The 65,046-nt window shown below is 43.9% G+C and overlaps 1 protein-coding gene across 1 annotated transcript; it reads left to right on the forward strand.

The window, feature by feature from the left end:
• Window positions 1-19,674: 19,674 nt before the first annotated feature.
• Window positions 19,675-49,081, forward strand: slc7a5 (solute carrier family 7 member 5). The gene is made up of 10 exons (XM_041837211.2): window positions 19,675-20,514; window positions 26,619-26,744; window positions 37,471-37,576; window positions 40,208-40,252; window positions 40,491-40,614; window positions 40,795-40,898; window positions 40,998-41,094; window positions 41,317-41,466; window positions 45,762-45,939; window positions 46,061-49,081. The coding sequence occupies exons 1-10, from the start codon at window positions 19,935-19,937 to the stop codon at window positions 46,114-46,116; spliced, it is 1,566 nt and encodes a 521-aa protein (XP_041693145.1). The 5' UTR covers window positions 19,675-19,934; the 3' UTR covers window positions 46,117-49,081.
• Window positions 49,082-65,046: the final 15,965 nt, after the last annotated feature.

Below are 65,046 nucleotides of genomic sequence, written 5' to 3' on the forward strand. Positions count from 1 at the left end.
TGGATCATGAGCTTATACACTAACTTTCACACATCTAGATGGCCGGGCAGGGTGGGTGTGGAGCCAGAGACCGCAGGGGTTCAAACTGTAGAATCCAGTTCCTACATTTGAATATAAAAATTGAATTTATCAAACAAACCTATGGTACATTTTATCTCTGGAACCCTTAGGATGACAAATCAGAGCAAGATTACTGGTGAACGTATCACGACTACTGGTTTGATAAGTTTTTTGTTGTTATGCACTCTCCTCAAACAATAGCATGGTATTTTTTCAATGTAATAGCTACTGTAAATTGGACAGTGCTGTTCGATGAACAATAATTTAAGCTTTCTGCCCATATAAGACATGTCTATGTCCTGGAAAGTTTGCTGTTACTTACAACAGTCATGCTAATCACATTAGCGCACGTTAGCTCAACACCGATCCTGTAGAGGTTAAATAATGATCATTAGTCTTGATTAATCTGTCATCTATGGGGAACTGCTGTATTTTCATGTATATGCCATCAGTTTTAAACATGTAAAACTTAGTACGCACAATGATCTAGATCGATGTACATGACCAGTCAAAAGTTTGGACACACCTACTCATTCAAGGGTTTTTCTTTATTTGTACTATTTTTTATATTGTAGAATAATAGTGAAGACATATAAACTATGAAATAACACATATGGAATCATGTAGTAACCAAAAAAGTGTTAAACAAATCAAAATATATTTTATATTTGAGATTCTTTAAATAGCCACCCTTTGCCTTGATGACAGCTTTGCACACTCTTGGAATTCTCTCAACCAGCTTCATGAGTTAGTCACCTGGAATGCATTTCAATTAACAGGTGTGCCTTCTTAAAAGTTAATTTGTGGAATTTCTTTCCTTAATGTGTTTGAGCCAATCAGTTGTGTTGTGACAAGGTAGGGGGGGTTTACAGAAGATAGCCCTATTTGGTAAAAGACCAAGTCCATATTATGGCAAGAACAGCTCAGTCAATACGGAACATTTCAAGAACTTTGAAAGTTTCTTCAAGTGCAGTCGCAAAAAACATCAAGCGCTATGATGAAACTGGCTCTCATGAGGACCACCATAGGAATGGAGGACCCAGAGTTACCTCTGCTGCAGAGGATTAGTTCATTAGAGTTACCAGCCTCAGAAATTGCAGCCCAAATAAATGCTTCACAGAGTTCAAGTCACAGACACATCTCAACATCAACTGTTCATAGGGGACTGTGTGAATCAGGCCTTCATGGTCGAATTGCTGCAAAGAAACCACTACTAAAGGACACCAATAATAAGAAGAGACCTGCTTGGGCCAAGAAACACGAGCAATGGACATTAGACAGGTGGAAATTTGTCCTTTGGTCTGGAGTCCAAATTGGAGATTTTTGGTTCCAACCGCTGTGTCTTTGTGAGACGCAGTGTGGGTGAACGGATGATCTCTGCATGTGTAGTTCCCACCGTAAAGCATGGAGGAGGAGTTGTTATGGTGTGGGGGTGCTTTGCTGGTGACACTGTCTGTGATTTATTTAGAATTCAAGGCACACTTAACCAGCATGGCTACCACAGCATTCTGCAGCGATATGCCATCCCATCTGGTTTGGGCTTAGTGGGACTACCATTTGTTTTTCAACAGGACAATGACCCAACACACCTCCTGGCTGTGTAAGGGCTATTTTACCAAGAAGGAGAGTGATGGAGTGCTTGATCAGATGACAAAACCCCCCGACCTCAACCCAATTGAGATGGTTTGGGATGAGGCGGACGGCAGAGTGTAGGAAAAGCAGCCAACAAGTGCTAAGCACATGTGGGAACTCCTTCAAGACTGTTGGAAAAGCATTCCAGGTGAAGCTGGTTGAGAGAATGCCAAGAGTGTGCAAAGCTGTCATCAAGGCAAATGGTGGCTATTTGAAGAATCTCAAATATAAAATACTTTTCTATTTGTTTAACACCTTTTTGGGTACTACATGATTCCATATGTGTTATTTCATAGTTTTGATGTCTTCAGTATAATTCTACAATGTAGAAAATAGTAAAAAATAAATTAAAACCCTTGAATGAGTAGGTGTGTCCAAACTTTTGACTGGTACTGTACATGTTTTACATAAATGGGACTTCCACTTACAGTGGGGAAAAAAAGTATTTAGTCAGCCACCAATTGTGCAAGTTCTCCCACTTAAAAAGATGAGAGAGGCCTGTAATTTTCATCATAGGTACACGTCAACTATGACAGACAAAATGAGAAAAAAAAATCCAGAAAATCACATTGTAGGATTTTTAATGAATTTATTGGCATATGATGGTGGAAAATAAGTATTTGGTCAATAACAAAAGTTTCTCAATACTTTGTTATATACCCTTTGTTGGCAATGACACAGGTCAAACCTTTTCTGTAAGTCTTCACAAGGTTTTCACACACTGTTGCTGGTATTTTGGCCTATTCCTCCATGCAGATCTCCTCTAGAGCAGTGATGTTTTGGGGCTGTCGCTGGGCAACACAGACTTTCAACTCCCTCCAAAGATTTTCTATGGGGTTGAGATCTGGAGACTGGCAAGGCCACTCCAGGACCTTGAAATGCTTCTTACGAAGCCACTCCTTCGTTGCCCGGGTGGTGTGTTTGGGATCATTGTCATGCTGAAAGACCCAGCCACGTTTCATCTTCAATGCCCTTGCTGATGGAAGGAGGGTTTCACTCAAAATCTCACGATACATGGCCCCATTCATTCTTTCCTTTACACGGATCAGTCGTCCTGGTCCCTTTGCAGAAAAAACAGCCCCAAAGCATGATGTTTCCAACCCCATGCTTCACAGTAGGTATGGTGTTCTTTGGATGCAACTCAGCATTCTTTGTCCTCCAAACATGACGAGTTGAGTTTTTACCAAAAAGTTCTATTTTGGTTTCATCTGACCATATGACATTCTCCCAATCCTCTTCTGGATCATCCAAATGCACTTCAGACGGGCCTGGACATGTACTGGCTTAAGCAGGGGGACACGTCTCGCACTGCAGGATTTGAGTCCCTGGCGGCGTAGTGTGTTACTGATGGTTGGCTTTGTTACTTTGGTCCCAGCTCTCTGCAGGTCATTCACTAGGTCCCCCCGTGTGGTTCTGGGATTTTTGCTCACCGTTCTTGTGATCATTTTGACCCCACGGGGTGAGATCTTGCGTGGAGCCCCAGATCGAGGGAGATTATCAGTGGTCTTGTATGTCTTCCATTTCCTAATAATTGCTCCCACAGTTGATTTCTTCAAACCAAGCTGCTTACCTATTGCAGATTCAGTCTTCCCAGCCTGGTGCAGGTCTACAATTTTGTTTTTGGTGTCCTTTGACAGCTCTTTGGTCTTGGCCATTGTGAAGTTTGGAGTGTGACTGTTTGAGGTTGTGGACAGGTGTATTTTATACTGATAACAAGTTCAAACAGGTGCCATTAATACAGGTAACGAGTGGAGGACAGAGGAGCCTCTGAAAGAAGAAGTTACAGGTCTGTGAGAGCCAGAAATCTTGCTTGTTTGTAGGTGACCAAATACTTATTTTCCACCATAATTTGCAAATAAATTCATTTAAAATCCTACAATGGGATTTTCTGGATTTTTTTTCCTCAATTTGTCTGTCATAGTTGACGTGTACCTATGATGAAAATTACAGGCCTCTCTCATCTTTTTAAGTGGGAGAACTTGCACAATTGGTGGCTGACTAAATACTTTTTTTCCCCACTGTAACTTGCTCAACAGCAGTGTGTTGCCAGTGTTTTTATGTTAACATTCAATTCTCTGGCAACAGCTCTGGTGGACATTCCTGCAGTCAGCATGCCAATTGCACGCTCCCTCAAAACTTGAGACATCTGTGGCATTGTGTTGTGTGACAAAACTGCACATTTTAGAGTGGCCTTTTATTGTCCCAAGCACAAGGTGCACCTGTGTAATGACCATGCTGTTTAATCAGCTTCTTGATATGCCACACCTGTCAGGTGGATGGATTATCTTGGCAAATGAGAAATGCTCACTAACAGGAATGTAAACAAATTTGTGCTCAAAATATGAGAGAATTAAGCTTTTTGTGCGAATGGAACATTTCTGTGATATTTTATTTCAGCTCATGAAACATGGAACCAACACTTTACATGTTGCGTTTATGTTTTTGTTCAGTGTTAATGCCAGTTGAAAAGTTCCAGTGGCCTGGTATTGGCCCCAAGTCAGAGCAGGTCTGCCGGAGCCATGGCCCACGTAGATGGAAAATAAAGTCTAAGCCTTTTGGGTGACACACTGGGGTAAATCTCAGATGGAAACTCAATAGTACTTCCCCTTGTTTTGTTTGCTACTTAGCAGGTGTTTTCCTGGAGCTAGAGGAGTGTTCTACGTGTGTTGTGCTGTAGTACATGTTGTATTTGTTCTATCAATGGGTGGCCACATTCCTGCCCCATGGGCCGGAATGAAAACTGCTATTGAGGGGCTGTGGTTCAAGGGCTAAGTTGGGGCCCCTCTCCCAACAGGCCTGTTGTTGCACCAGGTGCCTGATTGGCCCAGTCCAGCCGTACAACCAGGAAGCCAATGCTGACAAATGTTTATATAGAAGATTTTAAAACCTATATTAAAGATGAAAATAATAAAGAAATGAGTGATTAATTATGCCTGTGTTTTGAGTATTTTTACTTGCTGGTGGGACTAAAAAGCTTCTATGGAATGGGGTGCTCATGTAGTTAAAGAAAAGTAAGGGTGATGGCGTCTCCCATAAAATACCACAACGGTCTGTTATGGGACATGCTGGTATCCACCAGAGTAATGCTCAGCAGCCAGAACCCAGTAAAATCTGCAAAAGTTCTTATTGTCCTGTTCTCCATTGTTCCCCATCAGAAAGGAGCCTAGGCCTGGGCAGAAAATAAGGACCTGGACCAGGACCCTTAACGCCACACCAGACCTAGACAGCAGCTTTGAAGACACAACAGAGAATGGGGCCAGGGTGTGGATGTTTAGATATGTTAGGAAACATGGTTTGAGTTTTGTCTCAACCTGATTCAAACAGACCCTCATATGTGTTTATTATGGTTGACCACAGGGGATATACAGTATTCACCCCCCTTGGCATTTTTTCTATTTTTTTTGGGGGGGGGGGGGTTGTAACATTTGATTTACACAACATGCCTACCACCTTCAAAATGCAAAATATTTTTTATTGTGAAACAAACAAGAAATAAGACAAAAAAACAGAACTTGAGCGTGCATAACTATTCACCTCCCCAAAGTCAATACTTTGTAGAGCCACCTTTTGCAGCAATTACAGCTGCAAGTCTCTTGGGGTATGTCTCTATAAGCTTGGCACATCTAGCCACTGGGATTTTGCCCATTCTTCTAGGCAAAACAGCAGGTAGCTTAGTGGTTAAGAGCGTTGTGCCAGTAACCGAAAGGTTGCTGGTTCTAATCCCCGAGCCGACTAGGTGAAGAAGTCTGTCGATGTGCCCTTGAGCAAGGCACTTAACCCTAATTCCTCCTGCTCTGGATATGAGCGTCTGCTAAATGACAAAAAAGAAAACGGTTCCACTGGTGTACAGCAATCTTTAAGTCATACCACAGATTCTCAATCGAATTGAGGTCTGGGCTTTGACTAGGCCCTTCCAAGACATTTAAATGTTTCCCCTTCAACCACTCAGTATGCTTAGCGTCATTGTCCTGCTGGAAGGTGAACCTCCATCCTAGTCTCAAATCTCTGGAAGACTGAAACAGGTTTCCCTCAATAATTTCCCTGTATTTAGCGCCATCCATCATTCCTTAAATTCTGAGCAGTTTCCCAGTCCCTGCCGATGGAAAAACATCCCCACAGCATGATGCTGCCACCACCATGCTTCACTGTGGGGATGGTGTTCTCGGAGTGATGAGAGATGTTGGGTTTGCGCCAGACATAGCGTTTTCCTTGACCAGTGTACCTTCTTCCATATGTTTGGGGAGTCTCCCACATACCTTTTGACGAACGCCAAACGTGTTTGCTTATTTTTTTCTTTAAGCAATGCCTTTTTTTCTGGCCACTCTTCTGTAAAGCTCAGCTCTGTGGAGTGTACTGATTTAATGCCCTCCTTGCCTGGTCCGTGAGTTTTGGTGGGCGGCCCTCTCTAGGCAGGTTTGTTGTGGTGCCATATTCTTTCCATTTTTTAATAATGGATTGAATGGTGCTCCGTGGGACGTTCAAAGTTTCTGATATTTTTTTATAACCCAACCCTGATCTGTACTTCTCCACAACCTTGTCCCTGACCTGTTTGGAGAGCTCCTTGGTCTTCATGGTGCCACTTGCTTGGTGGTTACCGTTGCTTAATGGTGTTGCAGACTCTGGGGCCTTTCAGAACAGGTGTGTATATATACTGAGATCATGTGACAGATAATGTGACACTTAGATTGCACACAGGTGGACCTTATTTAACTAATAATGTGACTTCTGAAGGTAATTGGTTGCACCAGATCTTATTTAGGGGCTTTATAGGAAAAGGGGTGAATTCATATGCACACAACACTTTTCCGTTATTTATTTTTTATACTTTTCTGAAACAAGTTCTTTTTTTGATTTCACTTCACCAATTTGGACTATTTTGTGTATGTCCATTACATGAAATCCAAATAAAAATCAATTTAAATGACAGGTTGTAGTGCAACAAAATAGGAAAAACGCCAAGGGGGATGAATACTTTTGCAAGGCACTGTAAAAATGGGATGAGAGTTGTCTCCCAAAAGGCTGCAGGTTTCCAATTATTGTGTGGGAGAGTTTGAGAACCTTCTCTTTGAACTGTGTATAACAAATGGGGAAATTAAACGAACATGCGATTGGAGTCTGAATATATCTGTGACCATATAGCTATCAACTCTGCATTCAGAGCATGGGAATCCACACACTGAAGCTAGGACAGCAGAGTCCCTGCCCATCTTCCAAAAACAACTGAAACTTTATCTCTTCAAAGAGTATCTTAAAGACATCTCAGTTGTATCCCCCCCTCCCCCATTAAAATGCATACACTTGTCTTTTCCTATTAGCACTGAATTTGCTGTATAGCTTCTGTATTGAGGAAAATGTACTATGACTGTGATGTGGTTGTCTCACCTAGCTATTTTAAGATTAATGCACTTACTGTAAATCACTTTGGATAAAGGCGTCTACTAAATTACTAAAATGTCAATGTAAAATGTCATTCTTATGGTGAAGGCCTGTGGACTGCTTTCCTCTGACAATACACTTCAAGATGAATGGTGGTTATAAAATAAAATAAAAGGGTCTAATTAAGGAGAATATCTTATTCTCTTGGTTTTGTTCTTTGTTTTAACAGTATATTTTTTTAGAACAAAAGACGAAAAAGACCAGATACTGAAAGTGTAAACAGGAACTTGCAGCTTGAGGACATTCTCTCAGAACTCTCATCCAGCTGCTCTTACTCCCCCTCAAATCCATTTTTTATAGTTTGGTTTATCTGCTGTTTCAATCCGTTTCTCACAGATAGGGTTTGAGAACTAGTCCTCTCTGTGATGTGAATGGAAGACCTCGGCTTCAACAGTAATTGGCTCCTTGAAACATTAAAGGAGGATAGTCCAGGCTCTTTGTTATGAGAATGGTTGGCAGTATATTGGGCACTCTTTATACCAGTATGTTTTGTTCATAGGATAGTCACACATTGTTTTGAACTGAAGAAAATAACTTGTTTGTTCATTGTTTTCAGTCACTCTGAAAGTGAAATGACATTAACGTAATTATTTATTTATCAGTCCAAATCACATTACACACAGAGACCATGGGAATGGGGACTGTCGTTCTCTTGATTTTTCAATAGACTTGCTGAAATGTTCACATACTGTATGCAGTGAATGTTAGGCTACTTCTAGGTAACTTTGCCATAATCTCAGATAACGTGAGCCTCCATCACAGTAGAGCTTGTATAACATTCATTCAGTTATGTCATTGTTTTCACCTATCCTCACTGCTTTGAGGATTGCTGTTCATGGGACTCCTTATCATAATAACCACACTCTCAACAAACAAAAGTGTTCATGCCTCAGATCCTCTCTGTGCCCCCGCTGACAGGCCTTCTATGGGCTCCATTCAGAGGATGGAATGATTATTTTCTCTTCCTGATGTAGACCAGCCCTGAAATTGAGGTCAGTCCCACCCTTAGATCACCTGCCAGGAGAGAAAGCAGAACCTCCACATCTGGAGGAAGCAATACCTTCATCAAAGAACCTTGGCGTGACCCTGGACATCACCCTGTCGTTCTCTGCAAACATCAAAACAGTGACTCACTCCTGCAGATTCATGCTCTACAACCCTTAAACTCAACTCTGGACCTTGAAGCCAGTTCCACTGCTTTTTTTCATTGTTCCCCTCTAATCAGGGACTGATTTAGACCTGGGACACCATGTGGGTGCAAATAATTATCAGGTAGAACAGAAAACCAGCAGGCTCCGGACCTCGTAAGAAGAGCTGAATACCCCTACTCACAAAAACATCCGTAAAGTACCACATTTCCAGGAAGCGCCGCAGGTCCTAATTCAGACACTCGTCATATCCCATCTGGACTACTGCAACTCTCTGTTGGCTTGGCTCGCGCCATCAAACTGCAACCTATCCAGAACGCCGCAGCCTGTCTGGTGTTCAACCTTCCCAAGTTCTCCCATGTCACCCCGCTCCTCCATACACTCCACTGTCTTCCAGTCGAAGCTCGCATCCACTACAAGACCATGGTGCTTGCTTACGGAGCAGCAAGAGGAACTGCACCTCCCTACCTTCAGGCTATACTCAAATATTACATACATTTTACATTTTAGTCATTTAGCAGACGCTCTTATCCAGAGCAACTTACAGTTAGTGAGTGCATACATTTTCATACTGGCCCCCCGTGGGAAACAAACCCACAACCTTAGCATTGCAAGCGCCATGCTCTACCAACTGATGTTCAGGGGACCACTGTGTACATCCCAACCTGAGCACTCCGTTATGCCATCTCTGATCTCTTGGCCGTCCCACCCCTATGGGAGATCAGCTTCCGCTCAAAACTCTTGTCTGTCCTGGCACCCCAATGGTGGAACCAGCTTCCCCCTGATGGTAGAACAGAAGAGTCCCTGCCTATCTTCCGAAAACGTCTGAAACCCTACCTCTTCAAAGAGTATGTTAAATAAGACGTATCAGTCTTATCCCTCCCCCCCAAGAAAAACAAAAAAACCTTGCACTTGTCTTTTCCTACTGACTTCGCTGATAACTTCTTTATTGAGGACAAATGTACTTACTAACACTGTGATGTGTGGTGGTCATACCTAGCTATTGTCAGGGTTGGAGATTTGCTGGTCTTGTCCACTCAGTGTAGATAGCTAACGGTCATCTGGAGACTGAAGAGGCTAACAGTTAGCTAGCTGAACTAAACTAACGTTACTGTACTGTAGCTGGCTATTCTCTTGTATCTACACAGACCTTATGTGTGGACGGCGTGGGAAGGTCTACGACAGGGATCATCAATTAGATTCAGCCGCGGGCCGATTTTATGTTGAGCGGATGATCGGGGGGCCGGAACATAATTACAAATAAATTGTAGACTGCAAATTGACCGCAAGAAGCCCAAACAGATATTGACTAAAACATAATCATTTCAAACCTTGCTTGCATTTGTATACGATCACGTGTCTCTCTATTATGCGTGGGAATACTTGGGAACAGATTTCCGATTTCCTGTTGTTTTTATAGTCTTTTATGTCCAACAATGAAAATACAAATATACAATTCTTTGCTCAGAAAACATGGGGGGCCAAATAAAACCACCCGCGGGCCGCCAGTTGGAGAACCCTGGTCTACGACAACCTTATATCTTGTTTTAGGATGTTTATTGCAGACAAATATCACGTTTAGTTACTGTTTAACTTCAGCACAGATCACACAGCACAGTGTCCATACTGGCGCCATACAACAAAACTGAAGGAAAACTGTCAGTTACATAGAACAGCAATGTGGTGCTCACAGATGATTGGCCAACACTATTGCCAATCAATCCACACAGTAGGCGGGGCATAAAAGGGCATAACTGCATTCACAACACTATCCCCTCCACAGGGCTCTATGCTGACTTTTTTCACATGTGCTCCTAAGTAAAATAAATTAGGAGCACACAAAGACATTTAGGAGCACAATGAAAGTGTTTGAGGAAGAGTGTTTTTATGATAAGAAATGACTAAAAGTTAATGAAAAGGTTTTTGGAGTGTTCCATGCTCAATAATGTACAGTGTACACTCACTTAGGTGAGACAAAAATGTTCAGCTGCCCCTTTAAGGGGCTGGCTGTTACCATGGTAATGGTGGGCTCACATGTCTGTCTTTGAGAGATGATATAGAGCTCACCAGCTTGTAGTCCTAAAACCCGGAAATGAGTTACCGCTGGTCCATTCAGCCATTCCTATGGGGAAAATTAATGGGGAAAGAATAGGGTTTTGGGAAAAATGCAGAAAATAAGGTCTTAGGGGATCTTATACGTTTTGTTCTATGAGATAATATCAGTCAGTTAACATGACCTTTATGAATTATGAAGCCTTGTACTTTTTACATAAATGCTTCAAAATTCACAAAAAGTGACAGCTGATGAAGAATATCTCATAGAACAAAACGTATAAGATCTCCTATGCCTGTGTTTACCACAGACCTTATTTTCGTCATTTATCTTAAAACGCTACAAAAACTCAATTCATTTCCCCATAGGCTTTGTTCAACAAACCACTATTGCTCTCTATTCTCCGACATACAGTACCTTCTTCACTAGCAGTTGAGCAAAGTTCAAACTAACATTGAAAAACAACCTAGCGTGTGAACAAAACTATGTAAATTGCCAAAAAACACGAGGACTAAGTCACTCTTTAGTAGCCTTTCGGGTAAATCCGACCAACTTCTCTGCCTGTACACTTCTAAAAATGAATCTTTCAGCACATCTTTACATTTTACATTTTAGTCATTTAGCAGACGCTCTTATCCAGAGTAACTTACACTATTGAGGGCATACATTTTCATACTATTTATTCGTACTGGTCTCCCAGTGGGCACAGTGCCCCAAGCACTATTGCTGCATGAGACTGTGGGATATACAGTGGGGGAAAAAAGTATTTAGTCAGCCACCAATTGTGCAAGTTCTCCCACTTAAAAAGATGAGAGAGGCCTGTAATTTTCATCATAGGTACACGTCAACTATGACAGACAAAATGAGGAAAAAGAATCCAGAAAATCACATTGTAGGATTTTTAATGAATTTATTTGCAAATTATGGTGGAAAATAAGTATTTGGTCAATAACAAAAGTTTCTCAATACTTTGTTATATACCCTTTGTTGGCAATGACACAGGTCAAACGTTTTCTGTAAGTCTTCACAAGGTTTTCACACACTGTTGCTGGTATTTTGGCCCATTCCTCCATGCAGATCTCCTCTAGAGCAGTGATGTTTTGGGGCTGTTGCTGGGCAACACGGACTTTCAACTCCCGCCAAAGATTTTCTATGGGGTTGAGATCTGGAGACTGGCTAGGCCACTCCAGGACCTTGAAATGCTTCTTACGAAGCCACTCCTTCGTTGCCCGGGCGGTGTGTTTGGGATCATTGTCATGCTGAAAGACCCAGCCACGTTTCATCTTCAATGCCCTTGCTGATGGAAGGAGGTTTTCACTCAAAATCTCACGATACATGGCCCCATTCATTCTTTCCTTTACACGGATCAGTCGTCCTGGTCCCTTTGCAGAAAAACAGCCCCAAAGCATGATGTTTCCACCCCCATGCTTCACAGTAGGTATGGTGTTCTTTGGATGCAACTCAGCATTCTTTGTCCTCCAAACACGACGAGTTGAGTTTTTACCAAAAAAATTATATTTTGGTTTCATCTGACCATATGACATTCTCCCAATCCTCTTCTGGATCATCCAAATGCACTCTAGCAAACTTCAGACGGGCCTGGACATGTACTGGCTTAAGCAGGGGGACACGTCTGGCACTGCAGGATTTGAGTCCCTGGCGGCGTAGTGTGTTACTGATGGTAGGCTTTGTTACTTTGGTCCCAGCTCTCTGCAGGTCATTCACTAGGTCCCCCCGTGTGGTTCTGGGATTTTTGTTCACCGTTCTTGTGATCATTTTGACCCCACGGGGTGAGATCTTGCGTGGAGCCCCAGATCGAGGGAGATTATCAGTGGTCTTGTATGTCTTCCATTTCCTAATAATTGCTCCCACAGTTGATTTCTTCAAACCAAGCTGCTTACCTATTGCAGATTCAGTCTTCCCAGCCTGGTGCAGGTCTACAATTTTGTTTCTGGTGTCCTTTGACAGCTCTTTGGTCTTGGCCATAGTGGAGTTTGGAGTGTGACTCTTTGAGGTTGTGGACAGGTGTCTTTTATACTGATAACAAGTTCAAACAGGTGCCATTAATACAGGTAATGAGTGGAGGACAGAGGAGCCTCTTAAAGAAGAAGTTACAGGTCTGTGAGAGCCTGAAATCTTGCTTGTTTGTAGGTGACCAAATACTTTTTTTCCACCATAATTTGCAAATAAATTCATTAAAAATCCTACAATGTGATTTTCTGGAAAAAAAATTCTCAATTTGTCTGTCATAGTTGACGTGTACCTATGATGAAAATTACAGGCCTCTCTCATCTTTTTAAGTGGGAGTACTTGCACAATTGGTGGCTGACTAAATACTTTTTCTCCCCACTGTATAGGACTCTGTAGTTTTTTGTGTGATTAGCTACCAGCCATGAAACAAAATGGCAAAATCACAACTCGCACATATGCTCTTTCTTGACTTTTTCAGTTCACAAACATCTATTTTAGGCGCATATGCAAGTAAAATGGTCGCACTGTAGAGCCCTGCTCCAGCAGTGCCGAATAAGGCAGGAACAATAAAACATTTTCTAAAAACACTTTGTAGAGTAAACAGTTAAAGCTATAAGAACAATAGGTAAGTAAACATTACTAGTGAATCCTGAATGTCCTGTTCAACTTTTCAACATATGTAAGTCAACAATACAACAGTCCTTAGATAAGTTAACTCAGGACCCTAAACTGTCTTCTTTCATGTCCCGTCATTTATTTAAATAGCCTCTCAGCCCGGTTGAGCTAAAGAGAGCATGACAAAACCACTTTCAGTTTGGTGGGTGGGGTGTGTCATGGAAGTCTTTGTCAGGATGCAGCCGATATCTGGTTGGCGCTTTCCTGCCACTATGGACTGGGGCTTCACCACTGTAGTGCCTGAGATGTCAGGAGGAATGTTCAAGAACACACAAGGTTCAGTGAGGGCACACTGCTTCTTCTCTTCACCTTGGGCTGGCTGAAGCACAGGTCTGGTGGTGCCTGTGTCGAGACCCTCGGTGAGAGTAGGGGATGTCGCCCAACGCTGTGGGCTCACCGCCGCTAGGGTCATCACCGCTGGGGACACTGTTGCTGGGGTCACCGCCGCTGTGGTCACCATCGTTGGGCTGGTCACCACCGCTGGGGTCATCGCAGCTGGGGTCACCGTCGCTAGGATCACCGTCACTGGAGGGCTCATCGTCACTGGGGGGCTCACTGTTGCTGGGGGCACTTTTGCTAGGGAGCTCACCGTCGCTGGGGACACCGTTGCCTCCCTCTCTCCTCTGGTTTTGCTGCTGGGACTGGGAAGCTACTAGAAGAGCAGTGCTGCACCTTCCTCAGGGCTCGACATTAACCCTTGTCCTCTTGTCTGGGACAAGTACAAAAAAAATGTCGGACAGGAAGAATATAGAAACTCACACAAAAATCACAATATCAAACAATTACTCTGATCAGAATTGGATCAGAGGCCAACGTTGGAATAATATTCAAATCTATTTTTCATGATTGTACATACATAAAAAAGCCTAGGCTACATGTCAAAGTGTAGGTGACATGCATAGGCCTATTGGCTACAGCCTCATGTCCAAACCGATGCTGAAAATGTAGCCAAACTTTAATGAGACTTTTAATTACCTAAATATTGGCTAAACGCCTGTCATGTTTGACAAATATAATGAAGGATTATTAACATGAATGTCTAAAAGCTTGATTCTGTCGACACAGGCCTACTCAAGGCACAGCTTGTTCAGATCAAATGGCCACAAGGCCGGAGAGTGAAAGACAGTGCCTAACCTGTTGCTCACTAAACATCACCCACCTTGATGTGGCGGTCAGCATTTTAAAAACTATTTAACTATAAATATAATAATAATAAGCCATTTAGCAGACGCTTTTATCCAAAGCAACTTACAGTCATGTGTGCATACATTTTTACGTATGGGTGGTCCCGGGGATCGAACCCACTACCCTGGCGTTACAAGCGCCATGCTCTACCAATTGAGCTACAGAGGACCACTAAAACTATAAACTTAATTGTTTAAAATCTGGACGTTTTATGTCATTTCATGCAGCATGTCTTACCTTGTTTCAAAGTAGCCTAGCCTAGCCAAAATACGATCATAGAAATGTTGAGGGAATTATTTTATAAACACTTAATATGTCATTGAAAACATTTTTCTCATGTTCTATTGGTTTTCAAATCAACGTTATTTTATTGTCCAGCAGCCAAAGGCATAATCCTAGTGATATTAGTAACCCATGCTAGTTGATGCATCTTTAGATCTCCCCTATTTCTTAATTTCTAACAGATATTTTCATCTGTCACATGAAACAGCTTTCACATGAGGTGAGATCTTGCATGGAGCCCCAGGACGAGGGAGATTGACAGTTATTTTGTGTTTCTTCCATTTGCGAATAATCGCACCAACTGTTGTCACCTTCTCACCAAGCTGCTTGGCGATGGTCTTGTAGCCCATTCCAGCCTTGTGTAGGTCTACAATCTTGTCCCTGACATCCTTGGAGAGCTCTTTGGTCTTGGCCATGGTGGAGAGTTTGGAATCGGATTGATTGATTGCTTCTGTGGACAGGTGTCTTTTATACAGGTAACAAACTGAGATTAGGAGCACTCCATTTAAGAGTGTGCTTCTAATCTCAGCTCGTTACCTGTATAAAAGACACCTGGGAGCCAGAAATCTTTCTGATTGAGAGGGGGTCAAATACTTATTTCCCTCATTAAAATGCAAATCAATTTATAACATTTTTGACATGCGTTTTTCTGGATTTTTTTGTTGTTATTCTGTCTCTCACTGTTCAAATAAACCTACCATTACAATTATAGACTGATCATTTCTTTGTCAGTGGGCAAACGTACAAAATCAGCAGGGGATCAAACACTTTTTTCCCTCACTGTATATGAGATCATAGGTCCTGCCTCTAAAGATGTTTTCAGGAATTACACAAGTAGAGGGCAAACATCAGACTCCAATATAATTATTCAACTCTCTGCAGTGACCTGGGAATGGTATTTAGAAGAGAAAAAACTACTCAGACTATATATGAAACACTAAGCCTGCATCTGTCTGAAATAGCTTTTTCTGCCATGTTAAATGAGGAGCCAATAACTTGAAGACCTTAGGGGTAAATCTGGCCACTATTATTTAACTATGTCCTCATCTTCTGAGGACACAACGGAAATTGTGTGAGTGGGGCAATATTTGTCAGTCTGAGCTCCAGACGCAATTATGGCAAGGGTCTGTCTGTGGGTCTGTGTGTCTGGGTGAGGGATCTCCAGGGCACATCCCTGCAAAGCCCTCACAGTGGGGCTTGTTTCATCTCATTTTCTTAACCCTTCCTGTGCATTAACCGTTATGCGGTAGCGTGGTGGGGGACAGAGAGACTAGGAACCAGAAGCCAGCCATTGCTGCAGGAAAATCCTAGGCATTACTGTACAAACATTATGTGGGTATGGTGAACTGCACTAATACCTGTTATTGTCAAGTCTCAAGTTCAAGTTTGTCTGTTTTGCTATTGCACACTGAAGTGCAAGATGAGAACAAAACATGCCTGTAAAATAGGGACCTTGTAACAGCCATAAGGGCAAGGATTCAGCAGAAGACAGGCAGGTAGAGGTGCAAATACTGTTGCTATTTACACAGCGCTAGTGAGTTTCCAAGGATGTGCATATATTTACGTAGATATTAACAAACTTCAGTTCAATGTTCAAAATGCAGTCTTCAAAAGAAAAAGCCTAGGCAAAACCTGTTCTTAACCATACAAGAGACAGGTGTGGGGGGGGCTCGAATGCAGCCTCCCACTGAGTTACCAAAACCCAGGAGAACATCCCCAAACAGGCACTTAAAGGCCCAATGCTGTCAGGACTTCCTCCGAAGCTGCCTCCTCTCCTTGTTCGGGCAGGCTTCGCCATTCGTCGTTCCCGGCCTTCTAGCCACCGCCGCTCCTCATCCCACTGCCGCTCCTCATCAGTACCTGTATAAGTGTTCCCTCTGCCCCCTTGTCTTTGTGTGTGATTGTTTATTGTGGAGGTTAGAGAAGCTCGGTGGAGGTCCTGGTATTTTGTATCGCTGGGATAATTCCCTGTATAACTTGTTGTTTACAGTGCGCCTGTTTTGCACACTGGAGTGTTTTGACGCATTACTGCGTAACTCTGTGTTTTGGAATAAATCCTGTTATTCTGTGATTTACCCTCCTGCGCCAGACTCCTTCGAAATCCCCCATCACAGATGCGGCCATTTTTATATCAATATACAATTATTTCTGGGTAATAATTAAGGACCTTACCATAGATGAGTTTCAAGTTTGGGGAAGCTAATTATCTCCATAAAAATGCACCTTTATAATAAAGCATTCCATGCATCATCGTATTTGCAGAGCAGACTTATGTAAGATAGCCTACTATTCCTAATGTGATGAGTAGATTGAATAGTAAGAATTTAGCCTAATAATATACAGTAACTCAATCACTGTTCACAAAAACACTGTTCAATGCATGGCTGAACGTGGAGAGTAGGCCTAGGCTATAGGCTGCAGTCGCCCTACTGAACTGAGCTGCAGGACAGGAAGGAAACTGCTTAGGGATGTCACCATGAGGCCATTGGTGATTTTAAAACAGCTACAGAGTTCAATGGCTGTGATTGTAGAAAAATGAGGATAGATAAACAACATTGTAGTGACTCCACAATAATGAGCTAAATGACAGAGTGAAAAGAAGAATACAAATATACAGAATATGCTTATGTATGCAACAAGGCACTAAAGTAATACTGCAAAAACAACATGGCAAAGGAATACACTTTTTGGCCTAAATGCAAAGCCTTATGTTTGAGGCAAATCCAACACATCTTGGTGGAGACAACTGAGCACTGAAGGTGTTACTCCACCACCTTTAGAAGATCTGTCTTGCCGAAAAAGGTTATAACCAGAAAGGTTAACATCGGTGTTCAAAACACTCTTTCTTAACCACGTCTCAGTAATGACCAACGCATCTGGATTGGAGCTGTGAACCCACACTTTAAATTGATACATTTTAGGTAATACACTTCTTGTGTTAACGTGCAGAAAGCCCAGGCTTTTACGAAAGCAGAAATCAGTGAAGCAGATATCAGAGCACAAGTCAGAATTGGGGCTAGCAACAGTATATGGGCTAGGGTGTGCACATGCACATTTCCAGATATCATCAGCAGTAATACAATCAGGGCACGGCCAAGGACAGGGAGAGCTCTGCAGTGTTGATTTTTTATGACATTTGAATGTGCATCAGATGGCAACAAGATCATATTGTACAGCAATTTCATCAGGTTACATGAATACAAAGCTGGCAAGAGGTGGTTACAATAGGATGGGAGTCCAAGAGTCCGTGTAACCAATAGAGAGTCAGAGTCCCAAGTGTGGGAACAAACATAGTCTGTCCCACGGGCGGGTAAACAAGCAAGTTCATAGTCAACAATGCATGCAGGAGTCATGAGGCAAATAGCATAAAGCACAAAAAAAAAGTATAACGACTTGGGGCTATCCATCGTAAGTTCAGAGTCACTCGCCCCAACAGAGCTTGTGTGCTGGAGGTGAGAGAAAGCTCGGGAGAGAAGGGGGAGTGTGGCGGGGGTACCTGTATCCGATAGGGGGAGACTGGGCAGATGGTGAACAGATCACCAGGTGGAATCCAAGCAGCAGTGCAGCAGGCAACGGGAGTAGGTGTCACACCCACTTGGGAGAAACATTTTCGGGAGGCAGATTCCTTGTAGAAGATCCCAGCTAGCTACGTCCAAACAAAGTTGTCCTGTGGCTGTTGTATTTTGGAGATTGCGAGGACGATATCTTCTGATGTTATCAAAGCAAAAATATTGTTTCTTATTGAGGTAATTTACAATCAAAGTGTCCTGGCTGCATATCAGTTCAAAATAGAGTTGAATCCAGGGGGTACTGTATTGTAATGACCTGTGCACAGCAGGAGGGGGCTTCAAAGGCCTCTGCAATTGGGTGTGGTAGGCTTTAAAACTATCCTGCCATTGTTGGGCTCAAGGGCTTTGACACCTCATACTTCCCACCTCAGTGCTAATTGAAGTAGCAGTCAGATCTGTTTGGTAGCCTAAATTAAGCTTGATAGACTTAATTTAGCATTCAGTCCTTATATAGTGAAATACATAATTGTAATGTATTTTTATTATTGGCTTTATAAGTAACTTCAGACTAAACATGACTCACTCAGTTCCAGGTTGGATGGTGTTTTCAGGTTTCTGTTGTTTGTTTCCCAGAGCATTTTCTTTATAGCTTGGAAATAAGAATATTTGGCATTAGAAATCATTCCAGGTAATTTTGTCCAAAATCAGGTTGTAGGTTTGGAGTTTTGATTAAGGGTGAAGGTTATGTTGTGAGGGTAGTATCCTGTATATGTCCCTGCTGAAAAATCTAAGTTTATCTAACTCTAAATCTATATTTTTGTAAAACCTTGATGAAAAACGCAGTAGCTCATCTGCCTCTCTCGCTCTCTCTCTAGAATGAAAACGGTAGGCTAAATGAATGTATACCCCTAATAATATATTGAATAAACTAACAGGAATTACCATAACCAAACATTCTAGATTATTGGGAAATTTCAAGTATTAACCTTAACTGTACTACTTGTGATATATTTTACTTTTTTTTTAAATGGCGCAGTGTCTCAGTGCATCTCAGTGCTAGCTGTGCCACTAGAGATCCTGGTTGACCGGGAGACCAATGGGGTGGCACACAATTGGCCCAGCGTCATCCAGGGTAGGGGAGGGAATGGCCGGCAGGGATGTAGCTCAGTTGGTAGAGCATGGCGTTTGCAACGCCAGGGTTGTGGGTTAGATTCCCAGGGGGGGCCAGTATGATTTTTTTTTTTTTAAAGGTATGCACTCACTAACTGTAAATCGCTCTGGATAAGAGCCTCTGCTAAAATGACTAAAATGTAAATATAATTAAGGGGGCATTGATAAACAAAGGGCAACATGTCACACAATGAAAGGAATGTGAATGGTTTGGCACCTAGTGCGTCTTTACCACAATGCCCTTTCTAGTTTGTAATTTCCCTAACATTATCTCCGTTTTCACTCTTTAACTGCCTAAGAGAGAATGCCAACAAAAGCATTTCAGTTAGTCTGGCAGTTTGGCCCCTTAAACAGACTACCTCAGCGAAAAGCATCACTAGAGGGCGTAAAAGCTTCGGTCTCGCATTTAGCAGCATCCTGTGGGGTGGATTTGTGACGCTGTCATGAAAGGAAAGAATCTCAATTGTATAATCCTCGCGTCCTCTCTACTCGCTTCCTCAAAAACCCATTGGATGAGAAAGCCAGAGGCCCCACCCTCTGACCTTTTCCAATGGGTTTTGAGAAGGAGGTGAGGAGAGAGGACGCGAGAGGCACTTGAGATTCTCCCCTGGATGCTTTCTACTCAAATCCTTTATACACAGAGTTGCGTTTACACAGCACAGAGCACACACGCTTCTCTGTGTCAGCCAAGGCAGCGTCGTGTCTTTGCGCTAAAGGAGGGCCTCAGACAGGATCATAGACATTGAATAGAAAAACTACGCAAGGAGAGACACAGACAACAAGAGAAAAGCTGTGACCCCACAGGAGCGAGCAATGTCAAGTTTAAAGAAAAGAAGTTCGAATTCGTCAGTCGACCGGGATGTGGAAGACAAGGAGGTTACGGAGAATATGCTCTCTCCGGCCGGAGGGGAGAATGGAAACTCGAGGCGAACAGGTAGCGCACCGGGAAGCCCGGACAAGGTTTCCGTACCCGGGGAAGATAAGGTTGTCCTAGAGAGAACTATTACCCTGGTGAACGGCGTAGCTATCATTGTGGGTACCATTATCGGCTCCGGTATCTTTGTGACCCCGACTGGAGTGGTAAAGGAAGCCGGGTCAGTCGGACTGTCCCTTGTGGTTTGGGCAGTGTGTGGAGTGTTCTCAACCATAGGTGCCCTGTGCTATGCTGAGCTGGGCACCACTATTTCCAAATCAGGTGGAGACTATGCTTACATACTTGAAGTGTATGGTTCCCTGCCGGCTTTCCTGAAATTGTGGATCGAGTTGCTCATCATCCGGCCATCATCGCAGTACATTGTCGCTTACGTCTTCGCTACCTACCTCCTCAAGCCAATTTTCCCTGACTGCCCAGTGCCCGAGAATGGGGCGAAGCTGATAGCCTGTCTTTGCATCTGTAAGTATCCAAGCTGATGCAATTCACTATTACCAAACTAAGCGCGACTAGAAGTTGGAACTGTTGTAGTCTACACGCTGCATCCTCCTTTACGCATCCCACTGGGCACACACTGGTTGAATGAACGTTTGTTTACTTTGAACCAACGTGGAATAGACGTTGAATTGACGTCTGTGCCCAGTGGGATGGCGCCACATCAGGATATCGTAGTATGCACATGCTGGAAGGTAGCCTACTGCAGCACTGTTCTCTTGGCAGCGCGCACGAGACTCACCCAAATGGAAACACTGGGTGTAGGCTACTGTTGAATGGCACTGTTGAAAAAATACCGCGTTATTTCGTCATCTTTGGTTAGTAGGCCTATAGAGTCAGTCCCCCGCTCTGCGCATCATCACCCAGGGGCCATAATGTATGATCAAGCTCAAATGGAAATTGTATTTCTCTTCAGATAACTCATTATTAATAATGACAATAATAAAATAAATTATACAAATAAAATACAAATATGAAACATCTACAATAGGTTATTTTGATCTCATATATGCAAATTCAATTAATTCAGCCACTTGTCTCATGCACATTGCATTACACTATTGTGCGTGCTATAAACAACAGGTCATTTCCATGTGGTCCTCTGTAGCTCAATTGGTAGAGCATGGCGCTTGTAACGCCAGGGTAGTGGGTTCGATCCCCGGGACCTCCCATACGTAAAAATGTTTGCGCAAATGACTGTAAGTCGCTTTGGATAAAAGCGTCTGCTAAATGGCATATTATTATGTAAAAGGACCCATGAGCACCAACGTGAAGTTCATAGCAGCATGTTAAATTGGGTGTCAAATAAAAGCTAAGAGTCTATATTTTAGGGAAATTAAGCCATAGATACATTTTTCAACAATTTCCCATCATACAAATTAGGCATAAGTAATGGCTTTGATTTCTGGTCAAACAGATGGAAAGGGGGTCTTAGAAAACATCCAGACTACCAGAAAAAGTATTTACTTCATGTTTACAACAATCATGTTGAAGTAAAGACCCCTGCCATCTCATATCAACACTTGAAATGATTTGCCTTCTGTAAGTTTAAGAAACATTGCCTTGTGCCTTGTAATGCCGTTAACAAAACCCCACATATTTTCTAATTTCTCTCCCTCATGAGGATTTACATATATTTTTTTTTTTTTAGGAGGGAGGATAATGAAAGTTCACAGAAGTAACAAGTAAAGGTAGACCTACCAATTAGTTATAGTGTTTTTACTGGTATTAATTTTTGTTACCAAATCGGTAACATAATTACCAAAAAATCTGTAACGGAATTACTGCAATTGAATTGGCTACAATGACAAATCATAGTAGTCACAAACCACAGGGTCACCTGCTACTGTCCTCCCTTCCACTGGCATACTGTTATGTTCAGCTCATAACTGTTTTCTCTTTGTGTCTGGTGGTCAAAGCCAGAGTGTGAAGCAGTCTGGATAATCCCTTCCTCTCTCTCTGCCTCTCTCTTCTCTCTCTCCAGTTAAAGATACAGTCTTAGCATATGAATTGCACCCCCAAAAAAGGACGTAACATATCATACGAAATGGATGACGTAGTACACAATTGGATGACATAGCACACAAAATATGGGGACCTGTTTTGGCTTGTGAGCACCACTTTCAAAACTACTGGCTGAAATGATGAGACGTTTCCAGCTGCAGATTATGTGCGCTGACGCCGCCTGCTCTGTGAAGCACATGCGTGTACGTTCGTCTCCGATGGTATTTTTACATCTCAGTTCGTATGTACACACGCAACCTTACCTCACTATGTGTTCCAGGGCGTCAGTGTGCTACGCACATACCAGTCGGTGCAGTAGCTCTGGTCCAGGGTGTTATATTATTGCGTTAGTATCGCAGTGGTTGAACTTGAGAGAGTTAGCTAGCACTACAACCAAGAAATCCCCATTGCTTGTGCTTTAGCTGTCACCTTGATAATTTGGCTACACTGGCTAGCTAGCTGAGAAGCATCCAGCTGCGATTATGAGCGCTGACGGCGCCGGGTCCGTGAACCTCAGCGCATGCATCTCAGATGGTATATTTGCATCTCAGATGGTACTGTATGTGCGCATGCAACCTGTAGATGTTTGTTGGTCGCGCGTATCGCTTGAGGCAGTAGCTTTGTTCCAGGGCATCAAATCAAATTTGATTGGTCGCATACACATTTAACAGATGTTATTGTGGGTGTAGTGAAATGATTGGATTCCTAGCTCCAACAGTGCAGTAATATCTAACAACACACAACAATACACACAAATCTAAAAAGTAAAATAATGGAATTTAGAAATATTAGGACGAGCAATGTTGGAGTCCGGAGTATAAATATACACGATACAGTGCATTCGGAAAGTATTCAGACCCCTTGACTTTTTCCACATTTTGTTACGTTACAGCCTTACTCTAAAATTGATTAAATAAAAAAAATCCTCATCTATCTACACACGATACCCCATAATGACAAAATGAAAACAGGTATTTAGACATTTTTGCAAATTTATTAAAGAAAATAAACAGAAATACCTTCTTTACATAAGTATTCTGACCCATTGCTATGAGACTCGAAATTGAGCTCAGGTGCATCCTGTTTCAATTGATCATCCTTGAGATGTTTCTACAGCTTGATTGGAGTCCACCTGTGGTAAATTCAATTGATTGGAAATGATAGAGCTCCGAGACAGGATTGTGTCGAGGCACAGATCTGGGGAAGGGTACCAAAAATGTCTGCAGCATTGAAGGTCCCCAAGAACACAGTGGCCTCCATCATTCTTAAATGGAAGAAGTTTGGAACCACCAAAACTCTTCCTAGAGCTGGCCGCCCAGCCAAACTGAGCAATTGGGGGAGAAGGGCCTTGGTCAGGGAGGTGACCAAGAACTCGATGGTCACTCTGACAGAGCTCCAGTGCTCCTCTGTGGAGATGGGAGAACCAACGTGAACCTCTCTGGTCTGATGCAACCAAGATTGAACTATTTGGCCTAAATGCCAAGCGTCACATCTGGAGGAAACCTGGCACTATCCCTACGGTGAAGCATGGTGGTGGCAGCATCATGTTGTGGGGATGTTTTTCAGCGGCAGGGACTGGGAGACTAGTCAGGATTGAGGGAAAGATGAACGGAGCAAAATACAGAAAGATCCTTGATGAAAACCTGCTCCAGAGCACTTTGACATTGAACATCTAATATTCAAATCATATTGTAAAAGCAGGTGAGCTGGTTCTACTCTTTTTGGCAATTCTGATGGAAAACTGAGCGTAACATGTCATCCCTGTTACCCATAGATAGACAGGCTAGAAATGTTTTAACAAGTACATTTTTTTTGTGATGCTGGCGTTCAATAGCCCCTCCCTGTTGCACACAACAAGCTTCCATTCCCTCTGTCACATGGCTGATTCAAGATGAAGTCGTCAACCCTTTTACTGTCAACCCTTTTACTTAATAGGCAGTTACTATAGCATTTCTTATTTATTTAACCTCTTGAGATGGGGGAAAAAGTGTTTTTTATTAAGTTGAAAATTAAGTCTGTCATCTCTTTATGACAGAATGTACCATTTTTGTGAAATAAAACATTTTTTCCCCAACCAAGTTACACTACTCAAAAGGCACCTAATTGGTGGAACTACTCAGTACAGATCAGGGACCTTGACGGGTGTAAATCCACTTCACTTACTGTAGTGCAATAACCAAAAGAGATTGTTACAAACTCAAGGTGTCATTATATAGGTGACACCCCATTCTTTCTGCAGACATCTTTGAATCTTCAATTTGGAGCAGATATCTACCAGAGTTTTTTGAAAACGTGGTCGCATAAAAAACTGAGGGAGGTTTTACCGTAATTCTGTTACCAAACTTTGCATCTGCACAGTTCTTCCAATAAATGTGTTTATGTGTAAATTGTTCAAAGTAGTCCTTGTGCATAAGAGTTGTATGGTTTGTTAAACTTTCAAAATCGTTTTTTTTTTGGCATACATTTTAAAGTGATAAATCGGAGTCTCAGCGTAATTCCGTTAATGTGGAATTGCCCAATAGTAATTAAACTTGACAAAGCATGTCACCCACTCATTTATGTTCAATATCAGTGTGATGAAGGGATGTTTTACATTTTGACACTATCCTGTTATGACTTTGTTGATATCAAATGCTCTGGTATGCAAATAAACAATATTGTGTTCTCCAAATAACCAATTAGGTTTTTTAGGCCTGCCCTACACATTCAGTAAGAGGTTCTATAATAGTTTTTGTGAATCAGGTGGCGCTGGTAAATACGTTAATGTAGGCTAGTCTCTAACAGGCATGGCTGTTGTGTTGGATAGGAGTTAGCCAGTTGGGATTATGGGTGGATTAGTTTGAGTTTTGACTAATTAGCCAACAATTAACTCCACATTGTGGAGTTCGCTGGTCATCTCAAACAGACTTTTCTTTATTTCTGGTCTCCCATTCCCACTCTCTGTTAGACTTTTGCCCCTCTCGCACCCCTCTCTCTCACAGCATACATTTCTCTGTTTGGGGTATGAATGGCTGATATTAAGGTGCAGGAATGTATGTGACTATTGTGTGTTTGTATGTGTGTGTGTGTTCGTGCCTGTATTCTTTTTTTAAATGATAATAATATGAAATTCTAGTATGCAGATGCAGGAAACGGGTGATCAAATAGGTGATACCTACAAAGAATGTACATTCAAACCCTGCCATGTTCCTCTTTCTGCATCTAACCCAATGAGGGTTTTGGACATTGTGTGATCAGTGTTCATTACCTCTTCCCAGTGGATGTTGAATACCAGACCTAACAGTACCATCTGTCAATGCATTTTGCAATGTGAAATGTGTGGGCAGCGGCAGCAGAAGCGGCAGGGGTATACAGTAGGGCTGTGGTATTGTAGAGACTGAATTCAAGCCAGGATCATGGCTGCTCCTGCCTGGTGAAAAAAGCTCTCACATACTCTGTGAGTGAATGTTGTACGGTTCAGTACCTGCGCTAGTCTCTAATCCCTATTCTAAGTGTGTAATCCCCAACAGTGACCACATGATAGAAACTGAGATCAGGGCTCAGCCAGGCCAAGGCAGATGTATAGATAAAGAGACAAGATTGAAGCCAATATGTTGTTAGTCCAGTCTGCTTATTCTGGTCTTGGTGGTTGACAGGGTCAGTCTGGATAACCAAGCTACTCTTATCCACATTTGCTGGTCCATGTAACTTTGTTAATCTATTGAGTTGTTGTGCTAGGCTACAGGGTTTGTCTGACCGACTGTGTGAGTTATTGTTCCAGTGACCTATTTATTTAGTGTTTTGTAGTTATTAGGTCGCTGTGCTTTAGTTTAGTGTAAACTGTAGGTCCCAGTAGTGAGGTTTTACACAGTGACCCCCTGGCTGGCTCTGTATGGCTTCTTTAGGGGGTTGTGGGGGAAACCTCAGTCTCAGTCCATGTGGTGTGTTTAGGAGGCTGAGACTAGTGCCTTGGTTAATCCATTTGCCCTGATCCAACAGGCAACAGGACTGCTCTGCTCTCTCATTCTCACTCTCAGCGGGAGTGTGTGTTTTCGTGTTTATGTACCATTCTTCCCAGTCTATACTGTACTCTCCCACACAGGCCCTCTTTGTGTTGTGGGTCCACACAGAAGCTGTTGGGTTCCCTATTGTTGCCTGGGCTGGTTTACGGCTTATGGTGCTTTGAAGTGTTTGTTAGTTAATCACTTTTTTGGGGAGTCCGGAGGACAGGGAGAGGAGGCTGGGGGACAGGGAGGGGAGGCTGGGGGATAGGGAGGGGAGGGTGGCTGTGGGGGGCTTGATTTTATTCCCTCGAATCTGTTTACTAGGTCTCTGAACGATTCCCCCCTCTGTGCCACATGACACACCACACAGCAGTCCGGCGCACTGATCACATACACAATGTGGGCTGGGGGCTGGGGTTTCCCAACCCTAGTTTCAGGGTCCTGCTGAGTGGAATCTACACTAACATTTAGTACCTTTAGCAACATTTATTGAGTTTACAAAAGGAGGGAGAATTATTCATTTTTTAGACAGTAGTCAAAAATAGAAAGGAATAACTCACAAACTCTGTTTCTCTCTTCCCCTAGTACTGTTGACTGCTATAAACTGCTACAGTGTGAAGGCAGCCACGCGGGTCCAGGATGCCTTCGCAGCTGCCAAGCTCCTTGCCTTGGGCCTCATCATCATTGTGGGCTTTGTGGAGATTGGCAAAGGTAAGATACAGCCATTACAGGAGGAGGTACACAGTGAAAACCAAACAGACAAGACATAATGGGTCAGGAAAGGAATTCAGGGCCGATAACAATGAACAGGAAGTGGCGGGGCCTCTTGGCTTTCCTGGCCAATAAGCTGTTTCAGCTAAAAAAATAAAAAATATTGAGGAAATCTGTTCCCTAGTATTCCCTCAAATTAAAAAAGAGACATAGGTGACCGTTTCTCAATGTAATCAAGGTATGAAATTATTGGTCTTTTCAAGTACAATCTCTTTTTGGGCTTAGTTGCGGTCAATTTGCAGTGTACAAATTATAATAATAATTGTCCCCCCCCCCACCATTCTCTCCACCAAAAATCGGCCCGCGGCTGAATCTAGTTGCCTACCCCTGCCCTAGAGAGTGATCCCACTGGGCACAGACATCAGTTGAATGTATAGTTTTGATTTGGTTGAGTTGTCAGCTAAAGTGAATTCAACATGAAATCAACAAAACATTTCACCATGTCATTGGATTTAGGTTAAAAGTCACGTGGAAACAATGTTGATTCAACCAGTTTTTGCCCAGAGGGATGTCACTGTTTTTACCCGAGAGAGTAGTAGTCTTCTTCCTGTTGACTAGCAGAAAACCTCATGCATACACAATAAATTAAGCTGTGTTTTATGCATTTATCATGATTGATTGAGTTCATTGATTGATTTTATTTCAGTTTCATACACTAATTGGTGCCCAGCCCACATGGGCTTATAAGACACTATGGGCTGTATTTCCTGCTGGCATTAAGGCGGCGCAGGTGTCAAATGCACGTCAGTTTGCAATTTCGTCATGTAAAAACTGGCACACTGGCATTTTCCAGCCCTAACGCCAGGTCCGGCAATTTACCTGTCTAACATCAGCTGGGAGGAGTGGAAATATTTGAGGTGTGTCCTTAAAAAGTGCTAATTTCAGGCATCGCTGATAAGAATATTTAAGACCAACCAAAAGCTAGTTTTAGCGGTAACGTAGTTGGTTATGGTATGAATTTTGACAGCGGAAACATAGCCTATCCAGCCGTGACTCACAGTGCCCCATTTCTTGAAGAATCATGTGCACAAAATATGAAACAAAATTACATACAATAAAACATATTCATGGCAAGTACAGCTACCATTTTGTAACATGATACAAACAATATATTTCTTCTTCTCCCCCAGAAGGGGCTTATGGGCCACCTTGAAGTCCCCCAGTCAGACTGATTTTAATTATGTTATAATTAAAGGTATCGTTGAAGTGCAACGAATTGCACTTTTTAAGACCTCTGTCCTGGAGACGCCTGAGATTTTGTAACCTGATGTTATACTGTAGCAAGTTAGCAACTGAGAATTTCTTTACAGAAGTGTGTGGTCAGTGCATGGGGGCAAATTAGTGATTTAAGCTACTAAACAGCTTACAGAGAGGTGCCACCCTTCTTACCAGAGGCAAGCCCCCCTCTTTCAGTGTACCAAGACTGCAATGTCTAAGGTGCATCAATTTGCACCGCTGCTCAGGGAACCATTTCTGAGACTAACCTTTCTCAGGTAACCCTGTGCCCTAAGGGGCCAGATCCCCTCTCTTGGGTGAATATGTGTAGTCATGGCCTGCTGTGTAGCCATGGCTGGTCCTGGGCCCTTCTTGTTGACCTCCTTGTTTTCACAGCTCTTCCCCCTCTCCTGGTTGCCCCCAGTATTTTCAATGTCTGTGGCCTCTCCCCTGTGACCTGGGCCATGGCCGTGACTCTAGTCTAGGGATCACATATGGAATTTGGGCTGGCTGGGGCTGAAGCCGTGGCCGGGTGGATGTGATCGGCCCTGCGGAGCGGTGGAGCGACAGAGGTCAGGTTGGCTCTGGCTTAACTGTTCCGCAGTCAGAACTGCTGACTGTGGTGTGGCATGCCCAGAACACTGCCTGGGATTGTTCTCCATTCAGAACTGGAGCCCAGACAAAGGGAGAGATGGAGAGACTAGGGAAAGAGAGGGAGAACGAGACACCAAGATTTGCATTGACTCCTGGCAGGCTTTACTGGCAGGCTTTACTGGCATGAACCAGACCAGCAGCAGCCATTCTTCTGGAAGAGCCAATGACTTAGTGAAGCGTAAGCTTGCCTGAATGAATCAGTCAGTCGATGGAGGTTGCCCCCAGGGTCACTCAGGGCAAAATGTAGACAATTTGATGATATTGATTGTAGAATGAGGCATTGAGAGCTTTGAGTCAATATTTGTAGAATATGATTGTGTCTGAATTGGGAGAGTTACCATCATGTGAAATCCTGTGTTTTTGGTGGAGTACATCTAATGACTATGTTTGAAGTGGTAGAAAGGAGTATATTTGGATACATCTGATTTCGAGCTGGTGAAGTGTATGAGAGTTTCTTAGCATGCCAGAGAAGTACAGAGTCCCCTTTTGAAGCACCAGACTAGATTCAATATACCATAACATTGGTGGTGTACTTACATATATTTTTGTTAGACATTATAATATGGCTAGGTGGATTCAAGACTAGCAATAATTCAGAGATAAATACAATATATAACTCTGTGTTCCTGTCTTCAATACAGCAGCCCCACTCTCCTCCCCTCCATCCACATGGCTCTTGCAGTGGTCACATACAGACGGATGGTAGGTTCTGTGAGGGGGGAAATATATTTTAATAAAGAACTATGTGTCTGCAAGGTCGATATGGTATTGCAGCGGAGGGGTGGGAGTTGGGTGAGGGGTTTATGTCAGATGGGCGTTTTCTATTGATGGATTTGTCAATTAATCTCTTGCATGCCCCAATGAGCATGGAACAACACTGTTTACTGTCCGCTAAGTTCTCACAAAAAGAATATATTCTTTATATATATATTTTTTTATAGAGGTTTTATTTGCGATGATCATGGTAGTGGTTGTCTTTAGTTGAATGCACTAACTGTAAGAACATCTGCTAAATTATTTAAGTGTGTCTGTCTGTCTATATCTGTCTGTGGGTGATACTAGTTTTATTGCCCTGTGACTGACTCAGTGTTGTGAAATATCACTATATTGAGTTATTAGGGTCCTCCTGCCAGCTCAGGGCTGTTGTATGGAGGAGGCTCTTCCTGAGCTGGTCTGCTCTGGTCTGGTCTGGGTGGGACTCCACTGGGTGGGAGAGATAAATCTAACCACAGAGATCAAATTAACGCTCCACTTGTCTTTGTCTTCTGTTCTTAACTGAGAGACATCCTCACTTCAGTGCATTTTAAAATGCCTGTTGTCTACACCAGACCGTCGCCTAGGGTTAACGGATGAAGTGTACGATTCTGGGTCATTCCTTCATTTGGTAATAGGCTCTACCAGGTTAATGCTAACAGGATTGTTACAAAAATAATCTGATTAGGCTACTCCAATGATCAAGTTCCTTTTCAATCCAAAACATTTTTGTTTGTCTTTGGGAGCCAGTCCTTAGTCCTCTGTAGGGACATTCCTTGTCTGCGTGTCTCTATGGCATCTCTATGTCTCCGTTTGAAAACAAGATTCTCCCCTTGGCTTCTTATGAAAGAGGCAGCCCAGCCTTGGTTTTGCCATCACATGTTTTCTGCTGGTTCAGTTGAAGGTACGGTAGTCAGTAGTGTAGCAGGATCTCTCAATGCTTTATTTACAACCTGACCATGCTGCTGTGACCGACTTTAACCCCTCCCCAAACACAACACAGATGCCCACCTCCCACCTGGTCTACCATGGCCAATCATATAAGGCTTACCTGTTTCTACCTGTCAAGCACCTGATTAAAAGGTTAGGCCAGATATGTGCTATGCAGTCCACCAGTTGCTGTTTATACACTGATATTGTATTAAGACGTTTTAAACTACTAGGCCATTGTTTTGTTATCTTGACCAAATAATGAAGTTGGTCCAAACTAGGATAACCTGGAGCTGGAGATTGCTTGCTTGTAGGCCAAGCCATTATCTCTCTTGACAAAGAAATGGGAAGAGGTGGATTCAGAGCTTAGCCTTACCTGAGGGGCGGTTGTTAATGTAAATTAACTAGTGATAAAGATGGGGGTAAATAGTAAAGACACTCCTGGGGTCTTACTTAAGCCTAAATGTCAATGATTCTTCCCATACAGCCCTCATGTCAAATAGACAACTTCTGTACCTGTTTCTTAATGCAAATCAGAATTAAACTGAAGTGTCAAATGAGGATTGACAGATAGCTGTTTGTATTCCAGACAGATTAGCGGAGCACAGAGCCACGAGGGCCATCGCTCACTGACCAGGGCGTGATTTAAACTATGCAATCTGATAGGACGACGTGGCAGTCCTGTTTGTTTTTGTCCCACCGTATAACTCAGAAATACAGGTTAGGCAGCAGCTACAACCAACCTTCACTATATCAGAACAACCCTGTGTCTCCCCTTGGCTGGTGTGACAGAATATTCAGTGCCTTCAGAAAGTATTCACACCCCTTGACTTTTTCCACATTTTGTTGTGTTACAGCCTGAATTTAAAATGGATTAAATTGTGATTTTGTGTCACTAGTCTACACACAACACCCCATAATGTCAAAGTGGAATTATGTTTTTAGAAATGTTTACAAAGTAAAATGTCTTAAATGTCTTGAGTCAATAAGTATTCAATCCCTTTGTTATGGCAAGCCTAAATAAGTTCAGGAGTGAAAATGTGCTTAACAAGTCATATAATAAGTTGCATGGACTCATTCTGTGTGCAATAATAGTGTTTAACATGATTTTTGAATGACTATCTCATCTCTACCCCACACATACAATTATCTGTAAGGTCCCTCAGTCGAGCAGTGAATTTCAAACACAGATTCAAACACAAAGACCAGGGAGGTTTTTCAATGCCTCGCAAAGAAGAGCACCTATTGGTAGATGGGTAAAAATAAAACAATTGAATATCCCTTTGAGCATGGTGAAGTTATTAATTACACTGTGGATGGTGTATCAATACACCCAGTCACTACAAAGATACAGTCATCCTTCCTAACTCAGTTGCCGGAGAGGAAGGAAACCGCTCAGGGATTTCACCATGAGGCCAATGGTGACTTTAAAACAGTTCAAATTTAATGGCTGTGATAGGAGAACAGAGGATGGATCAATAACATTGTAGTTACTCCACAATACTAACCTAATTGACAGAGTGAAAAGAAGGGAGCCTGTACAGAATATAAATATTCCAAAACATGCATACTGTTTGTAACAAGGCACTGAAGTAATACTGCAAGAAATGTGGCTAAGCAATTAACTTTTTGTCCTGAATACAAAGTGTTATGTTTGGGGCAAATCCAATACAACACATTACTGAGTAACACTCTCCATATTTTCAAGCATAGTGGTGGCTGCATCATGTTATGGGTGTGCTTGTAATCGTTAAGGACTGGTTCGTTTTTCAGGATAAAAAAGAAACGAAAGGGAGCTAAGCACAGGCAAAATCCTAGAGGAAAACCTGGTTCAGTCTGCTTGAAACCCGGTTCAGTCTGATGATTTCACCTTTCAGCAGGACAATAACCTAAAACACATGGCCAAATCTACACTGAAGTTGTTTACCAAGAAGACCGTTAATGTTCCTGAGTGGCCTAGTTACAGTTTTGTCTTAAACCGGCTTGAAAATCTATGGCAAGACTTGAAAATGGGTGTCTAGCAATGATCAACAACCAACTTGACAGAGCTTGAAGAATTTTTAAAAGAATAATGTGCAAATATTGTACAATCCAGGTGTGCAAAGCTCTTAGAGACTTACCCAGAAAGACTCACAGCTGTAATTGCTGCCAAAGGTGCTTCTACAAAGTTTTGACTCAGGGGTGTGAATACTTACACTACCAGTCAAAAGTTTGGACACACCTACTCATTCAAGGGTTTTTCTTTATTTTTCACGTTGTAGAATAATAGTGAAGACATCAAAACTATGAAATAACACATGTGGAATCATGTAGTAACCAAAAAAGTGTTAAACAAATCAAAATATGTTATATTTGAGATTATTCAAATAGCCACCCTTTGCCTTGATGACAGCTTTGCACACTCTTAGCATTCTCTCAACCAGCTTCATGAGGTAGTCACCTGGAATGGATTTCAATTAACAGGTGTTCTTAAAAGTTAATATGTGGGGGGGTATACAGAAGATAGCCCTATTTTGTAAAAGACCAAGTCCATATTATGGCAAGAACAGCTCAAATAAGCAAAGAGAAACGACAGTCCATCATTACTTTAAGACATGAAGGTCAGTCAATATGGAAAGTTTCAAGAACTTTGAAAGTTTCTTCAAGTGCAGTCGCAAAAACCATCAAGCACTATGATGAAACTGGCTCTCATGAGGACAACCACAGGATTGGAAGACCCAGAGTTACCTTTGCTGCAGACGATAAGTTCATTAGAGTTACCAGCCTCAGAAATTGCAGCCCAAATAAATGCTTCACAGAGTTCAAGTAACAGACACATCTCAACATCAACTGTTCAGAGGAGACTGTGTGAATCAGGCCTTCATGGTTGAATTGCTGCAAAGAAACCACTACTAAAGGTCACCAATAAGAAGAAGAGACTTGCTTGGGCCAAGAAACACAAGCAATGGAAGTTAGACCAGTGGAAATGTGTCCTTTTGGTCTGGAGTCCAAATTTGAGATTTTTGGTTCCAACCGCCGTGTCTTTGCATGAACGTATGATCTCAGCATGTGTAGTTCCCACCATAAAACATGGAGGAGGAGGTGTTATGGTGTGGGGGTGCTTTGCTGGTGACACTGTCTGTGATCTATTTAGAATTCAAGGCACACTTAACCTGCATGGCTACCACAGCATTCTGCAGTGATACACCATCCCATCTGGTTTGGGTTTAGTGGCTGTGTAAGGGCTATTTGACCAAGAAGGAGAGTGATGGAGTGCTGCATCAGATTACCTGGCCTCCACAATCCCCCGACCTCAACCCAATTGAGATGGTTTGGGATGAGTTGGACCGCAGAGTGAAGGAAAAGCAGCCAACAAGTGCTCAGCATATGTGGGAACTCCTTCAAGACTGTTGGAAAAGCATTCCAGGTGAAGCTGATTGAGAGAATGCCAAGAGTGTGCAAAGCTGTCATCAAGGCAAAGGGTGGCTATTTGAAGAATCTAGAATATAAAATATATTTTGATTTGTTTAACACTTTTTTGGTTACTACATGATTCCAAATGTGTTATTTCATAATGTTGATGTCTTCACTATTATTCTACAATGTAAGAAATAGTAAAAATAAAGAAAAACCCTTGAATGAGTAGGTGTGTCCAAACTTTTGACTGGTACTGTATGTAAATGAGATACATCTGTATTTAATTTTCAATACATTTGCAAAAATGTCTAACATGTTTTTACCTTGTCATTATGGGGTATTGTGTGTAGATGGGTGAGAAAATCATATATTTAATCAATTTTGAATTCAGGCTGTAACACAACAAATTGTGAAATAAATCAAGGGGTATGAATACTTTCTAAAAGCACTATATGTACACTGTGCTGGCCATCAGTGGTTGCGTTTACACAGGCAGCCCAATTCTGATATTATTTTCATTCATTATCTTTTGACCAATCAAACTCAGCCCTTGTGTCCTCTTACTGGTACTATTCCACAGTCATCTACTACTCAGTAGGAGTTCCTGAAAATATTAGGATTGGGGTTTGGGGGCATGCATCTCTATGCCTACCGCCCTGGACATGATGATCTAATCAATTTCTGATCTGATGGGATGTGGCAGCCATCTTTTTTAAATATTCCCTTGTATAAACTCAGGAATAAAGGCAGTATACCAGGTATGACCCCATTTTATTATGTCAACTCATCACCGCGCCTCTTTGGCAGCATGTGTGTGAAAGTACTAGCTGTCTTTGTGTCTGTTAACTATCCCACAGCTATAGAGAACACTCTATTGGAGTGAGTCAGAGATCTAATCTCTGTCAGAAAGGTGCAGGTAAAAGTTTACAAGAGGACAGCTCTTTTAGGGTAATCTAATGTTTCACTGGTTTGAATTAATTAACCTTTATTCATCAAACAGGGATACACTCCGTGATGTGTACACCTGAAATTGCTTGAGAAACTTGAGATACACGCACATATCACATATCACAGAGGACTTGACATGGACCAACAACACCACCACTCTTGTCAAGAGGGCGCAACAGCGTCTCTACTTCCTAAGGCGGCTGAAGAAATTCGGCATGCCACCCTGAGTCCTCTACAAATAGTACCGCTGCACCATCGAGAGCGTCTTGACTGGTGGCATCACGGCCTGGTACGGGAAATGCTCCGTCCACGACCGCAAGGCCCTCCAGCGGGTGGTGAAGACGACCCAGTACATCACTGGGAACATGCTCCCACCCATCCAGGACATCTACTCGAAACGGTGCCTGTGAAAGGCCCACAGTATCATCAAGGACCCCGAACACCCCAGCTATGAGTTGTTCTGTCCCTTACCATCTAGCAGACGGTATCGGAGCATGAGGTCTGATACCAACATGCTCAGAGACCGTTTCTATCTACAAGCCATCAGACTGCTGAACACTTGAACTGGACTGACCACCTGCACTGACTCTCCGCACTTTAGCACACATGCACTTACTCACACACACCTACACAGATTGTGTATATATATATATATATTCACACACACACACACACACACACACACATATATATATATATATATATATATATATATATATATATATATATATACACAAACATACATTCATGCTACACATACATCACAACTGATGCTACCAGACTCTTATTATTATTGCTAAATACTGCACAATTTAAACATTTGCCCCCAATCCCCCCTTCCTCAAAACACATGTAAATATTGGACTATAAATTATACTTATGCTAAAATGTTTATTCTACTGAGCTATTTACTTGGTTCGTATTCTTATCTTTTATTATTTCTTATTGTTGTTGCATTATCGAGAAGGAACCTGCAAGTAAGCATTTAATTGGACGGTGTATACCATGTGTATATTCTACATATGACTAATACAACTTGAAACATACAGCTCACCCATACATACACTGTGTGTCTGAAAGATGTGGTGTGTTCACAGTGGTAGCTCCCATTCAGACAAACTGCCTCAGGGCTCATCTGCTCTCTGCAGAGTTATGTCTGCTGGTAATACTCTGTTTATACAGGGCTATTTGGCCTCTGGGGCCCGCCTGACCCATTGTCTGCCGGTCTCCCTGCCTGACCCTAAGGCCACTGCATCCCTCCCTCTGCCTGGTACTGCAGTCATGTGAATAACTGATGGCAGGCTCCTGAGGCTTGACTGGGGCGGTCGGTGGGTCACATGAGCTGAGGCCAAGACTTGGCCTCTCATGACTCTTTTCAGTCAGTCATCTACCCAGACACACACTCACACACACAGCCTCTCACCTTTCCATCACCATCAATCTCAAGGCATTCAGAAACCTGTGTGTATATGTTGTGTGTGGAGAGCAGCCAATACGCTGTTGGGATGTTGGATGCTTGACAAAGCAGTTCCTAGCAGAGCCACAGATAGATCTACACTGAGTGTACAAAACATTAGGAACACCTGCTCTTTCCATGACATAGACTGTCCAGGTGAATCCAGGTGAAAGCAATGATCCCCTATTGATGTCACTTGTTAAATCCACTTCAATCAGTGTAGATGAAGGGGAGGAGACAGGTTAAATAAATATTTTTAAACCTTGAGACAATTGAGACATGGATTGTGTATGTGTGCCATTCACAGGGTGAATGGGCAAGACAAAATATTTAAGTGCCTTTGAACAGGGTATGGTAGTAGGTGCTAGGCACACCGGTTTGTTTCAAGATCTACAACGCTGCTGGGTTTTTCACGCTCAACAGTTTCCCGTGTGTATCAAGAATGGTCCACCACCCAAAAGACAGCCAGCCAACTTGACACAACTGTGGGAAGCATTGGAGTCAACATGGCCCAGCATCCCTGTGGAATGCATTCAACACTTTGTAGAGTCCATGCCCGACGAATTGAGGCTGTTCTGAGGGCAAAAGGGGGTGCAACTCAATATTAGGAAGGAGTTCCTAATGTTTTGTACACTCCGTGTATATAGGATTCTGGTTACCTATGAATTTGTCTCATAGAGTTTCAGTGTACTAGTTGACATTGTACAACCCTGGAAAGATCCTTTCCATGTTGGGGTGTCATGCAGGCTTTAGCAGGCTTTAGGGTTAGAGTTGGGGGACAATAAAGGTGGAAGGTCATAGTCCTACATGAAGAGGGACAGGTGGTTTCTCATGGCCCAGTGCTGGTCCTGGTTAACCATGGGCCTCTGTCTGAAACAACACACTGGCAGTTGTTTGTTCAGAGGATGTCTGGCTCTTTGGGCCGGCTGGTACTCCTGGAATGTCCATCCCTTGTGCCCCCCCTCAGGCACACGCTCCACATATTTGTCTTGTTTTCCATTTAATAAAACTGCCATTCTACCCCCCTGAGTTGTGGATTTACTGACATGCACCACATGCTCACAGACTTTTGATCTAGCTCTGAATTATATTACGGTGGTATTTTGACAGGGTATATTTGTCTAGTCTTCCGCTATTTTAACTTTCTCATGTTAATCTTAGTTTTCATGGTTCAATTATGTTATCTTGTGTTTCATCATTCCAGGGCCCTGCTCTGACACAATTCACAGGGCTGCTGATTCTGTCCACTTTTTGGTCAATAATTCAGTGTCAACTTTTGACTTACCTTTCCAACTCTTTCTTTCCTTCTTCCAGGTGACACAGTCAACCTCCTACCAGAAAATTCTTTCAAGAATTCAAATTACGACTTTGGGAACATTGGTCTAGCCCTGTACAGTGGTCTGTTTGCCTATGGAGGGTGGTAAGTACAGAGAACTTGACTGACACATCCAGGACTATTGAACACTAGGCCAGCATTTTGTCCTCCACGTAATCCCATTGTAAACCCCCTCTTAGGAGGGCTGACCAATTAAGAACTCTACTAAGTGAGCATGGTGCTCAGTTTTCTACTTCTAACACTCCCTCTTTCCCCGTTTCTCTCCCTCTTCCCTCTCCTCCCTGGTCTTTTTAGCACTATGTATTAGATGTTTTGTTGCTCTATGGGACATGAAAATGACTGTATGATTGAATACTTTATCCTCATTCTCCCTTAATGAAATCACAGCCTGTCTACAATAGATGTACACACAGTGTTCTGTTCTGTCTGTAACCACGTTTCCATCCACAGTTTTTATGGCAGTAAAGTCATACCGTATAAAAAAAAAAAAAATCACGACAGCTGTGATGGAAACAGGAAGTTTCGGTATCATTTTATAAATGCCGACAAATAATTTGTTTATTCGACATGGTGGGATCTTTTTGTGTCTGTAAAATGTATTATGCGAGAAATGGCGGTGGAAACGCCATTTCATAACCATTGTATCAAAGTAAACGCGATGATATGGTGTGTGGTCCTCCCACTACGACTCGGGAAACCATGCAGTTTATTAGGCTACAGATGAAATAAGTTACAGTTGAAGTCGGAAGTTTACATACACCTTAGCCAAATACATTTAAACTCAGTTTTTCACAATTCCTGACATTTAATCCTAGTAAAAAATTCCCTGTCTTAGGTCAGTTAGGATCACCACTTTATTTTAAGAATGTGAAATATCAGAATAATAGTAGAGTGATTTATTTCAGCTTTTATTTCTTTCATCACATTCCCAGTGGGTCAGAAGTTTACATACACTCAATTAGTATTTGGTAGCATTGCCTTTAAATGGTTTAACTTGGATCAAACGTTTCAGGTAGCCTTCCACAAGCTTCCCACAATAAGTTGGGTGAATTTTGGCCCGTTCCTCCTGACAGAGCTGGTGTAACTGAGTCAGGTTTGTAGGCCTCCTTGCTCGCACACGCTTTTTCAGTTCTGCCCACACATTTTCTATAGGATTGAGGTCAGGGCTTTGTGATGGCCACTCCAATACCTTGACTTTGTTGTCCTTAAGCCATTTTGCCACAACTTTGGAAGTATGGTTGGGGTCATTGTCCATTTGGAAGACCCATTTGCGACCAAGCTTTAACTTCCTGACTGATGTCTTGAGATGTTGCTTCAATATATCCACATCATTTTCCTTCCTCATGATGCCATCTATTTTGTGAAGTGCACCAGTCCTTCCTGCAGCAAAGCACCCCCACAGCATGATGCTGCCACCCCCGTGCTTCACGGTTGGGATGGTGTTCTTCGGCTTGCAAGCGTCCCCCTTTTTCCTAACGATGGTCATTATGGCCAAACAGTTCTATTTTTGTTTCATCAGACCAGAGGAAATTTTTCCAAAAAGTACGATCTTTGTCCCCATGTGCAGTTGCAAACCGTAGTCTGGCTTTTTTATGGCGGTTTTGGAGCAGTGGCTTCTTCCTTGCTGAGCGGCCTTTCAGGTTATGTTGATATAGGACTCGTTTTACTGTGGATATAGATACTTTTGTACCTGTTTCCTCCAGCATCTTCACAAGGTCCTTTGCTGTTGTTCTGGGATTGATTTGCACTTTTCGCACCAAAGTACGTTCATCTCTAGGAGACAGAACGCGTCTCCTTCCTGAGCGGTATGACGGCTGCGTGGCCCCATGGTGTTTATACTTGCGTACTATTGTTTGTACAGATGAACGCGGTACCTTCAGGCGTTTGGAAATTGCTCCCAAGGATGAACCAGGTCTTGGCTGATTTCTTTTGATTTTCCCATGATGTCAAGCAAAGAGGCACTGAGTTTGAAGGTAGGCCTTGAAATACATCCATAGGTACACCTCCAATTGACTCAAATGATGTCAATTAGCCTATCAGAAGCTTCTAAAGCCATGACATAATTTTCTGGAATTTTCCAAGCTGTTTAAAGGCACAGTCAACTTAGTGTATATAAACTTCTGACCCACTGGAATTGTGATACAGTGAATTATAAGTGAAATAATCTGTCTGTAAACAATTGTTGGAAAAATGACTTGTGTCATGCACAAAGTAGATGTCCTAACCGACTTGCCAAAACTATAGTTTGTTAACAAGAAATTTGTGGAGTGGTTGAAAAACGAGTTTTAATGACTCCAACCTAAGTGTATGTAAACTTCCGACTTCAACTGTATGATGAACTTCACAGGATCTTGATGCTCCTTTCCAATAAATATCAAGAGTCTTAGTCTGGTGTCATGATGATCGATGCTTGACTGCCGTCTTTGACAAATAAAAATATTCACGCTCTTATCCATAATAATCTCATCATGTAGACTAACCTACCTGTATCTGTGAGCTGTTGGTTAGAGTGCACATGCCAAGACCAGAGTAGGCCCGTTCGCTATTAATTCAACAGTTTTTGTGACAAAACTATCGGTAGAGTTTAAAATGCGATGGAAACACACCAATGGTGGAAAAATTCGCATATTGTCTTTATGCAGATTCTATAATATTTGCATGAAAATCTGTCGCCAATTGGATGGAAACCTAAACCATGTCATCCTTATCTTGCAGGAATTACTTGAACTTTGTTACAGAAGAAATGATTGAACCTTACAAGTGAGTGTCAACTCTATTCTATGTTCCCTGTAACATGCTATAGGTCAAGAATGACTCCCTATGAATTTAAAATAATTACTGGTACATGCATGTTTTATGTTAGCACGATTCTTTTGTCAGTCCGTATTAAAGTTAGAATTACATGAGATTTTCTTCCGACGTAGGTATACAAAGGAGGTATAATGTCAGAGCTGAAGAGTTTAACTGTGCGTAACCCTCACTGCCCCCTCTCCCACAGGAACCTGCCTCGTGCAATCATCATATCCCTTCCCATCGTCACTGTTGTCTACGTACTAACGAACCTGGCCTACTTCACTACTCTGAGCCCAGATGAGATGCTCAGCTCTGAGGCTGTGGCTGTGGTGAGTTCTCCCCCATACCACAACATGAAGTCTGCACATACCGTACCCTCTATGTTCCCTTAAGCATACTCAATCTCCGGCTAGAAATCCATCGCTGTGTGTCTCTGTACACACAGCCCAGTGACTGATAGATAGACAGTTTGCTGATATTATTTGTCTGTTTCTGTGTCTGTCCTTCAGGACTTTGGAAACTACCACCTGGGCCCCATGGCTTGGATCATCCCTGTGTTTGTGGGACTGTCCTGTTTCGGCTCCGTCAATGGCTCTCTCTTTACATCATCCAGGTCACACACACTGTTTCATTCACACACACCAACTATGAGTATGCTCCACTTTGGTTTGTGTGTATGTAGAATTACTATAACCCCTGTCCTCTCTGTCAGGTTGTTCTTTGTGGGCTCAAGAGAAGGCCACCTACCCAGTCTGCTGTCCATGATCCACCCCAACTTGCTGACCCCTCTGCCCTCACTCATCTTCACAGTACGTACACAAACCTCCCTCTAACCAGGGGCTTCTCAAAACCACCCCACCACCAAGGGCTCTCATCATTCAACAAGTAAAACATATTGGAAGTCAAACATTGATCCTGAGGTTTGAGGCTCAGTATTATTGTCATATTTGCTATTTTCCATGGCTGTCGTTGATAGTCACTGCTGTGTGCTACATTCACAAACCTCTCACACTTCCCTTTCTCCTTCACAGTGCCTGATGACGCTGCTGTACGCCTTCTCCAACGACATCTTCTCCGTCATCAACTTCTTCAGTTTCTTCAACTGGCTCTGTATTGCCATGGCGATCATCGGCATGATGTGGCTGCGCTACAAGAAACCTGAGCTGGAACGACCAATCAAGGTGAGAATATGTGTAATGTCTCTAACCTGTTATCAACTGATCAGGCACCAGAGAGAGAGAGAAGGGAGGGGGAGAAAGAGAGAATGGAAAAAGGAGCTGGAATTGGTTACTTGGAGGCGTAGGCTGCAGTGTGACCTGCCATGGGCATGAGCTGCTGGCTAGTGAAGGTAGAGTAGCATGTGCACTGATACAGTCGCCCTAGGACTGTTGGGCACACAGAGCCCCTTTGTGCAACTGTAGGTCCTGTGCCTGCCCCCAAAATGGACCCCTAATGGCAATCTGCCTGGTTGACATAGCGATGTGTTAATGAGGGGAGTGGCCGAGAGAGGCAGTGAAGTGAAAGAGGCCATCGCTGCACAGTGCTGGTGGTCGGATGGATCTATCTATCTATTTACCACATAAATCTGTCATGTGTGTTTGGGACTGGGTCTGGGACAGAGGACCCTATAGTGGCCTGCTCTGTGCCACCATAGAGGAGGGGGTGGAGTTTTTTTTAAACACTGTGTGACGTCACGAGAGGCTACACAGCTTTCAGCGGGATTGCTCAAGTAGTGCAAGGAGACAAGGTTCAAACAAAACAAGGATTTTATTATAGGTCTTGGGAAATTAACGAAAATATAACCAAATTCTGTTCTCTTGTGGCTCTTTAAGGATTAACAGTTCAGGGATGTCTCTTCCACATCCAAAATCATAATTCTCACTCGCTCAGATAACTTTTCCCCAGCCTTACTGTAGTCCACGTTGCAGCTAGTGGCCAACCCAGCAAAAAGTCCTTCCAAATGTATCTCACGTATTTCCACAGGTGCATATATCCAAAGGTGAGTATTTCCCAAAGGTAAGTATCTCCAAATCCTTATATTCCTCATGGAAGTGGACATGCAGCACTCTTGTCCTCCAGAGAGCCCAGGTTGGAGACTGTGTCTCTTCCCTTCCCAAACCTTCAGCTCATCCGCTCCTCATTTGTTTCAGCTGCGTGGGAAGATTGGCCATAGAGGGGTGGAGTTCCCGACCATACCAGCAGATGGAGCCATAGCTGTCTGGGTTTGCAGCCACCTCAGGGGGATGTAACGTCCCTCCAGGACACAGCCTCTCGTGACATCACACATCCCCTCCTCGGGACCGACGTCCTCGTCGGGGTAAAGGCAGCGAAGAAGGCATCACGCCGGGAGAGGGCGTCCGCATTGCCGTGGTGCTTGCCAGCCTGCTCTCTCTTCAACTCCTCCACCTCTAGGACCAGGGACTCAGCCTCCTGTTGTCTCTCCTTGAGTTTCTTACTGAACGCATCAGCCTTGGTTTTAGCAGAGTTTAGCTTCTGTTGAGCAGCTTTCAGTTCCTTCTCTCTCTCTGCCTCCGCATTCTTCATCTTGTTCTCCAACACCTTGTACCTCTCCTCTGCCTTCTTCTGGACCTCCTTACTACTGCGCAGGGTCTCCTCACACTCCTCGATGGTCCTGCGCAGCCTCTCCAGCTCCTCCTGTTGCTTATGGAAGGAGCTCTGTTGGAGTTTAGCCTGGAGGATATCTAACTCTTCTGTCTTCATGTCTAACTGTTGCTTTAACAAACGATACCTCTCAGCGGTCCCCTTCAGACCAGACAGTTCTTTGTCCAGATTCTGTAGCTCCGTCTCTGTGTCGGTCTGGGCACCTGCCATCCCTATCAGAGCCCGGGCGGGAGTGAGTAATTCGGAGGATTGCACCGGAGCCTTCCCAGGATGAGTCTTGCCTCTCCGTTTCCGAGGTACTCGGGTTATCCTCTCCTGAGACTCTCTCCAGAGTGGGTAAAAGGCTGGGCAGTCTCGTCCAATTAGGACAGGGACGGGGAGGGAATCAACCACCCCCGCCGTCGTGTGTATGGTTCCCCGTGTGCTGGTCATTGTAAGTTCAGTAATGGGGTATTCTCTGGTGTCCCCATGGACACAGGAAACTGGGAGGACTTTCCCCGGGGTCAGACACGTTGGGCCCACCAAATCCTTACGCACCAGGGTGGCCCGGCTACCAGAATCCAGTAAGGCCTCCACATCATGGTGATTCACAGTTACCGGGCAGGTGGGGGGTCGATCTGGGCCGCCATCTACGACTCCCAAGAGCGAGGCAAAACGGTGTGTGGGTGCTGAGCTGGAGGACTCCGCAGTGGGCATAGGTTCATCGGCTGGTTTCCCACACTGCCAGGAGATATGTCCCATCTCCCCACACCGGTAACACTGTCGAGTTTCCCCCTCCTGGTGTACTCTTCTTGGACCCGCCTGGTTTCTGGCTCCCCCTGGAGCCGGGATAAGTCCTGACGTGGCTGGGTTCGAGACCTTGGGGTCCTTTGGACGGGTTCTTCCCATTTGTGGTGGGGCCGCACTCCTGGGGTCTTTTTGGGAATCATTCAGCATCTCCGCTGTGGCCTGGTACTTTTCCACAGCTTCCACGGTCAGATCAGCCGTGGTCAAGGCCTGTTGACTGATGAACCGTTTTGCCTCATAAGGCAGGGCGCGTAGGTAACGATCCACCACAACGGCCTCCACCACCGCCGCTGCTGTATTCCTCTGCGGATCCAGCCATTTCCTTGCGATTCGGACAAGTTCATGCATCTGCGCCCGAGGAGGTTGGTCTGGTTGGAAGGTCCAGCTGTGAAAGCGCTGGGCCATACCAAACTTTGTGAGTCCATATCTGCTGAGGATCTCAGACTTCAGGGCATCATAGTCAGTAACCTGGTCAGGGCCCAGGTCCCGGACAGCATTCAGCGATTCCCCGGTTAGAAAGGGGGCTAACAGACCAACCCACTGTCGCTTGGGCCAGGCTTCCCTAGTGGCCGTGGCCTCAAATGCATGCAGGTATGCCTCAATGTCATCAGTAGCTCCCATCTTAGATATAAAGTCACTTGCCTTTATTGGGCGGGTATTTTGGACCACCCTCTGTCTCTGCAACTGCAATTCCTCTGCCTTCAGAAGGTTGGCTTTCTTTTGCTCCTCCAAGAGAGCCACGTTTGCTTGCATCTGGGCTTGCTGGCCAGCAACAAGGGCTTTCAATCTGTCCTCCATTTCAGTCGGCGGGGAGCCTACGGCCAACTTGGAAAACTGGGTGATCAAACCTTCGGTATCCTCCTCTGACATGCACTATTAACGCTTGAGCGTGCCTGTATTCTCCACCATCTGTGACGTCACGAGAGGCTACACAGCTTTCAGCGGGATTGCTCAAGTAGTGCAAGGAGACAAGGTTCAAACAAAACAAGGATTTTATTATAGGTCTTGGGAAATTAACGAAAATATAACCAAATTCTGTTCTCTTGTGGCTCTTTAAGGATTAACAGTTCAGGGATGTCTCTTCCACATCCAAAATCATAATTCTCACTCGCTCAGATAACTTTTCCCCAGCCTTACTGTAGTCCACGTTGCAGCTAGTGGCCAACCCAGCAAAAAGTCCTTCCAAATGTATCTCACGTATTTCCACAGGTGCATATATCCAAAGGTGAGTATTTCCCAAAGGTAAGTATCTCCAAATCCTTATATTCCTCATGGAAGTGGACATGCAGCACTCTTGTCCTCCAGAGAGCCCAGGTTGGAGACTGTGTCTCTTCCCTTCCCAAACCTTCAGCTCATCCGCTCCTCATTTGTTTCAGCTGCGTGGGAAGATTGGCCATAGAGGGGTGGAGTTCCCGACCATACCAGCAGATGGAGCCATAGCTGTCTGGGTTTGCAGCCACCTCAGGGGGATGTAACGTCCCTCCAGGACACAGCCTCTCGTGACATCACAACTGTTAATTCAATTCTCAGTCTTTGAATATCTCTCACTCATATACACACTCGCTGGTACTCATTAAGTTTGTGTGGCTCAACATCACACAGCCTTTGGCAGCCTCTGAAAAGATGGCAATTGATTACTGGTCTGATGCTCCACATGCAGCTGGATGTGAGTCAGTGTTCTGATCACAGTGTGACCAAGAGCACAAACACTCTCCCTCTCTCTCTAGTCCTCTGGATGAACGCCATTTGGTTAGTCAGCATTTCACCTCTAACCTTTGTCAGAACTTTAACCTTAGGCATTTACCTCCAGTAAACCTGATGAAAAGCAGTATTTGCTGATGAAAGCATTCTCTATTTTTAAAATATTGGATTTTAAATATTATATTTAGTATATAAAGATGATTTGCCAATTACTGTCATACAATTTCACATTATTTTACCATTTCAATTTCCTCTATGGGTTTAGTTTGAATCCAGTCATTCTCTGTGTATTTTGTTAGCGGGAGTTTCAATGTGGTTGTCTGTCCTGGTTTATTTATTCAGTATCCCATTGAAACGTTTCCCCCAGGTGAATATCCTTCTGCCGATCAGCTTCGTCCTGGCTTGTATGTTCCTTATTGTGGTGTCCATCTGGAAAACCCCTGTGGAGTGTGCCATCGGCTTTGGCATCATTGCCACGGGAATCCCAGTCTACTTCATTGGTGTTTGGTGGCAAAACAAGCCCAAATGGCTCCTTCAATTAATATGTAAGTTTTACTTATGAATTGCTTCACTGTACTCTATTGATCTATCTTCATGATGTAGTCTGTTTCTGATTATACAGTGATTTATAACTGACGGTGTGTATTTCTGTCTCTCTCTCTCCAGTCTCTTCCACGGCGCTGTGCCAGAAGATGATGGAGGTGGTACCACAGGAGTCCTAAAGAGGAGATAAAGCGACGAAGCCCCTCGACACGGAAAACCCAGTGATCGCTCATCTACCCTGCACCCCTACCCCTGAACCCAGTGATCGCTCATCTACCCTGCACCCCTACCCCTGAACCCAGTGATCGCTCATCTACCCTGCACCCCTACCCCTGAACCCAGTGATCGCTCATCTACCCTGCACCCCTACCCCTGAACCCAGTGATCGCTCATCTACCCTGCACCCCTACCCCTGAACCCAGTGTACCCCTTAACTCATCCCCTATTAATGTGTTCTTCAAGCACTCTCCAATCATTCCCCCTGATCTCCTAGTGTTGTAGTGAAGGAGAGACATGCTGCAGACTGGTGTACCCGTCAGAGCCCCTCTTTCATTCCTCCGTACCAGGCAGGGACCACGGCCAACTCCACCCTGCCCATAGGCTGTTTGAAGTGCTGGGATATCTTCAGACAGGTTTTCACTGTAAAGTATCAGTTTTAAAGGGCCAGTGCAGTCAAAAACATGGTTTTCCTGTGTTTTAGATTTCCATACTACGAGGTTGGAATAATACTGTGAAATTGTGAAAATGATCATAATGCCCATTTCGTGTAAGAGCTATTTGAAAAGACTACCTGAAATGTCTGCCTGTTTTGGTGGGATGGAGCTTTGGCCTGCCTGGTAAATTAGTTACTAGTCCAATAAGAGAGTTCCAAACCTCTCTGCCAATAACAGCTAGTTTTCAGTATTCCCCTCCCCACTCAGACCACTCCCAGTCAGTCCTAGCAAAATTCTTGTTTGAGAAATTGTATTTTGCTAAGAAGCCATTTTTGTTTCTTTTTTCCAATTTTGATTGAAAACAATCACAGTAAACTTAATTGTTACCCAGAAATATAATATAAAAACGGCTGCATTGGACCTGTAAAGATTTTGTTGATTTGTATTTTTGAATATCTTTGTACTCTTATCCAACCATGACCCACAAATGTTGTTTTTATAAGGATGATGTTACTTTTATTTTTCATATTTGAGTTGCAGAGAAATGTCCTCTGGTTTAAACTATTATTTCACTGAGGGTTTGGCATCCGTGTGTTCATGTTGCAATCTGTGCTTTCATGCAGTTGTGATGGACATTTGTGACCTGGCTTTTTGCCAATTCCTTGTAGGCCAAAGCTAGAACTTTTGTTCAGATTTTCATGGTAGACTCACTGTTTCTCAGTAATTCTGCCATTACCCAGTCAGGGAGTCAACTGCTTCCCAGTAGGGCATCATCTCTGTCTGTTACCATGGCTTCTATTTCAGCACCTTACAGGGGGGGAGTATTAATGTATTTGTAAAGAATAGCCAAACATGAAGGACCCACAAATAACCTTTGCTTATACTAGTGCCTCTGATGAAGCCAAGGCTATTCAGTTCCCCAACTACAGACACAGTAGAACTCATCTAACCCCAGAGAAGCTGAAGACCGAAGTAGACAGGTAAATGCACATGTAACAGTGATTGGAGCGTCCGTGGTATACTTCTTACGTGATAGAACTTACCCTCCCCTCGGCATCTATGGCAGACCAGACTGGTTCACTGTGCCTAGACTGTACATGTTGGAAATCCCTGCTTTGGCAGTTATTTTTGACATTCTTTGTAGATATGAATTTCTACTTGAATTAGTTTATTTTTATAGGTAGATGCAGTGGAGCTTTTTTTTAATGCTGTCAATTAACTATTTTGTAAATCCAAGGAATTCGTAGATTCCTATGAGATTTCTGGTTCACAATTATACCATGCCGGGGACATTTTAATTATAGTTATTATTACAACTATTTATCGTATACATGTTGCTTGTGTCCTGTGAAGGTCTATTACTCAATCACCAGTAGCCTTCTTACTGTACTATGTATCACTTCAGTGGACCCACAGTATCACATTAATATAATATAGCTGGTTGCAAACCTTACACATACAACATCATGGTTTTTTAATACTGGCGTAAACACAAGCTTGTGAACATAATAGTTGCCTGCTTGAGGACTTGATTTGTTCTTAGATCACAGTGAGATTGTGGGTATCAGATGCACATAGGTATTGTTGCTATAATACTACTGTTACGTTAAAGGGTTTTTATAACAGAGCAGGTCGTAACAAAGGCCCCCAATAGGAGCACTGACGTCACAGTGACTATTTTTACCTACGACGACAAGGCTGGCTAATAACCTTAGATATTGGGTTAGAATGGGCCATTGTGCCTGTGTGTGAGTGTGTATGTGTCTAAGAATAGGGTCATAGCTGTAAAGATTATTTCATTGTTTTAGTGTTTATGTGTTTATGTGTGTCTTGGTATCCTACATTAGAAAAGGTCTACTGTATGTTGTCACTACTGTCAGCCACCAACTTCATAGAAGGATTTCATTATTTTAGGGTGATAATGAGATTTGGGTGGTAAATGTTTGATGAGGTATGGACCATGGTAGTGGGAGATCGGTGGTTGCCCAGTCAAAAGGGGGGAGGCAGAGGTTAAAACCACATAGTCTTTGGATACAGATGCCTCAGAGGGTGGGACAGTGGAGACAGGACAGGAGGTGGAAAGGGGGTTGGGAAGGTTGACAAGATTATTAATTCATTGTTATTCTTATTTTTGCTGAAAGAAACTAGTGTACTGTATTAACTGAACTCGTCATCCTGAAGCTTGTCCAGACCCGTTGTATCGTTACCGTGGTAAAGTGTATGATGTGTTGTGCTATAGACCACGTGGTCGCGGTGGTAACCGTATAGCTCATGAGTCTGGTCTCCCATCAGTTTCTCGGAGGATGTGTCATTGTATGTAGAACCGCAGTATAGCAAGCTAACGCTCCAGCCATCAGAAGTAATTTAAATAGTACTGTAGAAGGTTTGTTTAGTTATTGTAGGAACTGTTCGCCCTTACATTTTTTGTCCTCTAATTTTTTACAGGGCATTTGTGAAAGTGCTTTATGAATAAATCGTATGTTTTTTTCCATACATGTATTGTCCATTTTTTTGTTTCCTTTTTCTGTGTTCTCATGTGAATAAAATAAAATGTTTCAATGCAATCCTCTCTGTAACAGATTTGTTATGTTGATTGTATATAGCCCATATGCTATATCAGTCTCTCTACCAGGTGATTTGCTAAAGGGATTAAGCAGAAGACTATAAGTAGCCTACACCAATGACTTGGTCCATCCATTTGACTTTGATCCTTGACCTCCCAGGATACATTACCGACATAGATTAAGCATAGTATTGGACTAAGAAGCATGGTCAATGGAGAATCTTCATTGAAAGCCTTTTAGTCCAGGACTAAGATTGATCAATGTCTGGGAAACCACCCCTATATGATAAAGTGGTTTGTGCTAATCATTATTATGTTGCTCAAGCCTGTATGTGTAATTACAATCATGCTACTCAGAGGGTAACCGGTTTCCTGGTTCTGCCTTGAGGGCAGAAGCCGGGATGGAATGGAATGCTGTTCTTTCTCAGCAAAGTGTGTCCTGACAAACTGGTAAATCTGTCTGTACTACACTATATTCCATACACATGCTTCACACACACTGACACATGATCATGCCCAAGGGCAGACAGAAAAGTTCCTGTTAACCTCTTAAGGATCGGACCCTTTTTTTCAATTTTTGCCTAAAATGACACACCCAAATCTTACTGCCTGTAGCTCAGGACCTGAAGCAAGGATATACATATTATTGATACCATTTGAAAGGAAACACTTTGAAGTTTGTGGAAATGTGAAATTAATGTAGAGAATATAACATTAGATCTGGTAAAATATCAAACAAAAAAACATGCGTTTTCTTTTTTTTCATGATCTTTGAAATGCAGTTTAGGCGCAATTTAGATTTTGCCCACTATATGGCAGCAGTGTGTGCAAAGTTTCAGTGAAGCATTGCAATACTGGACTATTTTGTATCAAGTCTGCCCAAATGTGCCGAATTGGTCAATTGATACATTGAAGTACATCACTATAGAGAACATACAAAAAAACAATATGGGAATACAAAATGTAAGTTTACACACTCCCAGGAATGTCATACATGATGGATCATTAGCTTATACACTAACTTTCACTCATCTAGGTGGCCGGGCGGGGTGGGTGTGGAGCCAGAGACATCAGGGGTTTAAACTGTAGAACCCAGTTCCTACATTGGAATATAAAAATGGATTTTATCCAACAAAACCATGCTACATTTTATCTCTGGGACCCTTAGGATGGCAAATTAGAGCAAGACTACTGAATGTAAGTACATTACCTTCAGAGGTGAATGTATCAAGCCAGTTGCCGTGATAAGTTTGTTGTTGTTCACTCTCAAACAATAGCATGGCATTTTTTCACTAATAGCTACTGTAAATTGGACAGTGCAGTTAGATTAACAATAATTTAAGCTTTCAGCCCATATAAGACATGTCTAAGTCCTGGAAAGTTTGCTGTTACTTACAACAGTCATGCTAATAGCATTAGCTCAACCGTCCCGTATACGGGACACCAATCCCGTAGAGGTTAAAACCAGTTTTAATGAAGACAAAAAAAACTCCCAGCTCAGAGTAGGTTTTAGGATGATGTTAAGACATTGCCCAGACAAACTGAGCCAGGAGTAAAATCAATTAATAAAATTTCTTAGCTGGTAATCACGACAGCTTGAGGTACCGCAAAGAAAAGATAGTGACGACACTCATTGACATTATTGCAAATAACTGTAATGGAGAGTCAGGAAGCAGGTGCAGTTGGTGAGTTTAATAGGAACAAACATAGCGTGAATACAAAAACAGGCGCAGCATCTCAACATTAAACAATACTACCTAATGGGTGATACAACGGAGTGTTAGATAAAGGGGAAGTAATCAGGGAGTGATGAAGTCCAGGTGTGCCTCATGATGGGGCGCAAGTGTGCGTAATGATGGTTGCCAGGTGTGCGTAATGATGGGTTGCCAGGACTGGATCTAGCGCTGGCGCGGGGGGAGCGGGGGTAGACGTGACAATTATAAACTGGGTGGTTCGAGCCCTGAATGCTGATTGGCTGACAGCCGTGGTATACCACGGGTATGACAAAACATTTATTTTACTGCTCTAATTACATTGGTAACAAGTTTATAATAGCAATAAGGCACCTCAGGGGGTTGTGGTACATGGCCAATATACCACGGCTAAGGGCTGTATCCAGGCACTCCGCTTGACTAAGAAACAACTCTATCGCTTTGGCACAGTATAGGCATCAAGTCACTTGCCAATGATGTTGCATACAACGTTTGAAAGGTCAATAATTTTCATTGAACAAAATCAAAGTTAACATATGCCCTAGATGCCTTAATTTTCCCAATTTATAAGCATGCCCAATTTAGACATTTTTCTAACAACGTGTTGCGCTCCAAATGGATAACTTGAAATAACATGATGTAGGTAAATAAATAATTGAAATAAAAACGTGTTTACGAGTGTTTTAATGATGCATCTTTCCTACAATGGCCAAAGATCTAACATGCGTTTTCCAAAACATGACGTAGAGAGAACGGACGCGTTGGAGCATGTGTTGATACTGATTCCGCGTTCAAAACAACTGAGAACGTCAGTGATCTTCAGGTCGGAAAGTCGGAGCTCTAGAAAGAGGCCCGAGTTCCCGAGTTGGAATTCTGAGTTGGATGACCGTTTAAAACTATTTTTCCTAGTCGGAGCTCGTTTTTTCCGGAGTTCCCAGTTATTTTGCACGCACTCAAGTTTGAAGTTGGAGATTTCCCAGTTTCCAGTTTTTTTTTTTTTACGTGGCATGATAGTATCAAAAGAAAGGGAGCGCTGCTTTCGGATCAGCTTTCTCCATTCAAATCTTACTTTATAATTATTTCACAATAGTGGCGATGGATCAGTTGCCACCCACGGCTGCACATTTTGAGGCGGCTTATTCTAATGTAATGCTTTCCCAATAAAAATGCACTAAATCACCGATTCAGCACATCATTGCACATGTGTTAGGCTACACATCATTAAATATATTGAGACAAATTACACACAGTAGCCTACAAGTAGCAAAATAGAACGCAATTGATTGAACATAAAATTTATTTCAATATGATTGAAATAGGCATACTGTATAGCCTACTGTTTATATTTTTATGCAGTCATCTCGGGTTTCATTTGAAGGATATTTTTATATGGCCCTTGTTTGTATCAAAGACATTGGCAACTTTGTATCTGTAGTCAACTTTGTTCTGAAGTTATGGGAGGTCACAGAGAGATGGATAATCCATGTGATTCTATGTTTAGCGAAGATCTTCTGTGTATAAAGTGATGCAGCAGGGCAAAAAATCATCTAATGACGCAATTAGCTGTTCTAGGAGTGGTCTGAGGCAGGCGTTAGATTACAATAATTTTCAAGTGCAACCTTTAGTGTTTTCTAGTGTTTTTGTCTAATTTTCTTAATCAGATTGTTTCATGCATTACTACATACACCTGGGTATAACTATTGGAATACGAATCGCTGGGTACTCACAGTCCACCCGACCTCCCCGAATTACCTGAGACGGCGTAAAGATAGACTAGCTTTTTTCGGCGAAGTGCCAAGCTGCTTGGGTGTCCTACCTGAGGGTAGGAAGCGAAGATGCTGACGGAGAGGCAGACGTGGCGGGGTCTTAGTGAGATTAAGACGCCGGGCGATTCATCCTCCATTACCGAGCATACTACTCGCCAATGTTCAATCATTAACGAACAAACTTGACGAACTCAGAGTGAGGATCTCCTTCCAGCGGGACATCAGATCCTGCAACATACTCTGTTTTTCTGAGACTTGATTTTCCTCCGACATCCAAACGGATTATATTCAACCAGCAGGTTTTAGTTTTTCGAGCGGATAGGAAGCGGGCACTCTCTGGCAAGAGCAAAGGTGGTGGGCTCTACTTTATGACCAACAACACATGGTGCGAAGAAGGATATGTACAGGAACTTGCTAGCTTCTGCTCCCCCGACTTGCAATAATTGGCCATCAAATGTCGCCCTTTTTAGCTTCCGAGAGAGTTCTCAGGGGTTATCGCCATGGCTGTGTACTTCCCGCCCCAAGCCGACACTTAAAAAAGGCTCTCAAAGGTCTTTATTGGACCCTGAACAAACTGGAGACCGCATTCCCGGAGGCAGCGTTCATTGTTGCGGGGGACTTTAACTAAAGTAATTTGAGAACCATGCTCCCAAATTATTACCAACACATCAACTGTCTAACTCGCGGAAATTATATTCTTGACCACTGCTACACGCCTTTTCGACACGGTTATAAGGCCCTCTCCCGTCATCCTTTCGGCAAATCCGACCATGACTCCATCTTGCTTCTCCCCGCCTACAAACAAAAACTCAAGAGGGAAGTTCCGGTGGTCAAGTCTGTACTGGTCTGTTCCGGGTCGCCTCTAGAGATAACATCAATGAACACGCCGATACATAAAAAAATGCATAGATGACGTGATACCGATAGTGTCTTTCAAAACGTTCCCCAATCAAGAACCGTGGATTGATAGCAGCCTTGTAGGAAAACTGAAAGAGAGAGATGCTGCTTATTAACAGGGCAAGGTGACCATGGACAATATTTTTGTTAAACAGCACAAATACGACCTACACAGATCGATCAAGATGGCGAAACACAAGTATAGTGTCAAGGGGTGGAGTGAAGTGAGATGTGGAATCACACGCAGGACACAGAGAATAAATCCAATAGTCTTTAGTGAAGTCCTTCAAAACACACCAACAACGGCCACAGGCCACAGGCGAAAAATGACGCACACTAAACTTGGCACAAAGCAAGTGTGCCCAAAGGCAGGACTCTCCAAATACAAATATGAAACAAGGAGAGAACAAAACACAACGACCAAAACTACCACACGACAGTAAAACAATTACACACAACACCTAAACTAACACAAGGAACTAAATAGGGTGCCTAATGAGACTAAACACTAAACAGGTGTGACAAACAGACAAAACCAATCAAACATGAAACATCGAACGGTGGCAGCTAGTACTCGGAGACGACGACCGCTCGAAACCTGCCCGAACAAGGAGGAGGGGCCGCCCGGCCGAAAACCGTGACAGTACCCCCCTTGACGCGCGGCTCCAGCCGTGCGCTCGCCCCCGGCCTCGGGGACGACCAGGAGGACGCGGAGCAGGGCGCGTAGGATGACCACGATGGAATTCGGTCAGAAGGGACGGGTCCAGAATGTCTCTCCTCGGCACCCAGCACCGCTCCTCCGGGCCGCACCCTCCCACTCCACGAGATATTGAGACCCCCATCCGGCGTCTCAAATCTAGGATGGCCCGAACAGTGTAGCGCGGAGCCCCTCGATGTCCAACGGGGCGGAGGAGTCTCTTCTATCTCAAAGTCCTGGAGTGGACCAGCTACCACCGGCCTGAGGAGAGACACATGGAACGAGGGGTTAATATTTTTGTAATCAATGGGCAGTTGTAACCTGTAACACACCTCGTTCAATCTCCTCAGGACTTTAAAAGGCCCCACAAACCGCCGACCCAGCTTCCGGCAGGGCAGGCGGAGGGGCAGGTTTCTGGTTGAGAGCCAGACTCGATCTCCAGGTGCGTACACTGGCCCCTCACTGCGGTGGCGGTCGGCGCTCGTCTTCTGTCGACGGATGGCTCGCTGCAGATGGACGTGTGCAGCGTTCCACGTCTCCTCCGAGCGCCGCACCCACTCATCCACAGCAGGGGCCTCGATCTGGCTCTCATGCCAAGGTGCCAGAACCGGCTGGTACCCTAACACACACTGGAAAGGGGTTAGTTTAGTGGAGGAGTGGCGGAGAGAGTTCTGTGCCATCTCGGCCCAGGGCACATATCTCGCCCACTCCTCAGGCCGGCCCTGACAATATGACCTCAGAAACCTACCCACATCCTGGTTGACACGTTCGACCTGCCCATTACTCTCCGGGTGGTAACCCGAGGTAAGGCTCACCGAGACCCCCAACCGTTCCATAAACGCTCTCCAGACTCTGGAGGTAAACTGGGGCCTCGATCAGACACTATATCCTCGGGTACCCCGTAATGCCGGAAGACGTGAGTAAATAGAGCCTCAGCGGTCTGTAGGGCAGTAGGAAGACCCGGCATGGGAAGGAGACGACAGGCCTTTCGAGAACCGATCCACAACGACCAGGATGGTGGTATTCCCCTGTGAGGAGGGAAGGTCGGTAACAAAATCCACCGAGAGGTGAGACCAGGGTCGTTGTGGAACGGGCAGGGGTTGTAATTTACCCCTGGGCAAGTGTCTGGGCGCCTTACACTGGGCACACACTGAGCAGGAGGAGACATAAATCCTCACATCCCTGGCTAACGTTGGCCACCAGTACTTAGTACTAAGGCAGTGCACTGTCCGGCCAATACCTGGATGTCCAGAGGAGGGTGACGTGTGAGCCCAATAAATAAGCCGATCCCGGACCTCGAGCGGGACGTACGTCCGACCCACCGGACACTGTGGAGGGCTAGGGTCGGTGCGTAATGCCCGCCGATCTCCGCATCGACCTCCCATACCACCGGTGCCACCAGACAAGACTCAGGTAGTATGGGGAGTGGGTTCCACGCACCTCTCCTCTGTGTCGCATCGCCGAGACAGGGCATCTGCCTTCCCGCTTCTGGGACCCAGGGATGTAAGTGATCTTGAACACAAACCGGGCGAGAAACATAGTCCATCGAGCCTGGCGAGGATTCAGTCTCCTAGCTGCCCGAATGTATTCCAGGTTACGGTGGTCAGTTAGAATGAGAAAAGGGTGTTGAGCCCCCTCAAGCCAATGCCTCCACACCTTTAGGGCCTGTACTACGGCTAACAGCTCCCTGTCCCCTACGTCATAATTCCGCTCCGCCGGACTGAGCTTCTTAGAATAAAAAGCACAGGGGCGGAGTTTAGGTGGTGTGCCGGACCGTTGTGAAAGAACTGCCCCGATACCGGCTTCAGACGCGTCTACCTCTACTTGGAAGGGTAAAGTGGGATCCGGGTGCGCCAGCACTGGAGCCGAGGTAAACAGGTCCTTCAGTCTCCTAAAAGCCCTGTCCGCCTCAGCTGACCACCGCAAGCGCACAGGACCCCCCTTCAGAAGGGACGTTATGGGAGCTGCCACCTGTCCAAAACCCCGGATAAACCTCCGGTAGTAATTCGCAAAACCCAAGAACTGCTGCACCTCTTTAACCGTAGATGGGGTTTGCCAATTACGCACGGCAGACACACGGTCAACCTCCATTCTCACCCGACGCAGACAACTGATAACCCAAAAAGGAGACTGACTCCTGAAAGAACAGACATTTCTCGGCTTTGACATACAGGTCATGCTCCAACAATCTCCTCAATACTCTGCGCACCAGGGCTACATGCTCGGCCCGAGTAGAACTGTACACCAGAATATCGTCTATGTACACCACTACTCCCTGCGCCTGCATGTCCCGGAAAAATCTCATCTACAAAAGATTGGAAGACTGATGGAGCATTCATTAACCCGTGATGGCATGACGAGATACTCGTAATGACCGGAGGTAGTACTAAATGCTGTCTTCCACTCATCACCCTCTCTAATGCGCACCAAGTTATATGCGCTCCTGAGGTCCAATTTTGTGAAGAACCGTGCCCGTGTAAGGACTCCGTCATGGTCGCAATCAGCGGGAGTGGATAACTATATTTCACAGTCACCTGATTGAGACCGCGGTAATCAATACACGGACGCAAACCTCCATCCTTTTTCTTCACAAAAAGAAGCTCGAGGACGCGGGAGAAGTGGAGGACCGTATGTATCCCTGTCTCAGAGACTCGGCAATGTATGTCTCCATTGCCCTCTTCTCCTCCTGTGACAAAGGATACACATGGCTCGCGGGAGCGCAGCTCCTGCCTGAGGTCTATCGCACAATCCCCTGTCTATGAGGCGGCAACCGTGCCGCTCTTGTCTTGCTAAACACGAAGTGCAAATCCTCATACTCAGGTGGAATGTGCAGTGCTGGCATCTGGTTCGGACTCTCCACCGAGGTCGCCCCTACGGAAACACCCAGACATAGCCCCTCACACTGAGCAGACCACCCTTTAAGAGCCTTCTCTCGCCACGAAATCGTAGGGATCATGGGTAATCAACCAGGGAAGCCCCAGTACCACCGGATACGCAGGGAGAGTCGATCAGATAGAGTTGAATCGTCTCCTCATGACCCCCCTGCGTCTTCATCCTAAGTGGCGCCGTGACCTCCCTAATCAACCCAGATCCTAACGGATCGACTATCTAGGGCATGTACAGGGAAAGGATTATCAACCGGAAGGAGGGGAATCCTAACTCAACACAGAATTTACGATCTACAAAATTCCCAGCTGCGCCTGAATCGACTAGCGCCTTATGCTGGGAACGAGGTGCAACCTGTGGAAAACAAACAGGTATAGTTATGTGTACGACAGAAAGCTCTGGGTAAGTGGGGCGTCTACTCACCTGGGAGGACTCCCAATGTGTGACCTGCCGTCTCCCTCACCAGGGGACCCTCCCCAGCACCTAGCCGCGGTGTGCCCTCCGCGGCCACAGTTGGTGCAGGAGACCGCCCCTCGGGCCCTTCTTCTCCCCACTCTAGCGCCAGCACCTCCGAGCTCCATCGGGCTCGGCTCGGAGGCGCTGGAGGGTGGAATGGGCGACCCCCACCTGGGACGTCCGCGGGTAGCGAGCCGAATGGCCATGTCCACCAACTGGTCAAATGATAGAGTAGTATCCCTGCACGCCAACTCTCTGCGGACGTCCTCCCGGAGGCTGCATCTAATGTGGTCTATGAGGGCCCGCCATTCCACCCTGCATCTGCCGCTAGAGTCCGGAACTCCAGCGCAAACTCTTGAGCGCTCCTCATCCCCTGCCGGGAGGTAGAATAGACCCCGCCCCCGGAGAAAGGGGAGAACTCCGCGTAGGTGATAGTGGCGGCGCCTATTCTCCTCCATTCGGGCGTTGGCCCACTCCAACGCCTTGCCGGTGAGACAGGAGATGAGGGCGGAAACGCTTCGTGTCCCGAGGGCGCCGGGTGTACGGTGGCAAGGTAGAGGTCCACTTGTAACAGGAACCCTGACACCCGGCAGCGGTGCCGTCGCACGCCCTGGAGGCGAGGAGCCGAATCCCACTGGGTTCCGGTTGTTGGACGGGCGGGCTGACCGATGGTGAGGTAGGTGGAGGTGTGGGTACATCGCTGGTTTCCCAACGATGGAGAATGTTCATCACCCGGTCCAGGGCGTGCCCGATCGGTTAATCCGATCGCCTGACCACGGAGACGCTCTTCCATGATGTCGGTGGGTGCTCCTGCTGATTCCATGCGATGGTGTGTAATTCTGTCAAGGGGTGGAGTGAAGTGAGATGTGGAATCACACGCAGGACACAGAGAATAAATCCAATAGTCTTTAGTGAAGTCCTTCAAAACACGCCAACAACGGCCACAGGCCACAGGCGAAAAAATGACGCACACTAAACTTGGCACAAAGCAAGTGTGCCCAAAGGCAGGACTCTCCAAATACAAATATGAAACAAGGAGAGAACAAAACACAACGACCAAAACTACCACACGACAGTAAAACAATTACACACAACACCTAAACTAACACAAGGAACTAAATAGGGTGCCTAATGAGACTAAACACTAAACAGGAGTGACAAACAGACAAAACCAATCAAACATGAAACATCGAACGGTGGCAGCTAGTACTCCGGAGACGACGACCGCCGAAACCTGCCCGAACAAGGAGGAGGGGCCGCCTCGGCCGAAACCGTGACATATAGGGACAAAGTGGAGGAACAATTCAGCGGGTCGGACACAAGGCGTATGTGGCAGGGGCTCCTAAGGATCATGGATTACAAAAAGAAAGAAGGCCAAGAAGATCACCAGGGACCTCAGCCACCCAAGCCATGCCCGGTTCTCCCCGCTTCAATCAGTCAGACGCAGGCAGTACAGGAGCATCATGGCAAAAATGGGAAGACTGGCCAATAGTTTCTACCCTCAGACCTTCAGGCTGCTGAATATCAACCACCCAACAGTCACTTACCTTTACTCTGCCTCCACCCCAATGGACATTATTTATTTCAAATTCAAATTTATTTCAAATCAAATCAAGCATTACGCTACACGCACAATAATATCTGCTAAATATGTGTATGTGACCAATCAAATATGATTTGATATTTATTTATTCATCACTGCTACAGTTGTTATGATGTATAGAGTGCTATTTCTATTTGTATTGTAGTTTTTTTATTACCATTTTCATTCTTTTATTTCACTTAGTCCTGCATGTTGGAGCTCGGAGCCTAAGATTTCCACTGTTCCCTGCAATCACACCTGCAACCCATGTACATGTGACTATTAAACACTGAATCTCAGAATTAAACACTCTGATGGTTTTGGGAAACAGCTCAGAGATTTAACGATGGTCCTACTAAGGTTATACCGATGAACTTAGCCTCAAGATGCTTTTGGGAAACCGGCCCAGGACTGTTTTCTTCCTCCCACTATAGCCTCTGTTCTTCTGTTTCCCTCCCTCTCTCCTGTCATAATGCTTTGCGAAAAGCTCTTTGTTGTAAGTTTTCTTTATTACTCTTAGTGTTTAAGTCTCTGTAAAGCTCTTGTGCTTTCTACCTTTGTCTGTACTCTGGACTGTATTCACTACTGAGCTCTCTCTGAGAGTAAAGTAAAGTACTCTGCATTACAGAGCTTACTACTGTGTGTACACTACCGGTCAAAAGTTTAGAACACTTACTCATTCAAGGGTTTTTCTGTATTTTACTATTTTCTACAGTGTATAATAATAGTGAAGACATCAAAACTATGAAATAACACATATGGAATCATGTAGTAACCAAAAAAAGTGTAAAAAAAATAAATATATAAAATATATTTGAGATTCTTCAAATAGCCACCCTTTGCCTTGATGACAGCTTTGCACACTCTTGGCATTATCTCAACTAGTTTCATTAGGTAGTCACCTGGAATGCTTTTCAATTAACAGGTGTGACTTCTTAAAAGTGAATTTATGGAATTTCTTTCCTTCTTAATGCGTTTGAGCCAATCAGTTGTGTTGTGACAAGGTAGGGGGTGTATACAGAAGATAGCCCTATTTGGGCTTAGAGGGACTATCATTGGTTTTTCAACGGGACAATGACCCAACACACTTTTTACCGAAAAGTAGAGTGATGGATTGCTGTATCAGATGACCTGGCCGCCACAATCACCCGACCTCAACCAAATTGAGATGGTTTGGGATGAGTCGGACGGCAGAGTGAAGGAAAAGCAGCCAACAAGTTCTCAGCATATGTGGGAACTCCTTCAAGACTGTTGGAAAAGCATTCCAGGTGAAGCTGGTTGAGAGAATGCCAAGAGTGTGCAAAGCTGTCATCAAGGCAAAGGGTGACTATTTGAAGAATCTCAAATCTAAAATATATTTTGATTTGTTTAACACTTTTTCATAGTTTTGATGTCTTCACTATTATTCTACAATGTAGAAAATAGTAAAAATAAAGAAAAACCCTTGAATGAGTTGGTGTTCTGAAACTTGTGACCTGTAGTGTAGTCTCTTTGTTTGGGTGACAATATCAGCAAGCAACATAGACTCACAAGTTAGTAAGTATTTGTCACATGCATTTACCTGTTCCTATTTGGAAGACCCAAATAAAGATGATTAACCATTGTGTATTTCTCTTACAAGACTTATAGTGGGTGTTGTGTTGTAAATGCTTTATGCATTAAAAAGTAGTTTAGTGCTCTGGAATCGTTGGAAATTGAGAGGAGTGGATTCTATGTTCTAAATCATTAAACATGATTAAACATGGTTGGTGTATACTGTCGTTGTGTTTGATGCTTCAGTCTTTACAATGGTCTGGATGTGTTATATGACATGGCCTTGATGGATGTTGGTGTGAATGTTCAGAGGATGGCCACATTGGCCTTTAACACACTTCCTTTAGGAAAGAGAATTCTTCATTTATGGTAAGCTGATAATGTTCACACGGTGAACTGGGCTTGTTGGAAATGGGATGGTGGAGTTAAGTAGGCATCAAGTCGGTCCATGTACTCCCAAACGTACACTTGAAGTTGAGTGTAGTGTGGTGCACGAAACTACTTGGGAATCTGTAGCATGGCATTGGGGTTTGCTGCCACATTTCACATGCAGGCCCTAACTGACCAAGGGCTGTCTCTCTGCCCTAACTGACCAATGGTCTCTGAGTCTCCTGAAGACACCTCACGTTTCCCATCATTGTCACCCATTGAAGTGACAATGAACATGATGCTTCCCACACTGTGAGCCTGCTGGTGAAAGGTTGCCTGCTGTATGTGAGGGGGACATGAGATAGGCCTCAACAACAGGCACCCAATATTGATTCTGCAGGAAGGGGATTGTCACAGGTGTGAGGGAAGACAGCGTCACCCTGATTTTCACTTCCCTGTGTCAACACAAACGGAGGCGTGCTCCGGGGATCAAACACTGTCTGTTTACTGTGCTTGTTACAGTCTGTTGTTAAGGTCTGTTGTTGAGCTGGTTTGAATGGGAGATAGAGGAGGAGGCCAGTCACAGTGCACCGGGAGGCTTCCTGAAGTCTGGGGTGGAACTGGAACTGACTGAGACTGAGGGATTTCTTGTTGTGTAACTTTCTCTCCTCCTGTCCTGTATGTTTATATACTGTTCTTTACTCACTGTGTATGAATATACTGTATTCTCGACATAGCTCATTCTAATATACCTACTACTTTTAGGACCCCTTTAGGTAGTGTGGTCCTCTGTAGCTCAATTGGTAGAGCATGGCGCTTGTAACGCCAGGGTAGTGGGTTCGATCCCCGGGACCACCCATACGTAAAAATGTATGCACACCTGACTGTAAGTCGCTTTGGATAAAAGCGTCTGCTAAATGGCATATTATTGTTATTATAAAAATAAAAAAAATTGTGGGGGGGGGGGGGTAAAAAATACATAATAGGAAACAAGGTTTTGAAGTGTTTGTCCTATATCTAGGAGTTATAAGAAAGCTCAGGAAATATATACAGTGAGGGAAAAAAGTATTTGATCCCCTGCTGATTTTGTACGTTTGCCCACTGACAAAGAAATGATCAGTCTATAACATTAATGGTAGGTTTATTTGAACAGTGAGAGACAGAATAACAACAAAAAAATCCAGAAAAACGCATGTCAAAAATGTTATAAATTGATTTGCATTTTAATGAGGGTAATAAGTATTTGACCCCTCTGCAAAACATGACTTAGTACTTGGTTGCAAAACCATTGTTGGCAATCACAGAGGTCAGACGTTTCTTGTAGTTGGCCACCAGGTTTGCACACATCTCAGGAGGGATTTTGTCCCACTCCTCTTTGCAGATCTTCTCCAAGTCATTAAGGTTTCGAGGCTGACGTTTGGCAACTCGAACGTTCAGCTCCCTCCACAGATTTTCTATGGGATTAAGGTCTGGAGACTGGCTAGGCCACTCCAGGACCTTAATGTGCTTCTTCTTGAGCCACTCCTTTGTTGCCTTGGCCGTGTGTTTTGGGTCATTGTCATGCTGGAATACCCACCCACGACCCATTTTCGACCCAAGGTGAAGTTGTCCTGTCCCCTTAGCAGAAAAATACCCCCAAAGCATAATGTTTCCACCTCCATGTTTGACGGTGGGGATGGTGTTCTTGGGGTCATAGGCAGCATTCCTCCTCCTCCAAACACGGCGAGTTGAGTTGATGCCAAAGAGCTCTATTTGGGTCTCATCTGACCACAACACTTTCACCCAGTTCTCCTCTGAATCATTCATATGTTCATTGGCAAACTTCAGACGGGCATGTATATGTGCTTTCTTGAGCAGGGGGACCTTGCAGGCGCTGCAGGATTTCAGTCCTTCACGGCGTAGTGTGTTACCAATTGTTTTCTTGGTGACTATGGTCCCAGCTGCCTTGAGATCATTGACAAGATCCTCCCGTGTAGTTCTGTGCTAATTCCTCACCGTTCTCATGATCATTGCAACTCCACGAGGTGAGATCTAGCATGGAGCCCCAGGCCGAGGGAGATTGACAGTTATTTTGTGTTTCTTCCATTTGCGAATAATCGCACCAACTGTTGTCACCTTCTCACCAAGCTGCTTGGCGATGGTCTTGTAGCCCATTCCAGCCTTGTGTAGGTCAACAATCTTGTCCCTGACATCCTTGGAGAGCTCTTTGGTCTTGGCCATGGTGGAGAGTTTGGAATCTGATTGATTGATTGATCACTTCTGTGGACAGGTGTCTTTTATACAGGTAACAAACTGAGATTAGGAGCACTCCCTTTAAGAGTGTGCTCCTAATCTCAGCTCGTTACCTGTATAAAAGACACCCGGGAGCCAGAAATCTTTCTGATTGAGAGGGGGTCAAATACTTATTTCCCTCATTAAAATGCAAATCAATTTATAACATTTTTGACATGCATTTTTCTGGATTATTTTGTTGTTATTCTGTCTCTCACTGTTCAAATAAACCTACCATTAAAATTATAGACTGATCATTTCTTTGTCAGTGGGCTAACATACAAAATCAGCAGGGGATCAAATACTTTTTTCCCTCACTGTATATATATATATATTTTTTTACACATATTGAACCCCTTCTTTGGGTAGGCACTGAGACCACCATCGTGTTCGTGAGAGTCTCCCCTTTCAATAGAGTGGTCATAATTGTTTGTAGGTCAAACCGTTCGGATGCTATAGATGTTTCTGTGAGAAGACCGATTTTCGGGATGTCTCATGGTCTGACAAACGCAGGTCTAGCTCTGCCACCTTTTCCCGCAGATGCGGAAGTGCGACATCGGTGGATGAGGTGGATTGAGACGCATCCAATGCAAATAAATATCTTAAACTGACGGATGTTGATGGGGATTTTTTTTTTGTTACTTAGATTGACGCACCGGTGATTCTATCCACTCTAGGGGGTTATAACACCGGCAAATCTGTGTACGCGACCAATAAACATTGATTGGATTGATATGTTAACTCCAGTACAACATTTCCCAACATGTGACTCTCAAATGAAATGTATTGGTCACATACACATGGTTAGCAGATGTTATTTCGAGTGTAGCAAAATGCTTGTGCTTCTAGTTCCGACAGTGCAGCAATATCTGAGGAACACCCAGTGGGCAGAAGCTACACTCTGGTTTCATCACCATGGAGATGCCATCCCTTAATATCCGACCGTCTACTCTCCCATATTTAAACTGTCTTACTCATCATACAAGGACAGGGCAATCTGGATGCAATTCATGTCCACCATTAGATTTGTGGGAGAGAGAGAAGGTGATAGTGTTTAGATGAGTAATTGAGCGTGACCACTGCTTGCCTTGTCTCTGGGCAACAAGGAAATAGCAGGTTATTTATCCTGTGTGTATGGGTCTATATGCGGTAACATTCATATTTAAGAAATGAAACACTTATCATGTCAAATAACACTATTAACATATTTTTCACATTGTCGGCTCGGGGATTCAAACTAGCATCCTTCCAATTACCGGCCCAATGCTCTAACCGCTAGGCTATTGGCCGCACTACTATTGACACAGGTTGTGCTGACTCACATGTGCGTTTAAATTATTCTCAACCATCGCCACTTTCGCTCCTCGCAAACAAACAAACAAAGAGAGGAAACAAGCTCTAAATTTCTAACAATAAGTTAAAGGAAGCACTAATGGTTTGCAAAGCAGATTTCTGCCTATCTTCATTAGAGGGGACAGGGGAAGCATGGAGGAGAGTGTCACCCCCAAGGGCACCTACAGGGCAGCATGAGTGGAGCTTGTGATCAAATCTGTGACTACAATAGTCCCCCAGGCAGGAACTTTTCCACATACAAATATGCACATCCATCCCACACACACTTAGAAAAAACCCTCTGAGCCACCAACATCAGGCTTGAGAACAAACAAGCTCTCACACAAATCTCACAATGCTGCCTTCACAGAAAAAGGTTAGTAGTCGGTCAG

Source organism: Coregonus clupeaformis, chromosome 19 (assembly GCF_020615455.1).
Source record: "Coregonus clupeaformis isolate EN_2021a chromosome 19, ASM2061545v1, whole genome shotgun sequence".
Lineage (NCBI taxonomy): Eukaryota > Metazoa > Chordata > Actinopteri > Salmoniformes > Salmonidae > Coregonus > Coregonus clupeaformis.

Bases quoted from the DNA above. Each gene is read 5' to 3' on its own strand.
- slc7a5 (XM_041837211.2), top strand. From the start codon at position 19,935: ATGTCAAGTTTAAAGAAAAGAAGTTCGAATTCGTCAGTCGACCGGGAT. The intron at 40,253-40,490 runs GTGAGTGTCAAC...CCTCTCCCACAG, and splicing joins GAAATGATTGAACCTTACAA to GAACCTGCCTCGTGCAATCA. The intron at 41,467-45,761 runs GTGAGAATATGT...CGTTTCCCCCAG, and splicing joins AGCTGGAACGACCAATCAAG to GTGAATATCCTTCTGCCGAT.